Below are 62,509 nucleotides of genomic sequence, written 5' to 3' on the forward strand. Positions count from 1 at the left end.
GTGATACTCCCTAGAGCTCGTTATGAATGGTTGAATTTGAGATTGCAAGATTTTAAATCTGTTAGTGAATATAACTCAGCTATGTTTAAAATAACTTCTAAATTGAAATTATGTGGAGAAAATATTACTGATGCAGAAATGCTTGAAAAGACATACTCCACTTTCCATGCTAATAATATTGTCCTACAGACACAATATAGAGAAAAAGGTTTTAAAAAATATTTTGAATTAATATCTTGTCTTCTTGTGGCTGAGCAAAATAACGAGCTATTAATGAAAAATCATGAGTCACGTCCTACTGGCTCTACTCCATTCCCTGACAACCCATAACGGCAAAGAAACTAAAAACAGAGACCATTCCAACAGTAGTGGTAGAGGTAGAGGTCGTGGTCATGGCCAATGGCGCGGCCGGGGTCGTGGACGTGGATATGGTAGAGGTCGTGGAGGTCATTTCACAAACTCACATTCCCACCAGAAGTGGGAACGTAAGGATGAAAAAGAGAAAAGTGATAACAATATATGTTACCGTTGTGGAGGAAAAGGTCATTGGTCTCGGGTTTGTAGAACTCCAAAGCATCTTATTGAACTTTACCAAGAATCATTGAAGAAAGGAAAGAAAGTTGAGGCAAACCTTGTTCTTGAAGATGGTGAAGGTGATTTTGATTTTGGCAATGCCAATCAATTTGATGTTGGTGATTTCCTTACTTCCCCGGAAGGGAATAATTTTGATTTTGGCAGTACAACTCATTTGATTTCTTCACTGCCCCAGAAGGGAATAATTAAAATTATATTGTTTTATGTTAGTTTTAAGTATTAGACTTATGTTTGCTTATTCTAGTGATTTTTTTAAGTTTATTTCTTTCGTTGTAATAAGGATTTTTGCTTTATAAATTTATGAACTATTTGAGTGTTTTTATTGATTTATTTGTTTTATCATCTTTATTTTTATGCTTAATATTTTGACATGTATTTTATTTCATGAAGAACATGGATATTACTCAAGTTCAATTTGCTATGAATGGTGAAGAATTATGTCTTGCTGACAGTGCAACTACACATACAATACTTAAAAATAAAAAATATTTCTCTCATTTGATGATGAAAAGGATTAATGTAAGTACCATATCGGGTAGTACAAATATCATTGAGGGCTCCGGAAGAGCCACTATAAAGTTGCCTTGGGGAACTGAAATTAAAATAATTGATGTTTTATACTCCCCATTGTCTCAAAGAAATTTATTAAGTTTTAAGGATATTCGCAACAGTGGTTATCATATTGAGACAATCAATGAAGAAAATAACGAATTCCTTCAAATCACAAATATAACTCAAGGCTCAAAACATGTTTTGGAGAAACTACCTACATTCTCTAGTGGTTTGTACTACACAAAAATCAATGCTATTGAAGCTCATGCTATAGTAAACCAGAAGTTTACTGATGATTTTGTTGTTTGGCATGACCGGTTAGGCCATCCCGCTTCAATAATGATGTGAAAAATAATTACGAATTCATGTGGACATTCTTTGAAGAGCCAGCAGATTCTTCATAATAATTTTTCATGTGCTGCTTGCTCGGAAGGCAAGTTGATTATTTGCCCATCACCAACTAAAATTAATTTTGAATCAATTAGTTTTCTGGAACGTATACAAGGAGATATTTGTGGGCCCATACATCCCCCATGTGGACCATTTAGATATTTTATGGTTTTAATTGATGCATCAACTAGATGGCCACATGTGTCTTTGTTATCAACTCGTAACCAGGCGTTTGCGAGATTACTTCCCCAATTGATTAAGTTACGAGCACATTTTCTAGATACTCCCATTAAGACTATTCGGCTTGACAATGCTGGTGAATTTACATCTCAAGCTTTAATGATTATTGCATGTCCATTGGGATAAATGTTGAACATCCTGTAGCACATGTTCATACACAAAACGGTCTAGCAGAGTCATTAATAAAACGTATTCAGTTAATTGCTAGACCATTGCTTATGAAATCCAATCTCCCAATCTCTGCTTGGGGACATGCTATATTACATGCAACAGCACTAATTCGCATTAGGCCAACAAGTTATCACAAGTTCTCCCCATTACAATTGGTTTATGGTCAGGAACCAAATATATCCATCTAAGAATTTTTGGATGTGCGGTTTATGTTCCAATAGCTCCACCACAACGCACTAAGATGGGTCCTCAAAGGAGGTTGGGGATATATGTTGGGTTTGAATCCCCGTCAATAATTAAATATCTTGAGCCTACAACAGGGGATTTATTTACGGCTCGTTTTGCAGATTGTCATTTTAACGAGTCACTTTTCCCAACATTAGGGGGAGAAAAGAGAGAGAGCTGGAAAATGAAATTAAATGGAATGAATTATCATTATCCTATCTTGATCCTCAAACTAAACAATGTGAACTGGAAGTTCAAAAGATAATTCATTTACAAAGTTTAGCGAATCAATTGCCAGACTCGTTTGCTGACCCAAAAAGAGTGACCAAGTCACATATTCCAGTTGTTAATGCTCCATTTAAAATAGATGTCCCGGAAGGACAAAATAAAATTGCTAATGAGTCTAAACCACGCCGCCAGAAACGTGGAAGACCAATAGGTTCCAAAGATAAGAATCCTCGGAAAAGAAAAGGATCATTGATTGATGATGGTCAAATTGAAGAAACAATTTCCGAAGGATCTCCATAAGAGACTTTAGACATGATACAAGAAGAAATTCAGGTACCTGGTAATGAAGAAATTTCAATAAATTATATCATGTCTGGAATTACATGGAACCGAAATCAAATCGACGTCGATGATGTTTTTGCATGCAATGTAGCATTAGATGTTATGGATAATAATGAGGATCATGAACCAAAATCCATTGAAGAATGTAGACAAAGAAATGATTGGCCAAAATGGAAAGAAGCAATTGAAGCAGAATTAAAATCTCTTGGAAAAAGAGAAGTATTTGGACCAGTAGTCCGTACACCTGAAGGTGTAAAGCCAGTGGGATATAAATGGGTCTTTGTGCGAAAGAGAAATGAAAAAGGTGAAGTTGTAAGATATAAGGCACGCTTAGTTGCACAAGGATTCTCACAAAGACCTGGTATTGGTTATGAGGAGACATATTCTCCTGTGGTGGATGCAACTACTTTTAGATTTTTGATTAGTCTGGCAATAAGAGAAGGACTTGACTTATGTTTGATGGATGTTGTCACAACTTATTTATATCGCCCACTGGATAATGACATTTACATGAAGCTCCCAGAAGGATTCAAGCTGCCGGAAGCAGCAAAATCTAGTTCTCGAGAACATTCTGTATTAAATTAAACAAATCTCTTTATGGATTGAAACAATCTGGGCGTATGTGGTATAACCGTCTAAGTGAGTATTTGTTGAAAGAAGGTTATAAGAATGATCCTATCAGCCCATGTATTTTTATAAAGAAATTTGGATCAAGATTTGTTATAATTGCAGTGTATGTTGATGATTTAAATATCATTGGAACTCCTGAAGAGATTTCAGTGACTGTCAATTATTTAAAGAAAGAGTTTGAAATGAAAGATCTAGGAAAGACAAAATTCTGCTTGGGGTTACAAATAGAGCACCTAGAGAATGGAATCCTTGTGCATCAATCAACATACATAGAAAAGGTTCTTAAAAGATTTTCTTTGGATACAGCACATCCATTGAGCAGCCCTATGGTTGTAAGATCACTTGAAGTAGAGAAAGATCCATTCCGACCTCGGGAAAATGATGAAGAAATTCTTGGTCCTGAAGTACCATATCTTAGTGCAATTGGAGCACTAATGTACCTTGCAAGTCATACACGACCTGATATATCATTTTCAGTTAATTTATTAGCAAGGTTTAGTTCATGTCCAACCCGAAGGCATTGGAATGGGATTAAACATTTACTTCGTTACCTTCAAGGTACGAAGGATATGGGTTTATTTTTCCCAAAGTTGTCCAAAGAAAATTTGATTGGTTTTGCAGATGCAGGTTATTTATCTGATCCTCATAATGGTCGGTCACAAACTGGATATGTGTTCACATATGGTGGTACTGCCATTTCTTGGCGTTCCATGAAACAAACCATTGCAGCTACTTCTTCCAATCATTCTGAGATTTTAGCAATTCACGAGGCTAGTCATGAATGTGTATGGTTAAGGTCGGTAGTTCAACATATAAAAGAAGTTTGTGGTTTATCATCTGGGAAAGAGGCACCAACAACTTTATATGAGGATAACGCTGCTTGTATTGCTCAACTTAAGGAAGGATACATCAAAGGCGACAGAACAAAGCACATCTTACCCAAATTTTTCTTCACTCATGATCTTCAGAAGAATGGAGATATAAATGTATTGCATATTCGTTCAAGTGAGAATTTAGCAGACTTATTTACTAAGGCTCTTCCGACAGCAACATTCAAAAAGTTAGCTTACGGCATTGGATTGCGTCGTCTTAAAGATCTCAAGTGATGTAGTCATGAGGGGGAGTTAATGCGCGCTGCACTCTTTTTTCCTTAACCATGGTTTTTTCCCACTCGGTTTTCCTGGTAAGGTTTTTAACGAGGCAGCATATTATGCGCATTGTAGTGTATTATTTTGTACGTGTTTTGTAGTAAATGTTAGTTATTATTTTATTCAATATATAGTCATCCAAGGGGGAGTGTTATGATAATATCTAAATATGGATGACTATTATCCCATGTACAATCTAGAATATTCTAGAGTTGGGTATTTGGTCTTATCCATTGATGGGACCCTAGGAAATGTACATTATATATATCCAGTACTACATGGAATATGAAATACAACGTAAAAAATCTTCCCTCATCTCTCTTTATTTTCTCTTCCATATTTAACAAGATTAGGATTATAATGATTTGTAATTATGTGTAGTATTAATAATGTGTTAATGATTTTTAAGTGAGGGTATGTGGGTCATTTTGATATAAAAAACTTATTAACTAAGGATTTTTTTTTAATGAATTCTTAGCATCCAAATACAGTAGTTGTTGCAAATAACATTTTAACGGAGGAATACAATTGAATCACACAAGCCATCCTTGCCTCCCGGTGTATTTCAATTTTTGTTAACAACCAAATTTCGGTAACTATGTCTATCACCCAACTTTTAAATCATTCATAATATGAATTTGAGACATTTAAATAAGCAATTATATAAAATTTCTATGAACCAAATTAAAAGAAAAAAAAAAAGCGGATATTAAAGTTGTGGTAGATGTATAATGTTGCTTAAGTTAATTAGAATTTAGTAATATTACATTGAACTCGATTACTTTATTCCTTGTCTTGGTTGGTTGGGTTTCAATTTTTATATGGTGTAAGATATAATTATAATTTTTAATAAAATTCTAACATAATTTTCAATGTAAGGAACGATATTAATTAGCCAAAGTTAATTTATGATTTTTTTTCTTTTTGATTAATTGTCATTAATAATGTTTAAAAATCAATATTCACAACATAAGATCAAATTACCCTTATATCAATTAACCATGATATTTTTTTAGACCCAAAATCATATAATTGATAGATTAATGTGACCTATACTAATTAGCCTATCATACATTAAAATTCATACTACAACGATAAGAGTATTCAAATGTACAAATTGCACTACGGTTACACCACATACCAATAATCAACACTCGCGTTCAAGTCATATACTCCGTAACATCTAAAAATAGTAATATATACTCCTAATAAAGATTTATGAACCAAAACATTTGATCTTGAGTTGGCAAGAATCCACACATTTACTTCATATATGATTCCACCAATCTCACCTATTTATAGTCCCTCCAACAACTCCCAGATCCTTGCGCCTCCTCTTCCTCCACCTCCTCCACCTCGGCTTTCGCAATGGCGACGCCACTCGGGTGCTCCACCACCATCCTAACCCCACTCCTCAACTCCTCCGGCGCAGCAGACTACATCTGCCAGCAACTCACCACCAACACCGCCTTAACAACCGATGCAACCACCGCAATCAACGCCGTTTACCTACTTTTCTCAGCCTACCTAGTCTTCTCCATGCAACTCGGCTTCGCCATGCTTTGCGCTGGCTCAGTCCGCGCTAAAAACACCATGAACATCCTCCTCACCAACGTCCTCGACGCCGCTACCGGTGCTCTTTTCTTCTACCTCTTCGGTTTCGCCTTCGCTTTCGGCTCCCCATCAAACCCTTTCATAGGAAGCCGCTTCTTTGCGCTAACGTCAATGCCAGATTTTCACCAATCCTATGATTACAACTACTTTCTTTTTCAGTACTGCTTCGCTATCGCTGCAGCCGGGATCACTTCCGGCTCGATAGCGGAGCGTACTCAGTTCGTATCCTACTTGGCCTACTCGAGCCTACTAACGGGGTTCGTGTACCCCGTTGTGGCGCATTGGTTTTGGTCTAATGACGGGTGGGGGAGCGCCTTCATAACGTCGGAGAAGCTCTTGTTTGGGACGGGGGTTATCGACTTTGCCGGGTCAGGAGTAGTGCACTTGGTGGGAGCCGTGGCCGGGTTTTGGGGGGCGTTTATTGAAGGTCCGAGGATTGGGAGGTTTGATCATAAAGGTAAAGGGGTGCCCCTTAAAGGACATAATGCTTCATTGGTTGTGTTAGGGACTTTTTTGTTGTGGTTCGGGTGGTACGGGTTTAACCCGGGTTCGTTTTTGACCATTGCAAAGGCGTACGGCGAAAGCGGGGCGGTGTATGGGCAGTGGAGTGCCGTGGGGAGGACTGCTGTTACTACTACTCTTGCGGGTGCAACGGCTGCCCTCACTACTTTGTTTGGAAAAAGGTAATTTTCAATTTTCTGAATTTTGAGGTGTTTTTATTTTGGACTTGTGTTTCGTGCATAAATAAAATTTACAATAATAAGGGAATTTCATGCCAAATTATTATGATATGAGCATATTTTGAATTATCATACCGAATATTCAATAATGATTAGGCAATCAACCTATATAAGGTAAACATATCATGCGTATTGCGGTATTGCACTTATATATCATTATATCCTAATTTGAGGCATGATATTCATGCATTTTGGCTGGAATATTTCAATTATTAGGCTGGACAACTAACTTGTATAGGTTTAAATGTTATAACTAATATTCACAATTTGAGGGAATTGTCTAAATTGTTTATAATGTACAATTGTACAAAGTACATGAAAAAAATATGGTTTAGTCATCAAACATTTATAAGTTATAACATTGTACTTCTATTTTATAAAGTCCAAGTAAGAAAGAAAATTGATTAAAAAAAGTGGGTGAATATAAGAAAAAAATACTGATATACTGTAAAGTAAGAGAAGATAGTGAGATTAATATTGTGAGTTTAGCTGTTTAGAAGAGTACGATAGGAGTTTGTCAAAAATAGAATAAAAATTCTATGTTAAGAGAATTATAAAAGGGATAGACAAAAACGGAATATGTTTAAGACATTTCAACACAAGTGTAATACGGTATAAATTTCTAAACAAATACAAGTAGTGACTTTGTTTTGGGACCATATTTCTTCATATAAATTAGTGTTTTCTCCGCCAAATTCCTAATTATTATTTGGTTGCTTTATATACATTTTCAATACACTATTTTAATCATTAATACGGAGTATATGTTAGCATGTACTTGTATTAATTACAAATTAAGCTGCTATAGTTTTTTTTTAAAACAAGATGCTATAGTTTGTACAAGCCACCACATTGCCCTATTATTGACTTATTATTGCACAGGATACTAGTAGGACATTGGAACGTAACCGACGTATGCAACGGCCTACTCGGAGGATTCACCGCCATAACAGGTGGATGTGCAGTGGTAGACCCATGGGCAGCCTGCATATGTGGGGTGGTTGCAGCCATAGTCCTAATAACATGCAACATCCTAGCAGAAAAATTCAACTACGACGATCCCTTAGAAGCCCTACAACTCCACGGAGGGTGTGGTACATGGGGCATAATCTTCACAGCCTTGTTTGCCAAGAAAGAGTACCTCCAAGAAGTGTATCCGGCGCGCCCTGCCACCTCCTACGGCCTCCTAATGGGCGGTGGGGGGCGGCTCTTGGCGGCCCATGTTGTACAAATCTTGACCATATGTGCATGGGTTAGTGTAACAATGGGAAGTCTGTTTTTTGTGTTGCATAAGTTGAGATTGTTGAGGATTACGTCGGAAGATGAGATGAATGGAATGGATCTTACAAGTCATGGTGGATTTGCTTATAATGAAGATTTTGATGAGAAGACTAAAAAATGGTCTTCTTATATGGGTGGTGATGATCCTCCTGGTGTACAATTCCAAGCTTGATGAATTATATGATCTTGGAAGAAATACTTTGATTTGATTTATCATGTCCAATGTTTTTATAGTTTTAATTTAGTTGGGTGGTCTTCGTAAAAAAAAAAGAAAAAAAAAAAATTGTTGGGTGATCATGAAAATTTATTTAATTAGGGGTTGGATTGAAACATATTACAATGGATTTCTTAGTATTTGATTTTAGTTTGTGTACGTTAAATGACATGTATAGGATGAAGCTCATTTTTTATAGTACAACATACTACCTTCAATTCATTATAATTGCAGTCATTTACGGAGTATATATATTACAATATGATTTGTTGTAGGAAATTTTGACTTTAACCACCATGAAAAAACCACTTATTAACTTTTACCACCTTCATTTAAAAAAAAAAAAAAAAAAAAAAAAAAAAAAAAAAAAAAAGAGGCTGTATTTTAGCACCAACAAAATTTCCAAAATTGGGTTTTACCACCAACTAACGGATTCCGTCTATGAATTTGTTAGTAGGGCCCACCTTTTTGACATTTCCTCTTCATCTCCCCCGATCTTCCATGACAATCAATCGGGAACAAAATCAACTTCACCTCGTTTGGTCGGAATTTTGTGTGGGGCTATAGAGGGGTCGGAATTTCGTGTGGGGCTATAATTAAAGGGGTCGAAATCACGTGGTGGCTAGGGAGGAGGTCGAAATTTGGTGGTGGCTAAGCTAGGGTTTTAGGAATAATATTCGGAATTCGATAGGTAAAAAAAGGGTCGGAACTCGATGTAGGTGCTAAGGAGAGATGACATCGGAATTCGGTGTAGGTGCTTGGAGAGCTAGGGTCGGAATTCGATGAGAGGGGTCAAAAAGGGAAGGGGATCGAAGTTTGAGGTCGAAAAAAGGAGGAGAAGGGGCAGGTGAGGTCGGTGGTCATAAAAAGGAAGGGGAAGGGGAGGAGGAGAGGCCACCGGAAACAAAGGAGAAGAGGGGTTGCTTGAAAGGTAGGGGAAGGGGTTTGCCGGAAACAGACCGGCTATGTGGGCACTTGAGAGCTAGAGTCGGTCCGGCGATGGGGGCTTCAGAAGGGTTGCCGGCGGCTGGCTTGGATGGTTTTGATTTTATTAATATTCTATTTTTATTTATTTTTCTTTTTTTTTACACCCAATAATATGGTGACATGTGTACATGGCATGCCCCATTAACAGATTTATGAATGGAATCCGTTACTTGGGGTGATTGGTGGTAAAAGTCAACTTTAATATTTTTTTATTATGTGGTGGTAAAATAAAACTTTTTGTTTTTGTATGAATGTGGTAAAAACCAATAAGTGGTTATTTGGAGGTGGTAAAAGAGTCAAAATTTCGTTAATTTCCTTTGTTGTATGACTAAAATAATAAAAACAACAAAAAAAACAAAAAACCACAACAATGTCAAACGAACCCTTAATCAACTCTTTTTTAAAACCTTTCGCCTATGTTTCTAATTCAAATAATCGAGATTAAACTTTGTTGATAAAATTATGGAATAAATTCAATATATAATTTGCAATTGATTTCGTAATTAATTGAAATATCTTAATTTTGATGATGCGAAGGTGTACAACAATCTTATAAAAGCTGCTGAGATATTAGGAGTTGAGAAGACGAGGGAGATGTGATATAGGAGAAATTTGAGTATAGCTTGAATTTACCGATTTACTCGAGCTAGTTCCAGAAAAACACAGAGAAAAGAGAGGAAATTGTAACGGAATAGAGGGAGAAAGGAGAGAGAGAGAAAGAGAGAGAGAGAGAGAGAGAGAGATTAGGAGAGGAATCAATGTATGTATTTCTTAATAAGAAAAATTACATTGTTTCATTGTATTTAGCTCTACTAACAACCAAGCTAAAACAGAATTAGGGAATCTTACAGCTAAGCAACAAATAAGACAAAATAACAAAACAACTTGGCTAACTGAATTTCCCGCCAAAACTGATCCTTGCCACATACTATTATTTTCAGCTGTAACATACTCTCCCCCTTCAAAAAGACTTGCCCTCAAGTCTCAGGTAGATCAAAGCCAGGAAATTGAGCCACAAAATCTGACTTAGCCATCCAAGAGGCATCATGCCTAGGACTGTCCTGCCATTGAACCAAAACTTGCTCTTCCTGCTTCCCAGACACAGTCACGACTCTAGAATCCAACACAGCAGCAGGAACCAAAGAAGCAGCAGCCAAAGGAGTGTCTGCTGAATCTGGAATGACAGCCACCTGAGGTAAAGCCCCTCGAAATGATTTAAGTTGAATGAAATACATTGTGTATTTTGGCAGAACTCGGAAGATGAATTCTATAAGCAGCTTTACCAATGACTTCCACCACCTTAAAGGGACCATAATATTTTGCAGCAAGCTTGCAATTGCTCCTATGCTGAACTGTATTTTGTCTGTAAGGCTGCAACTTTAACTACACCCAATCATTCAGCTGAAATGTTCTTTCAGACCTGTGCTTATCAGCTGCATTTTCATCCTGTGTTGAGCTTTAGACAGATTAGCCTTAAGTAGCCCAAGGATTTCCTCCCTTTTCATCATGCACATGTGTGGGAGTTTATAGGTACTACGCAACGGAAATAAACATGAATCATATTCAATCTAGTACCAATCCCAAGAATCACATGCACAACACACAAGACACATAATCATACCTTTGACGCGTGAATTCCACGAAGCTATTCGACAGGAAAATCAGGGAGAGAATAGAGCCCCAAGCGTTGCTCCTCTACTTAGTCCATGAGATTCGAACGAGCCGTCCACCAATACTAGATTGGTCGAGTGATTGAGGAGAACCGCGATCACCACCTTTACGGACAACCGACCACCGCACGAACCACCACCACCACGACACACCACCGGCGCCTAGGAGGAGGAGAGAGCCGTGAGAGAGAGGACTATGAGAGGGGTTGGGTTTCGTGTTTGCTAATTAGGGTTTGATCACACTGATCAGTTAATTGCTTCCTTGCTGCAAACCTAGGCACCTAGTCTATTTATAATCTCATTATAATTAGACTAGGGCACGAAGCCCAAAACTCCCTTGTCCACTCCATATGGCCGGTCACCTAGAGTGATGAGGCCCGTGATGGGCCTCGTCCTCTAATTCTCGATCTAGCCCCTTTGTGTGACCTTATAGGATCCGTCCAATTGGGCTTTGGGCTATTTTACTAGTCCAAAGATCGTTAGTACCTCTAGCTATGGCAAAACGACGACCCAAATGTACGAACTTAATTATCTCCATAATTTGATCCAATTATATATCTAGTAATTGCACACGATGAAGACATAACTCCTTCAACTTGTCCACCAACTCATTGCTTGATTCACCAGGGAGATAAGGCAGATGCAAAGGAGGGGGCTGACAATAAACAGCCTCATAAGGTGACATGCCAGCAGCTGAGTGATAATGAGTGTTGTACCACAACTCTGCCATAGGCAAATATTTGCTCCATTCCCTAGGCTGATCACTTGTCATGCATCTGAGATAAGACTCCAAACACCTATTAACAACCTCAGTTTGTCCATCAGTCTCAGGGTGATAGGCAGAAGACAACAAGAACTCAGTGCCTTGCAGAGAAAACAAACCCTTCCAGAATTGACTTAAAAATATTAAATCTCTGTCACTTACTATACTCCTTGGCCAACCATGCAATTTGAACACATAATCTAAATAAATCTGAGCCACCCCAACAGCAGTATAAGGGTGCTTAAGAGCCATGAAATGGGCATATTTGGATAATCTGTCCACAACAACAAAAATAACATTCTTGCCCATGGATAAAGGAAGTCCAGAAATAAAATCCATTGAGATATCTGTTCAAATTTTCTCAGGGATAGGCAAAGGTTGCAGCATTCCAGGCTTTGCAGAAGTGTCATATTTAGAAGCTTGACAAATGACACATTTTCTAACAAAATGACTAACATCTTTAGTCATACCCTTCCAATGAAAAATACCCTGTAACCTTTTTAAAGTTTGATCCCTGCCTGAGTGTCCTGCTTCTAGAGAAGCATGTTGCCAAGTGATGAGTTTTGCCCTGAGAATAGGGTCAGGACCCACCAAAATTCTCCCCTGCTTCCTAAGTAGTCCATCCTGCAGGCTGAAATTAGGTATGGCCTCACCATTTTGCAATTTTGCCAAAATTGCCTTAAAATTGTCATCCAAGGTATAGCTAGCTATGCTGTAACATCTGAACTAAGTCAGAATCAATCAAAGATTTAGCCAATAACAAAATATCAGAACCTGGTTTCCTAGAAAGGGCATCAGCCACCAAATTATGTTTTCCAGATTTGAACTGGATTTCATAATCAAATCCCATGAGTTTGGAGAGCCAAAATTGTTGAAAAGGGGTAGAAATCTTCTGTTGTAGAAGCCATTTCAAACTTTTTTGATCAGTTTTCACCACAAAATGTGCCCCAGTCAGGTATTGCTCCCATTTCTGCACAACAAACACCATAGCCAGCAATTCTTTCTCAAAAACTAAGAGCTTCTGCCACTTAGGACCTAAAGAGTTGCTAATGAAAGCAATAGGATGTCCCACTTGCATTAAGACAGCACCTATACCATTTTTGGAAGCAACTGTTTCAACAACAAACTGTTGTGAAAAATCTGGAATAGCTAGAACTGGTGCTGTAACCAATGCTGACTTAAGTTCCTCAAAAGCCTGTTGAGCAGTATCACACCATTCAAAAGCCCCTTTCTTCAAGAGATCAATTAAAGGTTTACTTATGCAGGCATAATTCTTCACAAATCTCCTGTAATAACCAGCAAGTCCCAAAAAACTTCTCAACTCCTTGACTGTAGCAGAACAAGGCCAAGAACTGATTGCATTAACCTTATTTGGATCAGTTTCCACCCCATCTTTTGATATGAAATGCCCCAAGTATTCCACCTTGTGAGTGACAAAGGAACACTTACTCAACTTAGCATAAAGAGAATGTTGTTGCATTAAAGAAAACACAGCAGCCAAATGAGCCCAATGCTCATCAAGACTTTTGCTGTAGATAAGGATGTCATCAAAGAAAACTAGCACACATTTTCTAAGTAGAGTCTTGAAAACTGAATTCATCCAGCTTTGGAAAGAGGAAGGTGCATTTGTCAAGCCAAATGGCATGACCAAAAACTCATAGTGACCAGAGTGAGTCTTAAAAGCTGTCTTGAATACATCATTAGGATGAATTCTGAGTTGGTGATAGCCAGCTCTGAGGTCAAGCTTGCTTAAGACACAGGCACCAGACAATTCATCCACCAGTTCCTCCAAAATAGGGATAGGGAACTTATTTTTGATAGTTCTCTTATTTAACTCCCTGTAATCCACACAAAGCCTCCAGGTACCATCCTTCTTTCCCACCAAAACAACAGGTGAAGCAAAAGGACTGGCACTATCTTGAATGATACCTCTTTCCAGCATTTCTTACACTAATTGCTCAATAATATCTTTCTTCTTCAAAGGGTATCTGTATGATCTGATGTTCACAGCACCACTACCAGGTTCTAAATTGATTCTATATCAAATATTCCCCTCTCATGAGGTAAATCAGTTGGCTCCTCAAACACTTAAGCAAACTATTTTCTCAAAGCATCCAAATCATCATAAGAACATGTGTCACCAGATACTTGAAATAAACAAGCAGGTTGCACTGGATCAATGACTTGCAATAAGCAGACCTGGGCTGCACCATCCGGCAATTTTGCTGGGGAACCAGCCTATACCACCTTTAATTTCTGGGATGGGATACCTCTGACTCTCTGAGTTCCACACAAGAATTATTGAAATTAAACTTCATAGTAAGCTGCCTGAAATTCCAAGAAATGGATCCCAGAGTGCTCAACAACTGTATACCCAGCACCATATCACAACTACCCAATGGAATCAACATGACATCAGTTACAAACTGACTATCTCCAATGGACCAGGTAAAGTTTCTACAAATAGATTGACATAAAAGATGATTTCCATCTGCCACTAAGATTTCCTGCCCCACAATAGACTCACTCGAACATCCAAGTTTCTCAGCCAAATGAATGTCAAGAAAATTATGTGTACTCCTGGAGTCAATCAAAAATATGTAAAGGTACACCATAAGCTACAACCTTAATTCTCATAGTGTTGTAGTTCTGACTACCAGTCAGGGCATTATAAGAGATGAAAGGGTCCAAGTCTGACACATCCTCTTGCTCCTCCAAATTAACTACAGCACTTTCAACCTCATCCAAACCAGGCACTTCAACAGTAAATAGCTGAGGTTCCTTGAATTGGCACTTATGGTTTCAGTCAAAGGGTGCATCACAGTAATAGCATAAGCCCTTTGCTATTTTCTCAGCCCTGACATCTGCAGGGACATATCTGGATTTAGAAAAAGGTGTTTTGGGAGTTTGTTTGAATTGAGCTGTGGGAGAGGGAAGTGGTTTAATGGGAGGTGTAGGCAGTAAAGGTTGTTTTGAGGTGTTGTATTGGAGTGTGTTTAGGTAAGGCTTAGAAGAGGAAGATTTCCAAGGCTTAGGGGTGTTAGCAGTAATGGATTCAACCTGCAACCTAGCATACTCAACAGCAGCCATAACAGTTTGGGGTTTAAAATCTCTAACAAAGGGCCTAACCCCAGGGTTTAGACCACCAACAAAACTTTCAAGCAGATATTTCTCAGGCAAAACAAAGCTATTCTGCAGCATAATAGCTTTCAAATTCTCAAATTCATCAATATATGCTTCAATACTACCAGTCTGTTGAAGTTTATTAAACTCCTCCACCACATTAACACCAAAATCATTCTTAAAACGACTATTCACATCAATAACAAAGTCATTCCAATCTACAGCAGATCGAGTAGCTAAATAACTAGAAATCCAATTTTCAGCTTTATCAATCATGTTAAGAGATGCTAGATCAACTTTTTGATCATCAGGAATCTTACAAAGAGTGAAATATTTGCAACATTTCTTAATCCAAACACGAGGATTAGAACCATCAAACTTAGGAAACTCGAGTTTAGGTATATACCCCAATTTAGGCTGATTGAATTGTTCCTCTGAGCGAGGTGATCGGGAATCTGTCATCAGCTCCTTCATGGACTGCAACATATGCAACAGATTCTCAAACTTTCGGTTCGAAGCCGCAGACAGATCCTCCATCCTCTGATTAGAAGCTAGAGCTTGAGCATCCAATAGTTTCTCCAACGCCTGCAGCTGAGCTTCCATCTTAGATACCCGAGTTGAGACTGTAGGTGCCAGAATAAAAACAGAGAGCAGCGTTTGCTCTTATACCACTGATATAGGAGAAATTTGAGTATAGATTGAATTTACCAATTTACTCGAGCTAGTTCCAGGAAAACAGAGAAAAGAGAGGAAGAAGAAGAAATTGTAACATAATAGAAGGAGAAAGGATAGATAGATAGATAGATAGATAGATAGATAGATAGATAGATAGAAAAAAAAAAAAATAGATAGAAAAAAAAAAAAAAAAAAAAAAAAAAAAAAAGATAGATAGATAGATAGATAGATAGATAGATAGATAGATAGATAGATAGATAGATAGATAGATAGATAGATAGAAAAATAGAAATAGATAGATAGATAGATAGATAGATAGATAGATAGATAGATAGATAGATAGATAGATAGATAGATAGATAGATAGATAGATAGATAGATAGATAGATAGATAGATAGATAGATAGATAGATAGATAGATAGATAGATAGATAGATAGATAGATAGATAGATAGATAGATAGATAGATAGATAGATAGATAGATAGATAGATAGATAGATAGATAGATAGATAGATAGATAGATAGATAGATAGATAGATAGATAGATAGATAGATAGATAGATAGATAGATAGATAGATAGATAGATAGATAGATAGATAGATAGATAGATAGATAGATAGATAGATAGATAGATAGATAGATAGATAGATAGATAGATAGATAGATAGATAGATAGATAGATAGATAGATAGATAGATAGATAGATAGATAGATAGATAGATAGATAGATAGATAGATAGATAGATAGATAGATAGATAGACAGAGATTAGGAGAGGATTCAATGTATTTCTTAATGAGAAAAATTACATTGTTTCATTGTATTTAGCTCTACTAACAACCAAGCTAAAACAGAATTAGGGAATCTTACAGCTAAGCAACAAATAAGACAAAATAACAAAACAACTTGGCTAAGTGAATTTCCCGCCAAAACTGATCCTTGCCACATACTATTATTTTCAGCTGTAACAAGATGTTCGAGGATGCAATAGCTAAAAAGGGGATGTTTGATGATAGTTTTAAGGAGTTGTGCTTGAAATATGCAAACCTCGAAACGAGCTTAAAAGAGTTGGATCGTGCTCGGGTAATATACGTGTATGGATCCATATTTACGAATCCGGAAACAAGACAGGTGCATGGCAAGTGAAATCCTTTTGTAATAGAGGTTGGGCGAAAAAAAATAAATGGGGCCATGTAGGAGAGATAGAGTGAAATACTGAAACCTATATACTTCGTATATACTACCTCCGTTTCTTATTATGTGCAACAAAGGGTATTATTTGTGAGATATAAAATACTCCTTTGTTGACATTATTTGTGAAACAGAGGAAGTAATAAAACTCAATGGGAAGACATAAGCTCGCCACGTGTCATACTGAATGTCATGTCGTTATAACCCCCAATTTAAGAGGATGTTTAAGGTGATTAATCACCACCATTATTCTCTTGATAAGTAACTCTCACGACCCTCCCATTTAAGAGTATGTATAACTGTATAAGGTGATTATTCACCTCCCTTAATGCTTGTGATTCTTCTTTTATGTTCTTTCATGTTTTTTATAAATATAGAAGAAACCTTTTTTTTTCTTGTCTAAACACATTCTCTATTGGACATGAGTTACTTGACTCAAACCTTCCACCTAAAAGTGTCTTTGTGTGGGAGTGGTGTGTTAACCTTAGGGTTCGTGCCAGCGAATACAATTAAGTACCTTGGTTGCGCCGGAAACTCGTTTTCAAGTCAGTGATTTGCATTACGACGTACCGATATTGTTTCATTTTGTTTGTGAGATTTTTTTTTTATCTTACTTAAATATTTTTATATTTTTTGTACAAGACTACTATTTTTTTTTTTATTATTATTTTTTTTTTTTTTACAATACTACACCTGTATTTACAACAAATGTAACTAATTAGATGAATAGGGGTAGGGGGGAATTCTAAATTAGCAAAATTGGCCTATCATGTAGAAGTTGTTGATAATAGGGGTTTTTGTTTTACACGGTAAGGTCAATGGGCACCCTTCTAATATCCTATTTTAGGTTAGGGGTGAGGATTGAACCCCGTCACTCAGGTTAAGATGTAGAGATTGACCATTCCTCAGTACCTCCACTCGTTGATCCTCATTGATTATAATATCATACTTTCCTTAATTTCGCCTTACTTTTCATAAAGGAAAAGAGTTATCAACTTGTTCGAGTATGCTTCTTTCTATTTAAAAAATTAATTCTTTTCAAAATCTTAATTCAATCATTCAACTCAGATTTTCAGATCCTAAAATTGTCGGTAATAATCTAAATTACATATATATACACGATTATATGTAATCTATTATATAATATTACTAAAGTAACAACTGCTGACATCATTACTTTTTTTAAAATGTACATGTGTCAGCTTCTCATTCATTTTTTTCCCGTCTAAACTTTTTTTTTCATGTTTTGTTTTAAAAATAACAAAATCTAAATACTGATTGCAAAGTTAGTTAATACATTACATTAAACTTTTTAGTTTTCAATACCTTTTAGAAAATCTTAAGGAACACAAATATCAACCTTTTATATGTATGATTACTCCAACTAATTACTAAGTTCGCCAAATTTTATTGTGGACATGGATTTTCTTTTGTTTATATTATTTTAATTTTTGCAATTTGGTTTATGTTAATAATATCGTATGTTATACAAAGATTTTACATATTTTAACTAATATGTCTTTAAAGTTTACACAATTATAAATTCTTTTATTATATCCGTGCATTGCACGGGAGTTAATCTAGTAATAATAATAAGAGTTTCCCCCCACCCCACCCCCCAAGCACCTCTGTAAAGATGTCCATGGGCCGTGCCGTGAAAAAAAAATCTGGAAATTTGGCATGGCACGGTCACGGCGGGTGACACGGTCGGCCCTTGGGTTGGCACGACAGGCGGCCCACCAGATAAGTATTTATTATTATTATTATTATTATTATTATTATTGTTATTATTATTGTTATTATTATTACTTCTATCAATAATAATAGTAATAATAATCATATAACTAATATATAAAGCTAAACTTTTAGTCAGGTCACGAAATAGCGACACTTGGCATTCCAACTTTTCGCCAAGTGTCGTGCCACCTTGGATAGATTTAAATAGACGATTTAAAAGTTAATTTAAAATTCTATTTGAATATAATTTTAGGATAAATATGTTAGTTTATTTGGAGTCTTATTTTCAATAAAATACCAATATTTTAGAGGTACAAATTAAATTATAATTTTGTTAAAAAAATTTCGATAGAATATAGCAAATCGTCATAAAAGCACATCAATTTCTAACTAATTTTGTATCATGATATATTTAAAAATTTGACATATAGATTAAAAAATTTCTTCAATAAACAACGGGACACAAAACTAGTAATAATAATAATAACAATAACAAAAAAATAAATTATATATCGATTTTTTTTTAATATACATATATATTTTTTAAAAAAAAAATCGGGTTGGCCCGCAGCGTAGCACATGCCGGACGTGCCGTGTCGTGGTGTGGGCCGGGGTGTGCCAAAACTTGACACGGCACGCCACTCGCCGGGAATCCGGCATGCCACGGCCCGGCACGAGCCCCCACCCCCCAGGCATGGCCCGTGATGGCACGATGCCCATCTTTAGTTTAGGGGCTGGATTGAAGCATATTATTGGTTTTTTTAATATTTATGATTTTAGTTGGTGTTTTTTTTTTCTTTTTTTTTTTGATAGGGTTTTAAATAATTAATAACATGTGTATAGGATGAATCTCATTATTTATAGACAACATACAATCTCATCATTTATTCAATTACAACCGCTTATATGGATTACAATTAGACCTCCGATCCAGCAGCTAATGTGTTTGTCTTAACACTCATAACACTTGAATTTATATCGCTAATCACGAATAAATCACTCATCTAATTTAATCTTCTCGTATATACACACAAAAGCTGCACTGTTTCTCTAATCTCTTAAAACAAAGGCCTGCTTTAGTTTGTTTGAATGCTGAAGTATACTTGATAAAATAATGACAATTAGCTTAGCTTGTTTCTGAACTTGGGGCTTGAATAGGGAGCTTCTCCTTCTTTTTACTTGCTGGATAGAGTACATAATGTTGAATGATGAATATAATGTCGAAGAAGATCGAAACCTGTGCAGTCACAAATCAGTTAGGTACAAAGAGTAGAAGATAAAATGCACACATATTCTAACAGAATACTTATGTGGGATGTAAATCAGGGTGTAGTGAAATTGAGAAGTAAAATAAAAGAAGTGATCATACCAAAGATAGTAGAGTTTTTCCTATATTTCCATAGAAATTGACCCATGATTCTGCAAGAAAAGATCATAATAAACGTTAATACGAATCCACAGAGATTTTAACAATCAGGACTAATGAGTAATGACAGTACATGGCGCGAAACCAAAACACTCAATGACTTACTCTGATCAATAGATTGCATAGCCATTTGACCATAATTTGTCACACCTCCCAGCAAATCAAGTAAAATATTTCCGATGCTGAAACCATCAGTGCTTTTTAGTCGAAAGTTCATGACAGCCTGCACATAATTGATTAGAATTTACATTAAACTTCAAAAAAACTGAAATTTGAATAGAATTATATTGATATTGTACAAGACAGAGTTTAACAATATCACAAGTCATTAGTAAGTTGATAAACCAACAAAGGATTAACGCGACTTCATGATTAATAGCAAAAGAAGTACATAAATACTGACCTGTGGCACATATTTGATGACTGTCATAGTAACCTGAATAGTACTGCAAATAATAGAATGTGTACATGTTATAACACCATTAAAGGAAAATAAACAAATGTACATGTTGAAAAAATAAAGTTATAAACAAATGAGAGCATAGTAGCTTGTCATCTTACTTGAAAACATTGATTAACCAGAGCCATGAATGTCTGTGAATGCCTACAAATACACAAACCGCGGCAGAAAACCATATGATGCAGACAATCCCAATTGCAATTTTAGAAAATCTCTGATTTTTCCTCTGCATGTAAACCAAATGTTATACCATCAGTAATTTGATTTAAGGGGTAAAAATCAAATATTACAGTTAATTTTTCTGTCATTTACCTCATAGATGAAAATCTGAAAGAGGGTAAATGCAGTCAAGAGGACTGCATGTGAAGAGAATGCAACATCATTTGCAGCAACTGGTATCATCTGTATACAATATTAACAAAGGTTAACATTATTACATAAGATGGGTGTATACATTAAGACCGCGACAAAAGTCAACTCTTATCAATTCCATATTAGGTCCCCTCATGAGTGTCATGACCTAACTCGTCAAGGTCATCAATATAATCCATGTTGATATACTACCTCCGTTACATATTATTTACAACGATTAGACATTATTCCTCTCTACTTTATGTCAAATCGTTGCAAATAATATGTAACAGAAGTAGTAATTCGTTACAGCTTACAGAATGTCACTTAGCTTGTACACCCGTCTTACACAAGAATGCAACTACCTAGAACCTATAAAAATGGCATATCTGATCTAAAATTACAAGTCTATGACTAAATTTACTCTCCACTTGTAAGAAGAATTCTAAAACAGGGCTAAAAGTGAGTGGCCTAAAATGACTTGGAAGACAGTGAAAATTAAAGATAGTGACGACAAAAAAACGGACTGACTAATCTTTTGTAGAACTATGGCTATTTTGAATTTATATTTACCATATATGTAATAAAATAGGATATTATTTTAAGGTCAGATAAATTTATTTACAATAAGTTGTATTAATACGACATAACTACATAGATCTAGGAGTCTTTATGTTTATTGTGTAGCTAGAGTTACGAGTATTGGTTCAGGATCATACAATAAACCCCGCGAACAAAAAAAATTACAGGAGAAAGGAATAAAAAGGAACACGAATACAAACCTCGTTAGACCCATACTTGTGACGATATTGAGCCTGAACAGCCGTGCTAAAGAAGAGTACCGCATTGTATATCAAATACGATGAGTGTTTTGTCAAATTCAATAGCACAAAGTCGAAATTTAGTCCCACCACACTGTCAAATTAACATTCATATAAAAACTTTTAGAGACGAGAGAATATTGTTAGTTAAAGCTTGAATGTAACATACAAATAAAGATCTTGAAAATAAAAAACAAACCTTTTTCGTCGAAAATTCAAGATAACTTGAGGATAAAAACTAATAGACCAAGCAACAAATGCAACCCATCCTAGAACTTCATACAAAACTTTAAGTTGCAAAGAGTGCCACTCTCCCATCTTTTCTTCTTTTCAAAGAAGGTAAGGTTCTTTGGTTATTATTATGTTGAATAGAATAGAATTGAATTTATATTTATATGTAAAAAAAATTGAGGTGACAATAAATGCGAGGTCATAAAAAAACAAGAAATAGGGGGTGTTGGAAAAAAGGTTTCAATGAGGGCAATGTTTATTTATATAAAGATAGATGCTGTTTGTTACCATTATGATCCGTGATTATAACAGAAATATGTTATGCACTCAGACGGTAATATGGGCATATGCAAGTATGCAACCGTCATAAGTTAAGATATTTATTTCACAATTGGTTGATCTCACAAAGTTAGTTATTCACACGAGTCATTGAGCTAGTTTGTAAATTCTTTAAAATTTCTTTAAAATTTCATATTGAAGGAATATTATTTTTTATCATAAAAGTTTAATCTATGGAAGATTATGTCAATATATTCTGTATTAACTTATCGCAAATGTGCAATTACATACAACCCCAAAATAAATAAATAAATTAATTAAATTAAAATTAAAATTAATTTGTTAATTAAACATCATGAAGAGAAAAGTTTCGCTACCCGCTAAGGCCGCTATGTGGTATAATTTTTACATAATACAGAGTCTATCGTATGGATTTTTTGTGGAATAACATTTTTATAAACCTATCAAGATTCGTTTAATTATAAATTGAATTTTTACATAATTAAATTTAAGTAAAGTTTGATGTCAATTACCCATCAATTTCTTATACTACTAAAGCCAATTTGGATAGGATCAAACTTTGCCATCATTTGATGCCCGTATCGGTACTAAACTGGCCTACCCGGTATGTGATTGGCCATATTTTAGAAAAAGTTGGTCATAAACAGATAAACAAGTGGAAAAACTTGTTCAAACTTTTAACAAATTTTGGCAGATGCACTTTAACTTGTTTGATTAGTCAAGTCAACGAAGTCAATCACATAATGCGTATCACAGTACAAGTTACAGGACATCAGCATGTTCGATTGTTCAGCTAGCAAAACATTGGGTCCATAATCTTTTGTAATAATTCATAAAATCATATTACGGGGATAGAACGGTGTGACAACTAATTCTAGATCGAGGGTATCAACACATGAATCAAGGGCGAAATATGTTACAGATGCTGTCAAAAGCTCAAAACATTCAATTGCATAAACTGGTATATATTGCCCTGAAAATTGCAAACTTGCTTTATATTTAGGCTTTGATAATCAGGTGCTGAAGATTCAGTTTAAAAAGGATGCAAAGATACCTCAAAAGGGTTCAACATGTATCGTTTTTCCCCTGTTTTGTCTCTTACATCATCCAGAAAAACATACGACAGCTAGGGTAGAAATCATAGAAAATCATGGCCATGCCACATATATAGAGATTCAACGGTTGATTTATTCATGAGCTGCCAACACACATCGGAGACAACCACCTTCATGCATGAGATCAAAAGCCTTGTTGATGTCTGTGAGGGTCAAGCTATGAGTTATGTACTCATCAACCTTGATCTCCTGCAAATATGCAAATGTGAACAGATATTGAGATATTGGAATAATGAAGCTCTGTCTTTTGATAGGTTTGTGAAAATATAAAGTACTTGGTTAAATTTATTTACTCACCTTCTTTAGGTACTTCTCTACAAGCCAAGGAACTTGAGATCGGCTCTTAAAACCACCAAAAGCTGTTCCCTTCCAAACACGACCAGTGACCAGTTGGAAAGGACGAGTAGAAATCTCCTGACCAGAGGCTGCAACACCCACAATAACAGATGTACCCCAACCCTGCACAAATTTTTCCCAAGCAAATTAGAGAGATCTTCAATCTATATATTTACCTGTGAGTTGATGGCATGGAAAGATAAGACGCAATCAAGCTGCAAACTTACTTTATGACAACACTCCAAGGCAGCCCTCATCACTGAAACATTTCCGATGCATTCAAAGCTGTAGTCAACTCCTCCATCAGTTTGATCCACAATCACTTGTTGTATGGGTTTGTCATAATCCTTTGGATTCACAAACTCTGTAACTCCAAAATTCTTAGCTGCAACATTGAATTTGGGGGGAAAAAAGATGAAGATTTTGAATTAGCGTTATCTAAAAGATGAGCTCAATAATTCTTAACACTGTACAAAGGTTGCAATATAAATCTACACAAGGTAATTTTAAAATGCCAAGTAAAAAAATTTAAGTTAGGTACCACGGGTTGTATAAAAAGGTCAATATACAGAAAACGAATGTGCAAAATGCTATCCATCACAAGGAAAATTAGAAGTCTAAGAAGATCGCAGATACTGCTATAAATCTTTCTGGAAATATAAATTAGCACAGTTTCATTAACAGACAAAAATTAGAAAGAAAGCAAAATACTGGGAGAAATGCATACACTCCATACAAAAATCAATTCAACCTCGTGTACTCTCTTCCAAATTTTCCTTTAACTTAGAAGTAGAAAATAGGCTGGACAACAGCTAAGTATACCTTAAGACCTAAGTCTAAAGCCCACACTCTTGACCAAACAATAGAACGCCAAATCAGCATCAGAACAACAAATTCCAGGAGAGAAGCAAAATTATTTTGTACATTAGCTATTTACATCATCCAAAAATTTAATTGCCGTACCTAGCTTTGCTTCAAGTGTAGTAGAGAAGAGGTCTTACAAAGACAGAACCAACAAAATTTTCTGAAAGATTTAGGATATTTCTTCATGATTCAGACATAAAGTACCAGGCTACCAGCCGATAGACAGATAGATAGAACTCAAATGAGTTGTTTTCAGTGACATGCAATCGCATCAAAAAATTATTGAAAGATTGAAGCTATTGGAATGGAATTATATATCATTAGACCTTCTATGGAATACAATAAAGAAGGCCATAATGAGAGGAATGACACATCCATCGAATTTGTGTAGAAGAAAACATAGGAATGTCACGACACAATGGCAGCAATCAATTGATTTTAGATCATTTCATTTAAGAATGTAATCATTTACCCCTATGCCAGAAAGGAATCTCACTGAGTCAATGTACCACTAGATATGCAACAAGAGTTGATAATGCCAAGCAAATAAAATGGATGAGATATTGACAATCTTCTGGACTAGAGAATGAAGACAATACCTACATCAAACTTCTTGGGATCAATATCAATACCAATGATCCGTGAAGCACCTGCAGCCTTCGCACCCTCTGCAACCTGTCGATGCAGTATCCAGTTAGATCATCACTTCATCAGTAAGACAAGATCACAACTTATTTGAATTAACATAAAGAGGTTCACTGGAAACTTACAGCAAGGCCTACAGTTCCAAGACCAAAAATAGCAACATTGGACCCTGGCTCTACCTTTGCAGTGTTCCAGACAGCTCCAAGACCTGCAGAAATGTCAATAATATTAACAATGATGTTTTCCCTCTAAATGGAACCTAGTCTAGGGAAGAGGAGAAGGGGGGGGAGGGGGGGGGAGAGAGAGAGAGAGAGAGAGATTCGATGCATCAATTACAAAGATAGCAACAAGCATCACAAGAAGATAGAGGGGCAAAAAACAAGGTATAAGCCGTATAACCAATTATTTTCAGCATAAAGTCCTGAAAAATCCATAAAGATAAGGATCAAAAGCACTTTGCCTTGTTCCTAAATGCAACAACCCCTAGTGAATAGAAAAACTAATGGATTAAATAGTCAAATGGTAAAGCTAGCCTAAATCATAAATTCATAACAAATAACAGAACTCCTTAAGATTTAATTGTATCTAATGATGTTCAGTCAAATGAAGGCTAGGATTTGGCTAGACTTGCTAATTGCTATTGTTGGCAACTTTTATATCTAAACAATTTTGTTAAATTCCTACCAAGTGAAACTCGGACTTTCTTGTTATGTCTCTTCAAAATTCAGTCAGGAGATTATGGAATACGTATAGATCATAATCACCATTACAATAAACAAGAATTGTCTTCTAAATTCTGACCTAATATGAAACGGTAAGTTAACATGTTATTTGTATAGTGACAGAGATATATATAATAAGAAGTCAAGGGATACAAAAAAGACTAACTCTCATTAACCAACAGATCAAATTAGAGATGTAACAAGAAAGAGCATGTAATGCTAGTGAATAGTAACTAGCAGATAATAAAAGCATCTTACCAGTAGATACACCACAACCAAGAAGGCAGACTTTGTCCAAAGGAGCTTGTGGATCAATTTTTGCAACACTAACATCATGTACAACAGTGTATTGAGAAAATGTCGAGGTTCCCATGAAGTGGTAAATAGGTTTCCCCTTGACAGAAAAACGACTCTGGCGGTCATTCATCATAACTCCAGCTCCAGTAGCTGTCCGAATTTTTCCACAGAGGTTTGTCTTCCCTGACTTGCAGAATTTACACTCTCTGCACTCAGCTTGATAGCATGGAATAACATGGTCTCCAGGCTTCACTTCTGTTACACCTTCACCAACACTTTCCACAATCCTGCATTGATAAAAATTCAGCCAAAATTGGGTTACAGCCACTTTAGAAAGATTGAGAAAAATCCACAAATTTGTAAAAGCACGTACCCTGCAGCTTCATGACCAAGGATACATGGGAAGAGACCTTCAGGGTCCTGTGACACCATAAATTTATTTAGAATTACCAAACACCATGTTATCACAAATTAAGTTTTATGCACTCTACAAACAACACATGACTCTTCAATAGTGAAAACCATAACTATGCAGCCCAAATTACAATAGTCCAACCTTCAAAAATCCATAAATGTATTTTAACTATCAGACATTTCATATAAGACCCTCATAAGTTACTAAATGTCCTAAATCATGAAATATCAACAAATTGATGCCCATACATCTTATACTTTCAAAACATTTGGTTGCATTGAATTCCATGACTATAATCCAAGTCTTCTTACAAGTAAATACCAAAATACATTGACATCTAATTGCATGCAAAACATCAATTGATATCCCCTACTACTTGGGTTTCAAGTACATTCCAGTGAGAAGTATTAGGACAAAGGGGGTATAAAAGAGGGGAAAACTCCTTAAAGCAGCCATGGGTTATTCTATTAATCCACCTTACAATTAATTTTTGATCTCTAGTGTGAGTAACATAGTTCCTACTATAATTTGATCTACTTTTCCCCTTTAAAGCAAAATTGGCAACCACAACAACAAGGTTTACAGAGGTCAAAATATACATCGTGAATCGCGATACATTACAATTCAGGGAAGGCAGCATATTGGACAAAAGTTTCGAATATTCAAATCAAAAGCCAAGACTTTTCAAACCAACATCGCCAATTTTGAAATAATTAAAAATACCCTAAAAAATTAATCACCAACCATGCAATATTCAATTGGGGAATTCCAAATCCGTTAGCATAATCAATAAACTCATAATCATAATAAATTCAACAACAAAAACCCTAAATTGATGGATGATTAAAATCGATTAAGGAGAGAGAAAATAGACCTTGCCACTCCAAGTGTAAGCATCGGTGTGACAAAGAGCAGTGAAGAGAATTTTGATTCGAACTTCGCCGGCTTGCGGTGGCGCAACCTCGACATCTTCAATTGAGAGAGGTTTGTTGGGTTCCCAGGCCACCGCCGCTGAACAATTGATTTACAGAGATCAACACCATTTTCAGCCATTGAAATGCATGAATTGTGCAGGAATACAAAGAGGAGAGGAGAGAGAAAATACCTTTGCATGTGATGACTTTGCCTTGAGTATCCGCCATTTATGAAGAGTTGATTGAGCTTGGAGTTTTTTTGTGGTGAAAATAAATTTGAGAGTCGTGAGAAATGTGGAGTATATAAATAATGTGGGAGTAGTGTCTAGTGAGTAGTGAGCACTATAAAGCTGTATTTTTATGGTTTATGGTCATTTTTAAATGGATCTTCCTTAAATTATAACCAACGACTTCGTATTTTCGCTCAAAACAATACACATTAGTGGATTTTAAGTTGAAATAGTATGAACTCACAAATTTTATTCCTTGATGAAGTTTTTGATTAAGACGATTGTTTATCAAATTTACGATAATTTAGTTTTAAGGTTATGTACATAACTGCCCACTGACAATTTGGCGACTTTATTGGGAAGGATTCTTGGTTATTTATCGATTTGAGGATTCTTGGTTATTTATCGATTTGGTTACTTGACCCGCCCCACTGACATCCTTATACAAAATTTGAAAACTTTTCGAGATGTTAAATACGTTAACTAACATTAGGAATGTTAAATTAAAATGAACTATAATTGTAGAATTTTTTTTATAAATGGTTATATGAGGTCGTTCATTTTTGTTTTTATAACAAGAAAAGAGATTTCATTAATAAAATATAGTCAAACGACACTTATGTGTACTCTCTCCTTTTTTTTATTTGCATCCCTTGTGGATGCACGGAGTTTTAGGCGAAAGTATGTGAGAAAAAATAAATACTTTTTATTATTTAAGAGGGACCATATAAAAGAAAAAAATAATAAAATATAGCACTTCGTTTAAAGTTATCAAATATAGAAGTGATGCATTTTAAAATATCCATAAAAGAAAGTGATGCAAATAATAAAAAAAATGGAGGGAATAATTCCTAAGAAATCAAGAATTCTAACGCGGCGGATTATGATAGTACTTATTGAGACGAATTCAAAATGGTCCAACATGAATATGTTTTTCCTTACATATTATTCACAAAATACGGTCAAAGAAGGGGTGGTGAATAGTGTAAAAGTCAAAGCGGGTTAAGTAAAAAAGAACAGAGGAAGTAGTTTATAATGCTAACAAGCTAGGTTTAACCACACATGATGCTTGATTCTCCTTTCACAATTCTTGAACTTTTACCAACTTCTTACAAAATGTTTTGCATACATTTGAACATTTTCAATAAATAAGTTTTGATGATGTAATCTATTAATTAACTATGACTAAAACAAAAATCTGCTGACATCATCCTCTCTCTCAAATATATATATGTCACTTTCTCATGAAAAATTTTCCCGCCGAATGCACTTATGATGTCATATATGTTTTTTTTTTTTTGAGGAATTAATTTTTTTTAATCATTTTTATTTCAATCTTTTGACTGTGTCAATAAATAAATAAATAAATTTTATTTTTGGTTGGAATAAATAAATTGATATATTTAATAGTTTCAATCTAATATCATATAACTAATATATAAAGCTAAACTTTTAGCCAGACGATGAGACAGCGACACTTGGTATTCCAACTTTTCGCCAAGTGTCGCGCCACGTTGGAGCAATTTAAATAGACTTCATAAGATTAAAAAAAATAGAATTTTAGGATAAAATTTTAAGTTTAGAATTTTATTTTCGATAAAAAACCAATATTTATGATATACAAATTGAATTATAATTTTATTCAAAAAGATTATTAGATTATAATTCTTAAAAATTATCATGTAAATTTAATTTTTTATGTCATAATTTTTTTTTTGGAGCGAAGGAATCAGTTTAAAGTGTAAAACATCTATTTATAATATATATTAATCGGTTAAAATACTATACTTCACAACTTATAGAATTTTATTACCACATAGACCTGTCAATTAGGATTGAGTCATGAGTCATCTCGGATTGGGTCACTTTGTTACGAGTCAAGAAATGTTCAACCCTTACCCAAAGTTTTGGGTTCGGGTCAACTCAACGGGCTTTGAACATTTATCTTATTTAATTTATTATTTGTTTATTTTTTATGTACTAAATCGAACATTTCCACCAATATAAGTATTAATCATTACATGCCTACTAGATAGCAAATCGTAACAAAGCACATCAATAAACTAATTTTGTACCAATGGTATATTTTAAATTTGACGTATAGATAAAAAAATTTATCTTTAAATTCAATAAACAACCCAGGCATCGCACGAGCACAAAACTAGTATATATATATATATATATATATATATATATATATATATATATATATATATAAAGGGGAGTTTTCCCCGAGTTTTTAGAGAGCCACATAGGATTTATTTTTCTTAGCGCGGCATGTAGGATTATGAATTTAATTTGTAGCCAATTAAATAAGAGATTATTAATTTATTTTACAATTAAATAATTTGAATGCCACGTTAGCAAAATTGACGAATGAAATTTTAAAGTTTAAACTAATTAAATACAAAATATTATCTTTTGAGATTAGAAATTTTATTTAATATTTTAAAGCTAATATAATAACAAAAATCACATAAATATGAAAAATATTTTTTTTAAAAATACTAACAAACCATGCATCGCACGGGTTTCATCTAGTAAATAATATAAGGGTCTAATCTAGTATTACACACATTACGTATGGCCCTAATTACATGTAACACTTTTTAAATAGGCGTAATTTGATAAAACTACCCACCTAATAGGACATTCGAAGTCATAAATGCAAATTAGAGGTTGCATCCCATCTCAACAAATAACAACAGTTCATATATATCGGCAAGAATCCTGCACCATCAACCTCATCATGTATTTAGAAATTTCTTAATCATCTGTCATATTTCCTGCATAATGAACTTAATACCCCTCATTAAACTTAGCGTGCATTTTAAAATCTCTTTATTAGGCTTTCAAACAGTATCTATTACATTATTAGGATCTAAATTATCTTTTTCTTTACAAAATAAAATTAAATATAAGAGGAGTGATAATATTGTATTCAATAATTCAACGACAAACTGAACATCCAATAGTTGGCATTTCCTATTCATTTTTACAGATAATTATTTTATCAAATATTCTAATCTTAAAAATTGGCAATCAAATCTCTCAATTTGATACCAAGTTCTCTTTTTGCCAAGAAACAAATCAAACAACTTTTCAAAAAAAACAAAAAAAAAAGAAACAAATTAAACAATAATTGTATGTGGAATATGAGTATTTTTAATGTCTCACATAAAATACCTTTTTGTTGCAAATAAAAGAAAACAAAGGTAGCAAAAATCTCATTTCTTACTTAGTACAGCAACAGTTTGTGTCAAATTCTCCTAAACTACATTACTATGTATTTTACTAAGATTGAGTAATAAAAAGAGTTTAAGAATAATCCAACTTACAAGAAGACAGACCACATTTCCTTCATTCCTTGTATCTGAGTACCTATGCAATAATAACAAAGGGGTTGAACAAACTGCACTTCTAAACAGGCCCTACATCATGGGTTTCTATATAAACTTTAAATTATGAACATTCACTCTCTATGGTGAGCCCCATGATCATCCAATTGACCGAAAATTCTCAATCATCTGGCAATTTACAGATTTTATAGGTTTTACTGCCTATTTTGCACTCTATACCACTGAATTTAGCAGTGAAAACCCGTTTCTGTAATGAATTCCTGCCTTCAGGATGTTTCTTTGCTTCTTCTACTACTCTTCGCAGTAAATCACTTGTATCACCAGACGCCCATGTTAATGATATATGAGGTCGAGGATCCTGCAATACGTATCCAGCCTCAGTAGCTTATCAAAAGAAAATGAATTAAGAAATAGCCTCAGACTGCACATATCAGTCCTCGTAAACTTAAAATGAACATTGTCTGAGTCAAACCTTGTAAAATTCAGGAAGATTGTGGAGCCTGTAGGCTTCGTTAACAGCTTGAATCTGCTTTGTTATCTGTAACAATGAAGACAAGGTCAACGCTAACTCTATCATGTGAAAAGGCAACTAGCTAATGGAAAATAGTTTACAGATCAATTCCTCGATTGAATTACATCAATATATTTTAGTCTCAACAACCAATAATGTTGTGATAATTAATTCATTGTTTGCAAATCAAGAATGAAAGGACTTGAAGCCACCATATTTGTTTCTTACAGCTCAAACAATGCACAGAAGAACTTGACTTTCAATCACAAAGTACATAGACATATAGATAAGGGTCTAGTTATTGTCCGGGAGATATAATGACAGGAAAAACATGACAGTAAAAACAGGGGAAAAAATTAGAGAAAACCTGAACAAAGGAAAGTAAGTATAGTTTGCAAAACACAAGTTAGGTAAAAGAAAATGTACTCCATATATATCTATAATCATGACATGTCCTCCGCAAAGATTTCCTCCCTTCACGCTACTCTGTCCAACAACAATATTTTCTCAGTCTCCAAAAGGCTCATATCACTTCCGATCACCCTCCTCCAAGTTTTCTTAGGTCTTCCGCTACCCCTCATGATCCCATCAATTTGCCACTCTTCAAGCTTCCTTACCAAAGCCTCACTTGATCTCCATCTTATATAGCCAAACCACCTGGGCGATTCTCCTCATCTTGTTTTCAATAGATTTCACCCTTTTCTTTCTAATATCTCATTCCTCAGCCGATCCTTTCTTTTATGGCCACACATCCAAAGCATCATACGTAGCTCCACCAAACTTCTAACCACAACTCATAATTTTCCTGGCATCCTATTTCTCTGTCAAGAGAAGAAGATTGGCATATAGCATCTCAGACCAGGCTTTTATAGCAATTGATTATCAAAGCTAAAAGCTACAAACTCTGCATAGTTCATAATAGGCACTTTCCCAAATCCTAGAATCCATCACTTGAACTAGATGAAAAAATCCTCATTCATATCATCAGCTACAGGATTCTGGCTTTTCCAATATCCATTGAAATTGTCCTTGAACCATTATTAGTTTTAGGTAAGAAAATTAAGTGATAGATGAAAATGGATCTAACGAGGGGAGCCAGAAGGCCACTGAAATCATGCAAAAAGAACAAAACAGCCTTTAAATAACATGTTAGATTACGGACAGCTCCATGAACAAGAACCAAAATGAAGCTAAGAAAATAAATACCTATCCCACAAAGCAGCTAGACTGGACAAACAACACAAAGCAGCTAGACTGAACAAACAATTTTAGAACACCTTTCCATTCCTTTCCAACCAAACCACCCATAAAACAGCAAAGAAAGCATAATGCCTCAAAATTCTAGCCCTACACAGTAGACACCTCCCAAAACTCACATTAATGACCCTGCAAATCATCTAAACAATAGGCGGACCTGCCCACCTTATCCCAACAAATGCATAAGTCTCTTCCATAGATAAAGTCATCAGTCATTACATCACCACACAAAACCAATTGATTTCACCACAAACGAAAATAAAATTAATATAAATAAAAAAAAAAAAAAAGGTACACATGAGAAAACGCCTGGCAAAGCCTCCAGACCTGTATGTCTCACAAGCATTGAGCTTCCCCAAACTAGACACCAAAAGTCCAACACTCATTCAATAAAGCAGCAAATGATAAAGTGCAATAAATAACACTAAGAAGTCAGCCAAAAGTAACTCCTAATACTAAAACGCAAAAACAAAAGAAATTCCTCACCACTAAATACACAACTGACGAGACAAAACCTAGTAGGACCTCTGAAACTACAACTTGTCACAGGTATTGAACAAAACTAGATAGTCACAACTCACATAAATACTTTCATGCGTTACCTAGACCATCCAACCAAAAGAAGAAAATGAGAAATGCTGCAATTTAAGAGCTTCTACGCGTGGTAACAGATAGAATGACAGTAGAAGCAACCAAAGTATCAATTGACCAAGTCTTCCTGTCCTGAGCCTCAGTCAAGAAGATTCTTTCTAAAATGAATTTTCCATGAAGATATAGTCTACTGCTCCCCACAAGAAAAGGAAGATAGGACGGAAAGTAAACAATCCACAGACTAGGAAGAGTAATCTAAAAGAGCACTCCTTGTTTCCTTTCAGCCCTCTGTCCAAAAATAATATCAAATTACTGAATAGAATACAAAAGTTATGCCAGAGGTAACTTTTAACTGCTGTTTTCTTTTTTCTTTTTTTTTGGCTGTCTTTCTCTAATTTTGTGCATACATTATTCTTTAGGGAGGAATTGGGTATTTGGGTTACAGGATATAAGCATCCATTTAAAAAAAAATATAAAACAGAAGTTAAAAATTACCTCTGGCAAACCTCCTGTAGTGACTTCTAAAGAAAGAAAGGCCCGCGTATGATCGTCATTGACAAATACCTCCCATTTATTGAAATCAATCCAATACCTGACCCAAAAAAATCAGATGCAAATACGCAAGAAGTCAAGAGGACAATTACAATAATGTATGCTCATTGTGCATGAAAAAACACTAAACAAGAAATAAAAGGCTAACCGTTTCTGAATTTGCAACTTTTGTCGAAGCATGGTGACCATTGAATCTATTTGATGCACCCTGATAGGGACAGTTCTTCCTAAACTTATATGAAATTCTCTCCCTAAGGCAATGTGTTCAAGCTTCTGATCATCATTTAAAATATTTTCGAGTGGGATGTCAGCATCAATGACATGTAGACCAGGAACACTTGATGAAACTTTTTTTATGAACTGGGAAGCCTCTTTCCTTGCTGGTTGTGGTATAAAAACTACAAGGAAATTATTCTATATTGAGTGTCAGTAATTACTATCAAAAAAGAAAAGTAGATACAGACTTAAAAAAAAAAAAAAAAAAAAAAAAAAAAAAAAAACAATGAGATGACTCACATGTAGGAGTGTAGGACATCAGACAGCAATAACTCATTTTATGCCTAATTACTAATTTACGAAATCTACCACTGTCTAAGCAGGTAACATAAGCATACTTTCCATTTTATACACCCAGTTAAGAATCATCGACATATGTCTAAGGTGGAAACACAGGGAGCAATGCAAACACTAGGTCAACCTACATGAAGTAAAGTCTGAGAAAACATGAGTTAATGACCTAAAGAGAAAGGGAAGAAGAGAATGAAAGTTTAGCACACTACAAAGACAAACAGATAAGTACAAAACCAAGACATTACTTTGAAGGTTATTTTTAATACTCCCTCCGTTTCATTTTGTTAGTCCCCTTTGGAATCAATCACTTAAAATAAGAAAATGAGGAATCTTAGTAATTTGGAATTTGATTGCAACTTTGTAATTAATGTTTTGTTTTTTCTTGTTTTATTTATGGTTATTGGCTATAATTAATCGCCTATTATAAATTTTGATTGGAAAATTTGACATGTCAGCAATCCACTAGCACATACATTAACCAATCAAAATTATTTGATTCTTTAAACACCCAATTAGATTAATTGTTCATGGATTATGAAAATTATTCACTTTATAATTAATGTTGGGAAATATTCAATATGGGTACATCATTTTGAAACGCCCAAAATAGTATATGGGACTAACAAAATGAAACGGAGGGAGTACAAACAAAACAATAACAGCACAAACCTTTTTGTTCGTTTAGGCAACCATAAAGTTCGCATTACGTACTGAGTATTTTCTAATTGAGTTCAATTAATTTCAAGAACTTAGTTTCCAACTAATCAAGAGTTCAGAAGTGTTGGATACTTGGATTTGTTTACACTTCATGATTAGGTTGCTTTTCTTTTCATGGTCATATCAGTAACCAACTACATGTAACTATCTGATTGAAGATGTTGCATATATGTCCATTAAAAGTATGAAAAGACGATGAGAATTTTGCAGTAATTATGGTAACCACTTAGAGTTATACTAATTTCAAGATCTAAAATAAATCACCTCTTTGCAATTGTAGGCTGACAAGGTTAAGACTAAAAAGATCTTTCAAAAATAGCAAAGGTAAGGTAGCATACATATGATATTGATATAATGATATGTAACACCTCAAATTCCTCTCTTTTAGTATAATAATCATAAATCCTCTTTTGATATAGAGAAGGTCAACCTTAAGTTTAGGGATAGCTCCTTACCCCTTTCCTTCATTACAAAGTTTTATTATGCTCTAAATTCCATTATCATTTAAGATATCCTCATACTTGATAAGCAATACATCATGCCTAGGTAAGGTGGCAAATGAGCGGGCTAGGAGAACCTTCCATTGTTTCCTTTTCATGTCTTCGTGACCAATTTTATTACACAGATGTTCAGCATAGCTCTCAAGTCTCTTTTGCATTTCGTGGATATAAAAAGTTAGCCTTACATGGTCCAAGAAACTCATCATCTGTTTTATAATTCGAACATACATATCAAATCAACCAGCATACTTCATCACACAATTATTCAAATATTCCGCGAAGAATAAATCATATCTCCAAGACTCCAACCACTTCACAATTACGAATAAGTGAATAACTTGTAAATATTTACCCAATATAATCAAGAATGATCATATCCACTCCCTTACAACCCCTCAGAAATAATTATCATGATTAAAAATAAAAAATAAAAAATAAAAGTTTATCCCCCAAAATGGTCTGGATTACCTAACCAGGGTAACCATTCTATGGGATAAATTTGCATTCTTCTGTAGCAATTATGCAGCAAATTTCAACCCCACATAAAAAAAAAAAAAAAATAAATAAATAAATAAATAAAAACAACAACAACAACACAATTATAAAAACATGTAATCTCAAGCAGTAGTTTCAATGTAGTATCAAATATTTAACATACCACTTCACAACCAATCAATCAATACATATAACACACAAAATTAACAAATGTGAATCATATGCAAGGTACCGAGTGTACCTGGGATGTAAACATGTACAGCATAGTTGCCTTCTACATGGGGAAAGCTCCGAACCCTTGCGGGTTGACCCGTTTGCAAGTTATCAATTGTACCTTAAAAAGAACAGCAAACAAAACATCAAACAGTCGGTGGGCATACTTTAAATTCGACCCAAATTGAATTAGCAGCATACATGAAAGAATAGAATGGTTTAGAGAGTGGGAGAAAGGAGGGGTTTTGCTTACCAAGGAGAGAATTTGGTGGGGTGAGGAGAGATAGTGGAGGCGGAGGAAGCGGCGATGGCGACGGAGATTGCGACGGCGGCGGATTCTGAGGCGGAATTGAGACTGGTGTTGACGAGTTCGAGTTCGAGTCCGAGTCCGAGTCTGAGTCTGAATCGCCGTAAGATGCTAAAAGAGCATCCATGGTTGGTTGCCAGTTTTCAGTTCTTCTCACTGACGAGAACTAGAAATGGAGGAAAGTTATGCATTTACTAATGCATAACATTGAATAAAATATTATAAAAACACATGGTGAAGAAGAGAGAAAAAAGGAGAGAGAGGCATGTAGGCGGACCACACCTATTTCTTAGTCGGATTATATCACGTAATGGGGACCACATGCATTGTTCCACTGAAAGTTTATATAGTACCATTAAATCCTCAGTGGTACTATTTATGCATAAATTTAGTACAACTAAATGCATATATAATATCATTATGTGCACATATAGTATCACTGTATATTCAATGGTACCATTTGATCATCCAATGATATCAGAATATTTATTCATTTGTACATATGCATAATTACATGAATACCCTTTGTTATGCATTTCTAAATGCCTAACATTCCTCCCTTTAAAATTCCTCTTGAAATGACCTTTCTTTCTCCAAAAACCGTTGATGTTTAAGGAGAGGTTATATTTGTCTTTTTATTCTATAAATTGGGGTTAAATTGTAATTTGTAGGTTATCAAAATTGTGTTGATAGTTTGATATTCCATTGTGGCTTGTCATAATGTCATTTGACACACTTATTACATTGATCACATTATTCATATAGACATATCAGTAGATGATAAATTTAGGGTTGTCTTGCCCTAATTGGTATCCAATTAATCAAAACTCGAGTCTCAAAGCCTCAAAGGGCTGCCTTGTTTTTTTTTTTTTTTGGGGGGGGGGGGGGTTATGGAAAGCCTCGATTAATCTTTTTGATAAACAAGATTTATTTATCATATGACAGCTTTGTCAATATTTGTTTAGGGTTTGTTTGGCATCACTGTGATTTTCTGTTTTTTGGTTTTTTGATTTTTAAAATCATATGATATATGTCATATAATGAATTAAAAATTAGTCAAACTTATTAAAATCATGATAATTTTGAAAACTTACAACAGAAAAATGAAAACACCTTTTTCTTGTTTCCTGTTTTTAGTTTTTAGTTTTCAAAAAAAACATAAAACAAAAAACAAAAAACGATGTCAAACACGCCTTTAGTTATTTGTGTTCTATTGTTTTTGTTTTCAGGGGTTTTACACTTTTACTTTCCTCCTCTATTAATAAACATATTAAAAAAATGACAAAATAGGAGCATGGTGAAACCCAAGAGGAAGGGTTTGTTGGAAATAAATTGGAAAAATAATTTGGAAACTTAGGTGGGTGAGTCACATATAACCTTCCACTCATCTTAAAACGATTTACGCCCTCCAATACAAATGATAAGGAGTTAACGGCGTGTCATTCCCATATAAAACCCCAACTTATACACTCTCTAAACTGCATAATAAGGATTTAAGGAGTAGAATCGTTTCATTAATACAACCAAAATATCTGACTTTGTATATTATCCAAGCATGTAAAATATAATACGTGAATAGTGCAAAAATTAAAGAACACTTAAAAAACACACAGAAGGAATATAATAACTTTTCATCTCAAATTCGTAATCAATTTAGCTTAATAATCCTTTTTTTTTTTTCTTTGGTCGGAAACTTAAGAATATCTTAAAACCAAATTACCAATTAGGTGCCCTAAAAAAAAAATAAACATAAAAAATAAACAAATCTAGCAATTGGGTAATTCTACAAAAAAAAATTACCAAAATCAAAAAAAGTTTTTTTTTTTTTTTTGACGGGCAGTTCCATAAAGTTAAAAACTCCACTCTTTACAAAATAAATAAATAAAAATAAAAAAAGAAAAATAAAAATAAAAATAAAAAGCCTCCACTACCCTTATAAATTGCAAAACCCATCTAACATCTTCTTCCCTCTCTCAAACCCCAGAAAATCTCCCTCTTTTTCCACAAATCTACAATGTCAGGAGAAGAAGAAGAGAATGCATCAGAGCTTAAATTGGGCGAAGATTTCGTCAAAGAAAAGTGTTTGATGAATGGAGAAGTAGCCATGATTCTAGAACACAGATTAGAACAATTACAGCAAGTTTCAGATGATCCCTTGAATCAGATGCCTCAAGTTTTCGAGAAATCTCTGCAATATGTTAAGCGATTCAGTCGATACAAAAACCCAGATGCTGTTCGACAGGTTAGAGAGATTCTTAGTCGTCATCAATTAGCCGAATTCGAGCTCGCTGTTCTTGGTAATCTTTGCCCAGAAACTGTTGAAGAAGCCATTGCTATGGTACCTTCGCTTAAAGATAAAGGAAGGGATCTTGATGATGAAGCTATTGAGAAGATGCTTACTGATCTTGCTATGGTTAAGAAGTTTGAGTGATTTTGGTTTCTGGGTTGTTTGGATTTTAGGGTTAGGGTTTCTGGGTACCGCGAATTTATCATCAGTTTTTAGAATTTGGTGTTGTTAGGATTGTTAATTGAGAATTCTAATGCTATGTATTGTTCAATTTGATGAGAATTTGATGGTAGTAAATTGGTAATTGGAATGTTTGTTATGTGCATATCAAGTGTTATTGAACTGGAATTGGAAAGTATGGTTATATGATCGATCAAACTTGTGATTGACTGTCATTGATCATTCCTATGTTGTGATACCTTTGTGTTTGTTCGTTCATACTTGCTTGCCGGATGTTTAAAACACGATTTTCGGCATTGCCTTCTGTATGATACTTACATTCATGTATGCAAAATTTTATGGTCATTAATATAATGAGGAATTTTGAGATGGTTATTATGAAGATAATCAATAAAGGGCACAATACTTTTCGGTATTAAGACGATGTTATTGCCAAGAAATACAATCATTGATCATGTATTTACTAGAAGCTAGTTTAGTCATTCTGCTTGTTAGAAGTTAAGGTTTTTACTTTGCACTATGGAAGCCTTGTAGTCTGCATAAAGAGAAGCAACACCTTGTATGGTTTTACCTTGCAAGATTCAGTCCAAATTTCCGAATGCAATTTGTTTGGCTTGGATGTAGAATGAATGTTTGCTAGTTTCGTTATGTTGCCTAAATGTTTATAAATCTTATATGGCACTAGGGATCTCAATGCAGAATTAAAGGGCCTAATGGATGACTTATATTCTGAATAAAAATCAATTGCGGCATAGCTTCTAGTTATTCTTACTCCATCTGCAAATGGTGTTGAATCCATCATTAATCCATATACTTTTGCTACAATGCTTCCATTTTATTGCAAACTTAAATATCTGAATCATTGCTCAACATCTGTTAATCTGTTTTCATACTTCAATTATCATTACTTGGATGGGAAAATTCACTTCTGAATTGGTAAAAGTAATTGCACCACTTTCCTGTGGATGAGACTTGGCATCTTATGATCTATGGAGCAAATTTTTACTTGATGGTATAAATCCCTCAATTTATTACTACTCCGGTTAATTGAGTTACTAGTTTTCTGCCTTTGCTTGAATCCGTCTGGAAACTCTTGCTGAGATCTAGTGAGTAATGTACCGATGCCTTCTACAAGCACTGCATTATTTTGCATCCCTGTATCAAATTGGACTGTTGAACTACCCATAGATGATCATGTTTACAATTATCTTAACTACTACACGAGTTGGTCTGCCTGTAATAATAATAAGGGCTGCAAAATGTATGCTACTTCCCATTACTTATCTCACTGATGGGCAAATAACCCCCTCAAAGTGTATAGAGCATAGCATTTGAACCAGTTAAATGAAGTGAACAAAGTGTGAGCCCAAAATTTTTCTCAATTTTAAAAATACTCAACTTCATATGTAATTTTCATGCACTAAAAGTCTGAATTCCCCTCAATGGACTCAGCAGGAAGACAAATGCTCCCTTCTCATGTTAGTATAAATAAGTAAAACAACTCAATTATCCTACATCACTGAAAATGACTATCTAGTACAATCATACAGCTAACTGAAAGGAGAGAACAAAAGAAGAAATGTCTCTGCCAGTCTTGCTAAATCAGAGGAAAGCAAACACCTTAAACTCACTTAGTACCTAGGAACATAAGACCTTCATGCTTGAGTAGTTGATACCTTTTGAGCAACCAATTGGATCTCTTTTACCCTCTCATCAACTATTTGAAGCAGCTGCTGCTCTTGCTGTTTCTTTTGATCCTCATCAAGGACATCAACGTCAACATGACCATCTTCACAATCTTGAGGCTTGTACATAACAAATGCATCTTCTCCAAAGTCATTTGGGGTATCGATTACCTGCTTCCCTTTAGTCCCTGTATCCTTACCAATCACACTAGCTTTCACTTGATCTGTGATGAAGATCCTGTAGTTCTCCATGTATTTGTCAACTGGATTAAGGGCAATATACAGAAGAATCTCCCAGCATTTCAAAAATTGCTTCTTATTGATTTTTAAGCTCTTCCTCACTTCATTAACAGCTGTTAATGGTGGAAAGAGCTGAGAAGACTGTGTTCTCTTTGACAAATTGGCTTCTTTAAGATGTGTAGCAGCAGTATCAACTGCAGACTGCACAGCACTGCAAGTGAGCAGGCGTGGTACATCGATGTAGTACCGAATACGTTGTAAGGAATCCACTGGTTCTTCAACTGTCAAGTCATAGACACTCTCAGACATAGCAGCATTGTTGAGTATCTCCAAGAGGCGACGTCCATACCCTTTCTGTTGATAAGGAGGCAACACAAGTATCTGGGACAATAATATAACACGTTGAGTCAGTATTGGCAGAATTGAGTTAGTCTAGCCAGTTAATGATGTACAAAATTAAAGGGAAACCTGACTAAGTCGAAGCCGTAAAGTATCAGGGTAATGGTAAAAACGATAAGCAGCTGCAAAACCTAGCAATCTACTCTGGTCTCCCTCTGGGTCAGCTATCTTCTGAACAATGACATACATCTCCCAACATGAATCAGTAACATCAATAGGATTGCTACCTGTTGCCCATACAAACATAACAGATTATACTCCAACAAAAGAAAACGAATCAATAAAATTCACAAAGACAGCAAAACAAGACCAAAGATGAAATTACCATCGACAAGTAGAAGAACAAGAGGCACTAATCGGCTATAAAGAAGCCCAGCAGACATGTCACCCATGACAAAGCGAATAACCTAAGAGAAGGTAAATTATTATATTAATATAACATTGAGAAGGCTGTTAGGGCAGGATAAAGGAAATGCACGTCAACTACAACGAGACATAGGATCTGACTGGAGACAAGTGGGGGAATCCAATAGGTGTTAAACAAACATGGGGTTGACAGAGAGCTACACGAAAAAACCAAAAAACTTTAAGAAGATACTAAGATAAATTACCCTAGTTACATTGTAAAAATGAAGTCCTACCTACCAAGGCCTAGTTTGGAAACTCAGTATACATTACCAACTCCCCTGTGCTTTTACCATTTATTAGTCACATACATTGCCTTTCAAAACAAAAAAAAAAGAAAAAAAGTCACATACATTGTGAACAGCATTGAGACTACTCTAGCCCTTATTTATGGTTATATGTTCAAAACATTCTGCTGAGAATCGCTAAATGCAAAAAGTATACCAAACCAATCCTTTATGCAAACATAGGGAAATTTGATCAAGAACCTGTGTATCAGTAGTATCTGCATGGGAATGACCATTGCCATCAGCGGCATTTTGAACCAGTAATTCTCCCTTGGTGACAACTGAACTGAGATCATAACAACATGAGATGATAGACCATTATATAACTGTATTTGCCAATCAAATAATAGAAAACAGTCTTGGAGAAGATTTCCATATTTCAACGCAAATGAATAGTGCTGCTTAATAGATACCTGATGTAATGCTTTTCTGTTGTGAAAGTTTGAAAAAAGTCATCCTTTTTCTCAACAATATTTTCAGCAAACATATCCTGTGAAAAAAAATCAACTTATTAAACCAAATAGTTACAAAGTGCCATTGCTTATTATTTGCTTCTCAATAAATACAGTGAATAATACCTGAAGAGCAGCTTTTAGGTCTGTGATGCCTTTCCCTCTCTATGAGCAAAGAAACAGCAAACCAAGATACATAAGAGAGTATAAAATTTCACATGTGCTACAACAAAAGAGTTTCAAAGCCTAGTTTAACTAAAAAGATTTTACAGGACTTACATCAGATGAGCTCTCAAAAGTGATATCTGTATACACATGAAATGACACACTGCTAACCCAAATTGTAATCTGCAATAAAAGGTTGTACAAAAATTTATCAGAAAAAATGCAAAACATTGCCAATAATGCTAAACAAAGTGAAGGTTAAAAGTTCTCACCTTTAAACCTTGGTAGCCATAAATTTTCCCATCATCATCAAAAAAGTGATTCAGATCAAGCGGATCAATCTGATAGCCAGTCCCAGCTTCTGCCTCGTCTTTGCTGCCAACTAGATTTCACAAAATAAAGGAAACAGCCAGTTCAATCAAAGCATGTCATAGACTCACAAGTCCTGAATAAGAGAGTGTACGTATTCATAATAAAAAGTCCCAAATTCTAAAAATGTAACCAATCTCACCATTAATAACTAATTGGTGTTTTAAACTTTTTATAGTCCAACATAGTACATCAAAATATCCAGTTAAATATGATGAAAAGTTCCAAAGCTTTGTTAAATTACAGTAGCCCAGCTTCTCATTAGTTTTTCAAAATCTCATTCTTTCAGTGAGTGATAATGAAGATACAATAAATGTAAGTAATCACAGCTGTGATTTCATCAAAGTTTTCCAAAGAAACTGCAGGCAAAGACGGTTGTTGACAATATGTTTTTAGTTAGACAATTGAAATACTTGGCAATTTTTACGTCTGAGGATTCCTCATTTGCAGACTTATTTCTGGCCTAACATTCTAGAAGTTTGTTCTCTTATTGCTTCCATTTCCTAATCAAAACTAAGATACAGCTATAGTCGAAAATATAAAGGGTATATGATTTGCTTTTTGAATAATGACCTATCATGCTCCAAATCTCCAATCTTTAAAAGATAATAGTCAGTACATACATATCCAGTGAATCTGGTTTTAAATTTAGGGTTAAACAAGTAATGTAACTAAGGCATTCTTCCAAATAAAAAATAAGCTAAAGTGCTTCTGAAATTTATCAATAGATTCTTCTTTATTACAGAAAGAAAGAGATCCAGTTAAACTCTGTACAAAACTCCAGTGAATATCATTAACAAAAGTCTTCCAATCATTCTTTCTACACTCCTCTTTACACACTCTACGACTATATTACATGTGACCCTTTCTGCAAAACCAGAAAAGAGGCCTCAAGTTGACTACTTTACACCTAGTTGTGCTATATGCCTATATGTAAGACAAAAGTATCAAAAGAATCTAATTCACTTAGGAAGACATAGTATGTAAAGCTAACTAAAGGGCATAAGAGAGATTGGCACCTAAATGAAGAAGCATAAGAAAGGTCAACCAATTATACAACAGTTATTAAAGCATACTAGTAAACAGTCAGTGAAAATATCACTCATTTAAAAAGGACAAAAGAGGCACAGAGAGCCTAAGTAGAAGGGGGAAAGGAAGAAAATTGAACTCCTTTTCCAAACCCTTTTCATCAGGGTAAAAGCAGTCTACAGATTGATTCCAATGTATTCGATTTGCAGATAAAAACTTCAATAGATTAAGGGCATATACAAGAGAAGAGGAAAATCACTGTAAATTAAAAATAGCATCTTCTAAAAGTCATGCCTTCCAAATCTAATTTTTAAATAAGTTAATTTGCATAAATAAAGAGATATGGCAAGCTCTTCTTACTAAAGGAGTTTGGATCTAGTTAGATTTAAGATATGTGGATGTTCCCTACTCAAAAAAAGGAGGAAGACAATTACAATTTACCCATCTAGGTGAAAGGCATAGGAAACCAGCACCCATGTCTGACATTTTTAAAATTTTGTAATCTTGAGAGCAAAAATAGGGAATCTAGAGCAAAGGGCATAATGGAACAAGAAGACACAATCAATCTGTTCATATCATTAACACTTAGAGTGACAGAATAGTTTGTAAAAATTAGAAAGAAAGATTTGGTCAACCTTTTGACTTCTTTAATAAGTATGCATATGAGCCAAAATCCATTCAGGAAGTTTTAAAATACGCATTCTCCAGACAACATTTCAGCCCATACAAATACAAAGAAGAAGAAAAAAACAGAGATAACCATACAATACAAGCTAAGTCACATCTAAAAACACTCAACATTCTTCTAAATAGAGTTGGCACTCTCTTTTTTTAGCCTCGTGTCATTTTGGTAGCAGCCTACACAATCAAATGTGCTTTTGATTTCTCAAGTCTGAAATATCTTTTTGAGTTATTTAAATCAGTTCTTATTAGTAGCATGATCAAGCAATTGTCACTATAATTATTTTGGTACGATAGCCATAGGCCATAAAAGTGCTGATTTCACTCCCACAATTGATAAAAATTGTGTACTCAGACTCAATAAGTTTTTTAACTAAGACTTATCTCTAATATGAAACCAAGTACATATACGGAGACGGAGATTTAAAATCCCTAGCCTAAAAGCAAAGTAAATAGTTCAAGTTTCTGGAGGCTATAACCACGAGGCTTAGGTCCACCAACTAGTCCCAAATAATAGGCAACTAGATGAAGCCCGTGCGATGCACGGGTCGATCTATTTTTTTCTAAAAAATATTTTTTATATTTATGTGATTACATTTGTTATTTTTTTAGTTGTACGTAATATATCATTTTCTCCGTATTTGTTTTAAAATATTAGATAAAATTCCTAATCTCAAAAGATAATATTTCGTATTTAATTAATGTAACCATTAAAATCTCATTGGTTAATTATGCTTATGTGGCACTTGAATTATTTATTGGATATAACTATAATTTATAATCTTACGTGGCACGTTAACTAAATTTAGATGGCATAATCCTATTGTAGCGTTTTAAAAATATTAATCATATGTAGCGCTCTAATAATTTTTTAAAAATAAAAATCCTACATGGCGCTCTAAAAAAACTCCTCTTTATATATATACTAGTTTTGTGCCCGTGCGATGCCCGAGTTGTTTTTTGAATTTTAAGATATATTTTTAATTTATATGTCAAATTTTAAAACATATTATTAATACAAAATTAGTCAGGAATTGATGTGTTTTTGTGGCGATTTAAACTTGTAGACATGCAATGACTAATAATAATAATATTGGTGAAAAATATTTCTTGATCCGTAACCTGAAATAATGACCATGCCTAAAACGATTCGTAACCCGACCTGATTTAGAGGCAGTATTAAAATTATATTAGATTGTGAAGTATATTATTTTAATTGATTAGAATATATTATAAACAATGGATGTGGTACATTTTGAACTAATTCCTTCGCTCCAGAAAAATATTATGATACAAAAAATAAATTTATATGATAATTTATGAGTTATAATCTAATTATTTTTTCAATAAAATTATAATTCAATTTGTACTTTATTAAAAAATAAAATTCTATGATAAAAATATTGGTACTTTATCAAAAATAAAACTCTAAATTAACAATTTTATCCTAAAATTCTATCCAAATCTAATTGAAATAAAATTCTAAACTAACTTTTTTATCCTACAAATTGAATTTTATATAACTCTATCCTACGTGGCACGACACTTGACGAAAAGTTAGAACGCCAAGTGTCACTACATCGTCGCCTGGCTAAAAGTTTAGCTTTATATATTAGTTATATAATATTAGATTAGATTGTAGAATACACATCATAGAGTCTCTCTTATCATCAACTGTTGATACGAAAGCCCAACAATGAAGATCAGAGTGCATATCCAACCCTCTTTCTCAGTCAAAAGTTCCGACCTAAGGGGTACGCCCACAAATTAGACGATAACTTCTCATTTCACTCCAACACTCCTTAAAAGTGACTAACACATCACAATGGCGTAAAGATATCAGGAAGATTACCCGTAACTAACAGACACTGTTCTCTAAAACCCTAAAAAAACCTCCAAAGCCTAAAATTACTCATAAGCAAAAACACAATTCCAAGCCCTAACTAGGTAAATAACACAACTAATTCCTTAAAATTCGTCAAAATAACTCAATTTCAAGCCACTGTAGCAGCCGTATTACAGTTCCACTCAACTCCTCGCACAATTTATTTCCATAAAATTGACTGAAAAACCCAGTTCAAAAAAATTAAAAAGGAGCTAAATTTATCAAAAAGGAGACAAATTAAACATACCCATGTAGATTTGAATGCACTCATTTGCTTCAACGCCAGTATCTTGAATAAAAAAAAAAATAGAGAAAAAATTAGTAAAAATTACCAAAAAAAAATGGTATCGGAAAAAAGAGGGGAAATTAAGGAGACGGAAATGCGATTAAGCTTACCGATTGGAGCGATTGCAACTCGGCGTTTCTTCTTGGAATCGGAAGTTGAATCGGTGGATTGTTGGTGTTTTTGCCCCATTTTTTAGGGTTTCTGAGGTTTTTGGAGAATAGCGGGAAAAATGGAAGTGATAATCTTTAGGTAGGCGGGAAATTATAGAGCAGACACTGGGATCAGCTTACTTATATTGTGTGTGCGTTGCACGTGACTTCAAATACAGTTTTTTATTTTTCCTTCTAAATTCCAATTATTATTTTTTTAACAAAAATTCCGGTAGAAAATTTTAGTTGTTGAATTAAGTGTGTTTTATAAAAGCAACCTACTACGTATATTAACTTTGAGAAATAAAATTGATAAATATGTGTCAATCACTAGCTTTAGTTGATTAAAGCAACGAGGCATTTGCGTGTTTAAATAATAATAATAAAAATATTCAATGTAAATACCTCGTTATGAATGTTTAAATCAACATTGTTGAGTTTCAAAACTGACCTAAATGGACACGCAAAATGAGACATTTGCTTTATTTGTTTCAATTCCAATCTCAATTTAGACTCATAATAATTAAAATGACTCATAAAACCTTACCTGGGCAAATCTCATGGCAAAAAAATAGTTGTACGCAAATCGATACATTTTTTGATACACAAAACGAGACACTTACGTTATTTTTTTGTCAATTCTAAGCTCAATTTGAAAACTTAAGGCTAAAACGACCTCCTAAAACCTTAACAAATTAATTTTCGACACACAAATCGAGGTAAAAAAATTATTAGATGACCACTATGGGCATGTTCTCTTCAGCTTAATTTCAATTCAGTTCTTAATTTCCTTCTCTTATAAATAGTTCAGTTCAGTTAATCAGAACATGCCTAAGTCACTAACGAAACCCTAACTGAATCCGTTAAGTGATAGCAAATTTTTTTCTTTCTTTTTTTTTTCCTTTTTTTTTTTGTGCCTTGGTGGTAGTAAAATAAAATAAATTTTAGATAGGTAGCAAAATTAAAGTGATGTTTTTTAATGGTAGTAAATGCCAAATTTTTCATAAATAAATGGCATATATAATTGTTATTGAGGGCATATATGGATATCATCAAACCTATTTGATTAAGGTGTTGGTCTTCAAGACATAAGATTGAATCTCATTTACATTATTTGTCCTTCATGTCTTTAAAGCTAAAGTACAATTTTTTAAAAATGGATTCATGGCCTAGAATTTTTTTTTTTTTTTGAAACAAGCCTAGAAATTGTTTATCATGATTAAATTATGGAAAAATATATATACAACTCTTAGAGTTGTATATAAAAAACTAAAAATGGAAATAATTGTCAATAAATAAATATTTATTACACTGATTTACTCGCCTGATTTACTAGTGAATTGTCTATAAATTCTCAACTTAATACTAAAAAAAAGGAAGTAAATTAAATACTTATATGCAACTCTTAAGACTGCATAAAATATTACCTGTAATTTGGTAGAGTATCAATTCCACTATAAGAATGGTCAAAGGACATATTATAACGCTTTATCATTAATTACATAATTGTGAAATAATGTCACCCTTAATTATAGGGTCATAACTCAGAATCATGTGATATCTAATTTGATTTGATATTCAAAGAAATAATAAACCTTTTTTCTATATAATTTTTTAATTTTTATATAATAACACACTAAATAGTCAAGATTTGACCAAATATAAATGGCATAGATATTTATAAAATGGGCAATAATATATTCTAGAATTTGATTTACGTGTCGATATCATTCATCAATGTTCAAAAACTAGGTGCAAATTATTATTCATGGTCAAAGATTAATAATCCTCCATGTGAAAAAGGACAAAAGTAGGATGTAACAACTACCAAGTCAAGCATATATTAATGGTGTGACTATTACACCTCTTTTACACCCACTTACACCATCACTCCTCTTCTTTCTTCTTCAATCTTATCTCAACCAAATAAGCTTTCTTCTCAAACAAAAATCAAAACTTTAATCTAAGTTGGATTTATTATGGCTGCTAATCAGTCCAAATCAGATGATTCCCTAGAAAACTTTGGAATTATTGTTGAAAAAAATCCGTCAGAATCAAAATTATCTGAGTTAGGCATTAAATCTTGGCCCAAGTAAGTTTTTGTCTCTTTTATCCTTTGATCTCATCTCTTTTAAATAAGTTTTGTACTTGTATATATTCTCGGAAATTTATGACAAAATCACACGTTATTCTGCTTGTAGTTTCTAGTCACCACATTTAAACGCACTAAGATAGATATTGTTTATTTTATTTATTTACCTAAGTTAGGTTTCAGTCTCGAGAGAAAATTGTCTTAACTTCGGCACAACTAATTACTTTTTGTTCATCGTTTATACAAGATGGGCATCTTCGCCGGGAAAGTATCAGCTGAAATTTGATGCAGAAGAGACATGTTATATGGTGAAAGGCAAAGTTAGAGTATACAAAAAAGGGTCAACAACAGAAGATTATGTTGAATTTGGAGCAGGAGATCTTGTTACTATTCCTAAAGGACTTAGTTGCACTTGGGATGTACTTCTTTCTGTCGATAAATATTACAAATTTGATTCTTCTTAATTAGTCATTTAATTTGTTCTTAGAATTAGTTATAATGTGTCCTTTAAAGGTTAAAACAATTGTTATATATTTAAGCAACAAAAACGTGCTGATATTGAGAATCCATTGTCAATTCATACTTGATTTCCTTAAATTGTCTATTAATCTATTATTAATATTATGGTTAAAATGTTTGATTTTAACGCTTGCTCTCTCAAATTTCAATAATTATACCCCTTTTAGGCTATTAATATAATTCTTGATTTATTGTCCGCGTCATCAAGATAAATTAACATATCACGTCATCGAGATATATTATCACGTCTAGCGGTTCTAATTAAGGTAAATGCTAATTCAATTAGCGGGTTAGTAAAAAGTCCAATGCCAATTTTTGGTTGAATGGTTGGTTTTATCTTGGACAAAATTATTAACTAAGGGTTCGTTTAACCTGATCCGGTCGAGACAGTTTTCGTTTCCCAGCGCGTAAGTAGTCTAAGTTCCTATGACCGAGTCTTTCTAGCCCCATCACTAGTGGTTTCTTGTTTTTACTCGTAGTTTTTTTTTTTTTTTTTTTTTTTTTTTTTTTTTTTTTTTTTTTTTACAAACTCACATTGTATTAAATGATGATAATTTTAAAAACTGATATAAAAAAAGTGGAAAAACTACTTTTTTTTTTAATTTTTTTTTATTAATGTCAAACAAGCCCTCAATTGTTCGTTTTATCTTGGACAAACCACCAAGTGATGAGCTAGCAAACTAGCAATTTGGTCCAAAGTAAAAGTATTATTTCAATTAGTGGCTTTAAACTAAACCGGTAAATAGATTTCAATCTTTGTAATATTTTCTCTATTTTTTTAGTTGACACCTTTCTATTATTAACTTTAAAAATAACTGTGCACTTTTTTTTTTGGAAAATTTGATTCTAATAATTCAACCTTTCACCGGTAAGGGTCTGTTCATATTTACTAAACTAAGCTGAATTGAACTGAACTGAACTGATTGGAGCTGAGCTGAACTGCTTGAAGCTGAAATGAATATTTTATGAGAGAGGGAAATTAGGAGCTGAATTGAACTGAATTGAACTAAACTGATTGGAGCTGAATTGAACTGAAATTAAGTAAATGTGAACATGCCCTTATTCTATTAATCCCACCTTTTCATTATATATAATTACTCCCACTTTTACACCCCATACTATTTCATTAGGCCAAGGTGACCAGTAACCTTTTCTTCAGGTTTTTTTTTTTTCCTTTAACACTTTTTAACAAAAATAATGGATTAAAAATAAATAAAAAAATAAAAACATCCACTGCTACAGTGCCACCCCCTTCCCCGACCACCCTCGCCCTCTGCCGTCCCTCTCCGTCCCTATCCAGTTTCCGACCACTCCCTCTTCTTCCTGCGCCCTTCCCCCTTCTATGGTAGCATGTACTTTCACACCTACCTCTCCTATTTTCTTGGTTTTCTTCGAGAGGGGGTGAGGGATTCTTGGTTAGGGATCGGTTTGGGGGTTTCTCTGGCTTATGGGTTGGGATTTTCGGGTTAATTGGGGTTTTCAGATTGATTGGGATTTTCGAGTTGGGGTTTATGGGATTATGTGGTTTTTGGGTTGGGGATTCAAGAAAATGGAAGGTAGCTGGAGAGGGATAAGAAGGGGTAGGGATGGCCGGAAAATCGATCTAAGGGTGGTCGAAAAAAGTTGGGGACGGGGGTGGGGAAGAGGGAGGAAGGCGGGCAGCCATTGATGAAGGTGAAGGGAAAGGATGGAGGTGGAAGGAAGGGGAAAACTAAAAAATAAAATAAAAAAGTTATTAATTAAAAATAATTTGAAAAAAAATTTAAAATTTAATATTTTGGACGAATCATAGCATGACATGTGGCAAGATAACTTACTATTGGAGGTCGATTTGGCCTAATGAAATAGAATGGGGTGTAAAGGTGGGAGTAATCATGTATAATCAAAAGGTGAGATTAATAGAATAAGACCGATGAAAGGTTGGATTATTAGAATAAAATTTTCCTTTTTTTTTAGTTGACACCTTCCTCTAATAATAATCACAAAATGATAATACTAATTAAAATAGCTTTAAAAATAACCGTGCACATATGACACGGGGCCTAAACTAGTTAATATATATTGGACAAACCATTGTTAAAGATATATGAATATGAAAATATCTATGTAGTTTTTTTTTCATATATATTTTCTATTTCCTTTATGTATTAAATTTGATAAAAACTTTGGTCTTATATCAACCCTACCCAGGTCTTCTCCATTAAAGGCTATCTCCATTAAGGGTCCTTTAAGCTTGGCCCCGTTCCTATTATCATCGGGCTACCCTACTTAATATCCAGGTGTCCAGGTTTTGCGTCATGTGGTCGACTTGGCAAAGTCACATTTGTGGCTAGGGAGATGCCAGTGGAGTTCTTCCCCCCTATAAAACTTTATTCTGTATACAGTGAACACTCCATTGACAATAACATAATAATAAATGGGTTGTTTGGGCCGAAATGAAGTCCAAGCTTGAGGTCCACTGTTTTCGTTCTATGAACAATAGGTTGAATTCGAATTTTCAATAAGGGGCCCGAAAATGTCCAAATTGTACATCAAAGATCAGGAAATGTCCTAAAAGTTCTAGGCTTTCTAGGAAACTCTTGTACTGTTGTACATAGCCTAAGTGCTAGATTGTGTAGAACTTTTCGAAATATTGTATATATATGAGTCTTGTACATAAGAATTGTATAAAAGTTTCTAGGAGGGTGTAGGCCCCTCCATTTGAAAAGGTTAAGAACTCTCTAAAATGTGAAAGTATTTGGGAGGCTTATAAATAGCGAACCTCCCTCATTAGCAAACCATCCAAGCATTTTGTAAAATGTAAACACACCCTCTCAAGTAATATAATATTCACTTATTAACCTTAAACACTTGTGCATACATTTTTACCTTCATACTTAGCTTTCGTTGCATAATTTGCTTAAAATAATCATCAGTTAGCCTTGACTAGCATCTTATAGGAAGTTATCAAAAATATTCACCCACAACAAATGAGATATATTAGGCTCTAGACTAAATGCGTTAATAAGTTGTACATACTCATGTTGTATATATGTAACCTTACATATTGGTAAATTCTATAAATAATATGATTTTTTCATGAGATAGTAAAGATATCATTAAGTGAATTACCATTACATAGTGTATTACCCTTACATCGTTTTTTTGGTGAATTTATGGAGTAGGTAAATTTCAATGTACTAAAACGGTATCTAATAGTATCAATAAAACTCCAATGCTACTATATAATTTGTATGTTTCTAATAGTACACAAAATATGTCGGAATGACCTACATAGCTGGTGGAATATACCCATATCTACTCACCCATATAAGGCTCTTGATATTGATAAAAAACAAGCTTTACTCTATATAAAATTTGGTAGTATATATGAAATCATATATAGTAGCATTGTTAGATGGTAGATTTCTAAGATTGAATATCCGGTTAATTCTAATAACTGTGTAGATAAAATACATCTTACAATAGACATTTAAAGATGTTTTCATCATATTACTTCATGTTTCTCATTAACAAACTCTTCTTACCAAACTAGGAATGGTCAATTCTATTCCCACTCCTAGTTTGAGGGGGTGTTGGTTTATACTCTCAGCACTCAAACCAAAGTACGACAAACAACCAACAAAATCTTCAACAGAAGTTTGTTAGAAGAATTGCACAGCAAAAAAATTTGTTAAAAATCTTCCACCTAATCAAGAGATTATTTGATAAATTTCTAGAAAATGATTAACTTTTCTATAAATACATGTAATTTGTAAATTATCAATACAATTTCATTGCATTTGATTTATTTTTCACCAATGTATTATACAATTTTTAGAAGATTTATTTTTCACCAATGTATTTATAATTTTTTTAAAAATAGAGTATAAAATAATTTATATTGTATACAATTTTTAGAAGTAGTATATAGTACATTAGTAAAATTTATAAAAATACATATTATAGTACACTAGGTGTATAATAAATCCTTGAATTTTTTTTCCCTAAAAAAAAAAACCATTTATTTAATTTAGAAGTTTGTTTAAAGGAATTATTGTGATGATTTAAGGCTATTCACATTTACTGAACTGAACTGAATGAAGCTGAAATGAATATTTTATGGAGAAGGAAATTATGAGCTAAACTGAACTGAACTGGTTGGAGCTGAACTAAATTGAAATGGAGCTAAAGTGAACAGGTCCTTAGGCCGTAATTTAAGGCTATTCACATTTATTGAACTGAACTGAATGAAGCTGAAATGAATACTTTATGAGAGAAGCAAATTATGAGCTAAACTGAGCTGAACTGGTTGGAGCTGAACTAACTGAAATGGAGCTAAAGTGAACATGCCCTTAGGCCGTAATTTAAGGCTATTCACATTTACTGAACTGAATGAAGCTGAAATGAATATTTTATGAGAGAAGGAAATTATGAGCTAAACTGAACTGAACTGGTTGGAGTTGAACTAAACTGAAATGGAGCTAAAGTGAACAGGCCTTAGAGCACTCTCACCAATGGGGAGAAAAATGCCCATGGGGAGTTTTTGGGTTTTAATCTAAAAATAAAAGTCCCCATCAATGGGCTAAATAAAAAATGCCCATGGGCAAAACATTTTTTTATCAAAGTTTGGGCAAAATTAAAATCAGACCAAGAATGAGTGGGCCCTACGTGCGACGCTGGCAATAGCGTTTTTTTTCTCACCACGCCTCAAAACGCAGCGTTTTAAGGAAGCGTGTGCTGCGTTTTGAGGAAAGGAAAAGCAAAAAAAAAATATTAAATGCACCCCTGACAGGCGCGTCAGCACGCCCAATCAGGCGCTGACATGTGTCCTGTCAGGGAGCTTGGACCAATCAGGAAATTCCTGATTATTGCAACGGTTATATTTTTGTAACCGTTATTTTGTGCTTTTAAAATTAAAAAAAAAAAAAATTACCAACGGCTAGAAAAAAAAATCCCTACAAATAGAGACCCATTTTGCCTATATTTTCATATTTCCAAAATTCACATAAATTTGTTGTATTTACATTTTCTCTCAATTTCTCCCTCATAATTAGTCATCCTTTTAATATTATTATTATTATTATTAATATTATTATTATTATAATTATTATAATTATTATTATTAAAATAAATATTATTATTATTATTGGAAGTATAATTATTATTGTTATTATTTTAGTAGTATTGTTATTAATATTATTATTGTTGTTATTATTATTTTTGTTATTATTATTATTATTATTATTATTTGTGTTATTATTATTATTATTATTATTATTGTGTTAGTTTTTGAAATTAATCAAAAAAAAAATAGATATGGATCCCAATAACCCCTTTTACTCACTACTTTCTCAAAATTGTAATGATTTAGATGAGAATTTCATGAATCAACCTCAATTTCAACTTTTCCTACAAAGAATGAGCAACACCTCTCTGCAAAATCCTCCACAACAACAAATACCTCCACAAATTCCAACTGAAAACACTGATTACGAGCAATCACCTCCTGTCTACCAAGGAAGTAACTCTCAGTACGATGATAGCCAAGAAGAAAATGTGCCTAAGACACCTCAATACCCTCCGTCGACTCAAAGAATGCCGATGGGTTCCAACCAACGAGTCGCTAAAGCTAGTCGTATTTGGTCAGTCGCAGAAGATGAAGCTCTTATTGGGCTATATTTAAAATACAGTGAAAATGCGATAGTGGGTACGAGCATGAAAGCAACTGAACTTCTGCGACAAATATCTATGGCGTACGACATGGTTCAAGCTAGGCAGCCAGAAATACTACCACCCAGAAATGCGAAGAGTTTGGAGAACCGTTGGAGAAAGATGGCGGGTGATGAACTGTTATGGATAAGTTGTTACGATGAAGCGGGTCCGTTAACTGGAAGTGGATTCAACGAAGTTGATCGAATTCAAAAGGCCTCGAAGTTGTTCCATATAATTAATATTGTACTCATAAATAATTTAATCAATAAAAAAATTTAGTTAAGAATAAATATTATTATTTTATTAAAAAATAAATTTCACATAAATTAATAATAAAAATAATTAATATAGTACTCATAAATAATTTAATCAATACAAAATTTTGTTAACAATAAAATTAAGAAATACTAAGTTACAAATTTAATGATGTGTAGGAGAGATAAATATTGGTGGGGTATAGGGTTAAAAATAGGAGAGAGAATGGTGGGGATTATAATTTTTGACTATTGGTGTAGAAAAAAAATGACCAAGAAAATGCCCATGGGGAGGAGGAGTGAGAAAGTGGTTAGAGAGAGATTGGGCAACCAAAAAAATGCCCATTAATGGCAATGCTCTTAGGCCGTAGATTTAAAATTTTACTTTCCCTCTTTTGTTTTCATTTCGAGTTCACTATTTTGTAATACCCTAATTCACATCAAAATAGTCTGTAAAACTTTGATTATTTACACTCACATTCAGAACATGGACACTGAACAACATAAGCGTCAGGGAGACAAAAACAGCCTGAGAAAGTAACTACTGAACAAAAAGAGTACAGAAGCAAGAGTAGGGTATACAGCTTGAATTAGCTTGTGCACACACATTGAAGACAAACTCAAAAATTCATAAACGTCTAAACAATATCTTCATATTATCAATAGAAAACCAAATAGGACTCGAGCAAATCTGAATCGTCTCTAACTGTCATTCCCTTCAAAAACTGCTAGGGTGTAACAGGAACCCTGATGGAAGACTTGTAATAATATATATACAAAACAGTAACAGCAAAATTGAGGGTAATTCCTACGTACACAAATGAATAGAAATAATATCCGATTGAAAGAAAGTAAAAACTACCATGTGGTTATATACATTGGGCAGGGATGCCGCTGCAGGATCTCTTATTCAAAAACTTTCATTTACCAAAGCTTTGTCTGCTTTAGATTTGGCAGGTCCCCATACACGAACGGTGTGATCATCACTTGCCGAAGCCAACATATGAGGATTTTTAGGGTTCCAGCTTACACTGTTTACAGTCATTAAATGCCCAGATAAAATTGCAATTGGTTCAGGCTCCCGGCGATTCCATATGTAGACCTGCAAATCAGAAAATAAACCTAAGATTTCATGTCTGGTTCTTTCACAGAAAGGAAAATTAGGATTAGACCATTCTACATGGCAAGTAGAACCCAAACTCTGTTGAGCGCACAAAGTAAAAGGAGGAAAAATCTGGATGTGCTGTTCTACTGATATATGATGTATGGAAGTTCTCACGAAGGACACGTTTCCGGTTTCAGTAACCTTGAAAACTCAGAAGGAAACCCTCTTTAAAAAGCTCAGTAAGTTCAACCCTTCAGTATAGTTATATTTTATAAACACAAAAACCTTTTCTTTCTAAATTATCTTTAGAACACAACTATACTTTTATTTCCCCAAGTATTTGCATTTTCACAATACTTGTCGGTGTCTTCAAATTTATTACCTGACAGCCAATTACCGAGGTTACTATGACAATTTTGGTCCAAATCACGAACTATTGACATATAGAGTAACACTAGGTCAAATCTTATATAATGTCCTTTATCCACTAATATAACTCGAACAATTACTAATCTTGGGTTCAATTTTCCTAATAAATTGCTAAATTCTAGAAAATCCATTCAAGAAAAACAAAACATAAAGGGGTAATATCACCTACTTCAAAGATAGGGTAAGGAAGACGGAAAAGGAACTTAAGGGCCAGGAAAAGAATGCAATACCTCGGAATTCTCACTACCACTGGCAATAAATGAACTGTTGAAACCACCAAAACAGGACCTTATCACATACTGGTTTTGCTTGTGACCTGTGTATTTCAATGGTTTCCTCCATTTTCCTTCTACATCCCATAAATGGATCTCTTGACTATTAAGGTTAACAATGAAAAACTTGCCATCTGCTGAAACTGAAAGTGATGTAATTGGATGCTCTTCTGATATCACATGCTCAGCATTTGTTACCACATTCAGTACCCGAATATCCTTGTCCGAGAAAACAGTGATGAGATGGTTTCCATCTGAGGTTACTGCAAGATCTAGCACCTTGGGCATCCTCGCTCCTCGCCATGCCCTTAACTCATTCCCCTCACAGTCCCACATGCAGATTCCCTTTTCAGGATCAGAACTTCCGCACACAAGCTTTTTCGAGTCAGGAAACCATGCACATGAGCTTACTATGAAACCATGATCGCCAAATGTGCGCTTACACACACCAGTTTCTACATCCCATAGCTTAACAACTTCTACATTGCCACATGTAAGTAACATAGTGTCATCTGGGCTCCATGCTACAAAAGATATTGCCTTTTGGTGGCTCTGCAATGCATGTTTTACTGTGAATTTACCATCATCAACCACCTACAAAAGTTGGATAATCATCTATAAACTACTTAGAAAATAAAGATCCCTTACAAGCAGAAAAGAAAAGTTTTTCATTTCAGGTGAGGCAGCATTGCATCTTCCTCCCACTTATAGTTAGAAGAGGCATGCCCTAGCATCAACTGATAATTGGTCATCGGATTCACTTGGAAAGTCTCAGATCTATGCACGAAAAGAAATCAAAATAAATGGAACTTCAAGTTACCATCTAACCATATATTAGATGTAATGAAGTTACAAATGAAAGCAAGATACCTTCCATATAATAGCAGTACAGTCCCTAGATGATGAAGCCAAGTACTCCCCACTATAAGAAAATTGCACAAACCATACTTCATTCTCGTGGGCGGTAAGAATCTGCAAAATCATTTTAAAAGATTCACTGCTTGTTAGTAATTATGTGATAATAAACTAACAATAGATGATTATACTTCCATATTTTTCATATATGAAAAGGCTTGTAGGGTCACACAAGGCACTTAATGCGCACGTGTCATAGATTTAGAAAGCTAGTAGCTGACTGGCAGCACTTGTCAGAAAGAAGCCAAGCATGGGTTTAATGATCACCAATGTCTTTGTCTCTATGTTAATGATCCACTAAGAGCATTAACTCCATCATGCACTTCTAATGGTTAGATTCAACATGAAAAAGGAAGTCAACAGCTCTTACGCTTAACAGTAAGGGAATGCCAATATTGCCAATTCACTTATTTAAGGATGAAAAACAGATTCATTAAGATATCTATTTAAGAAAATTCAGAAGCTTGGAGAGATACAAATTCTTTCTTTTACCCGGCTCAAAAAATTAATAAGATTTTACATAAAGTTAACTCAGAAAATGAATTACCATACCTTTGGGCCTCTTCCAAGCAGAAAGGTCAAATTCCTAAAGACCTTCAAGGAAAAAATTTAAGAGAATAGCCTAATTGAAAGTTTTAACTTCTATTATCCTATTGAATTATTTTAATGTCATATAGAATAGCACATGGACTCCCATTAATTATAGTATAGCATCAAATGCTTTCCTACAGAGCAAACACATCAATTAATCAAGGACAACCTCTCGGAGTTTACAATCTTTTTTTTACAGCTATTCGTACTTTCGTAGTAGTCACTCTGGTCAGCGGAAACAATTCGGAATAAATCAGGTAAAAAGACTGAGAAATACATCCTTATAAGGTGGGTGGAAAAGTAATAATATTAGAAGAAAGCAGTACTTAAATCTGCACCAAATGTATCTAGACAAGTTCAGACTTACAGAAATATAATTTCCAGATAAGACGTAAATCTATCCTATATAGTAATTTCACAATAGATTTAATGACCCAGAAAGATCCAATTCAAGCAGTTTCCAAGATTTCAATCCAGAGCTACAATCTGTAAATAATAATTCAGCTGTGTCTTTTATACAAACCAAGTTGTCATCGGCATTTGGCAACAATTTCACAGCAATGCAACAGGAAGTTCAGCTGGTTATCATCAATCATATACAAAGAAACTAGATACCATGCGCAAGTGCATTAAACAAAAATTATAACTTGAAATTGAATATGGATTCATCCCTCGATTAATATGATCAAGTCCAAAGTCAACAATACAAAAAAATAGCATCACATATTGACATGCATAAAAAATAATATACTCCTATAACCCACCTACACAGAGGAAGTAGAGCTTCAGAAAATAAACAAGCAAAAGTAACACAATGGGAATCAAACAGTAAAGAAAGAAGACCCCTGAAGGATTGCATAAAGAGACAATGAACGAGAGAAAATAGAGCAAGACTTGGTCAATGGTCATAAAAGATACTAGAAAAAGGGTATAGGCAAATTTTGATCTCATTAGGGGGCAGAAATTGGCAATTTATATGCATCAGCTTAAGTTATTCCCACTAGCATTCAAAACAACATACCATCTAGAATAATAAGCCATTGGACCTCTCTGTCAAAATAACTGTCACTAGTTCAATATAAAGATCATTTGCTCAAATATTTACCAGTTACACAATCAGTTTCTAAAAAACGTATTTTAATTGATCTCTTCCACAGCAGAACAAATGAAAATTCAAAAAGCACCAGTGACTGATGATTTATGACAAAGATAAGGCAGCAAGAGCACTTTGTATATTGACAATGGTCAATTGGTCGGAATTTTGGTCCATATGTAATGGTCAAACTTTATCTTTGCCTTTCCCAGAGAATAACCAAACTAAGAACAATCAACAGCATCACTTTAAATAATTATAACCAAGTAATCAGCAATAGTTTTTCAAGTAAGAACACCAATACCAGGTCTCATAAAATATAGATAAAAAGTAAACAATCTGAAGCTGTATGATTATGCATACAATCAAAAGAATTGTTTAAAACATATTTCAAATGTACGACTATAAAAGCATTCTTATGTTCTCTTTTACAACTTAAAAAAGGAAAGGTAGGGTTTCATCCACCTTCAAACTGAAAATAATTAACTTATAGTTATAAATGAAAAGCATTTGAGGATCCATGGGTAGAATTTAAAGTTTTTTCATAAGAGAGAGCCAAACCATCAAAGGTATACTTCAGCTATGACGGACAGTCATAACTTAAAACCCTTCTTCCTCCCAATTTACTAACAAGAAAATGGGGCCTGCATGGAATTATCAAAGAGGTCACGTCTATCCTTATGATGTCACGTCTAATAGCAAGATCATGATATTACCACATGCTCACTGTATCTACAGTACGAATATTATATCTGACATGTTAATCGGTAAAAGAAAAAAAAAAAAGATTATCTAATACAAAAGTCATCTAAAATTTGTTCAATCAAAATATCAACGACCAATATGAGGAATCAGACATTCATAAATGACTCCAGTCTCCATATTACTTCACTAAGTACACTCCAACAAAGGTTCACTGAATCACTGTTAGTCCAAAAGAATTAAAGAAATACCAAAATCTTTATTAAAAGAAAAAAAAAAGCATAAACTAAAACTAGTAAGTAGTAACTGATCATATATTGTAATATTGCACAAAAAAACAATTTAGAACATCACACAGAAAGAAAATCAATAGTCAATTTACAAAATGCTTTAACTAATTGCCTATTATATAGCTCACAAACAAGATATGCAGCTCAACATTAAATGCACCACTTGACCATTGGGAAGTAGGCACTATCAAAATTCCCCGACTTGGAAACTATCAATACGTAGAGAGAGAGAGAGAGAGAGAGAGAGAGAGAGAGAGAGAGAGAGAGTATAACTCCATATAACGATAGATGAATATAAATACCCCCTTTCATACCTCATGGACAATATGTCAATGCCTCACGGATTGTGGTGCTCATACAGGATCTGGAATAAAATAGGCCAAAAACCGCAGAAAACTACCTTTTATACACTCAATAGTGCTGATAACTAAATTTAAGACACGACTACCTTTATAGTCTAAAATAAGAGAGACTGCTTCCACTTAACCAATTAATTAATCATCCCATAACGCCCATTTCTTTTTACTCCCAATTTAACCTAACTACTCCCAAATCACAACATCATTTGTGTTATCCCTTTCTCTAGTGACCTCATCCGCCTCTTTCCAAGTTCTTCTCGGTTCTTTAATTTGGTTTTTACTTCTTTAGCCATTAAAATTGAATCAACAAACCCACTTGATGGAAGGGAGAAAAGGAAAAAAAAAAGGATAAAATCTTGCAATGATTTCAGTTTTTTTTCCCTAATAATTAGGATGATCTAGTTACATTTATTTGAATTGGATTAATGATAACTTGAGATTGAAGATACAGTTGCATGAAAAGCTACAAAAAAGACAACTTTTGGTATGATTGTATGAAAAAGGCAAATAAATATATAAATATAAAAAGAACTTATGGGGTAGACAGTGAGTCAAAGTCTTGCATATCTAGATTAGAAATGCTATGAACTTGGGTCTTATTCAATTGGATTGCAAAAATGTTTATGGCATGTAAGATTGGGGACGACTACTGGAGCAAAGGCACTAGGGGGGAGGTCAAAAGATGGGAAAGGAAAAATCTAGAAAGTCAGCCAGTGAAAATAGGATATGTGGCCACATCACGAAGCTTTTGACAAATCTTGTACGTAGCAGCAATTTCTTGTTGTTTTGGACTAAAGAGGAAGCTAATTAAGTAAAAAAATATATATATATAAAAGTTAGTTGATTAAAAATTAAATGTATAAATAAATATAAGGAAGTTTATGGCATTCATTTATAGGATTAACTGTACTTTCTCACACCCCATATAAATGGATTCTAGTAGTGAACCTTCTATAGCTCCCATGATTCTTCCTCCATC

The 62,509-nt window shown here is 34.2% G+C and overlaps 8 protein-coding genes across 8 annotated transcripts in view; 3 read left to right on the forward strand and 5 right to left on the reverse strand.

The window, feature by feature from the left end:
- The first annotated feature begins 5,715 nt into the window (after positions 1 to 5,715).
- LOC110727782 (ammonium transporter 1 member 1-like) lies at positions 5,716 to 8,734 on the forward strand. The gene is made up of 2 exons (XM_021907357.1): positions 5,716 to 6,817; positions 7,757 to 8,734. Exons 1-2 carry the CDS (start codon positions 5,889 to 5,891, stop codon positions 8,325 to 8,327), a joined length of 1,500 nt encoding a protein of 499 aa, XP_021763049.1. The 5' UTR covers positions 5,716 to 5,888; the 3' UTR covers positions 8,328 to 8,734.
- A 10,605-nt stretch (positions 8,735 to 19,339) lies between these two features.
- Positions 19,340 to 22,163, reverse strand: LOC110728040 (cystinosin homolog). The gene is made up of 8 exons (XM_021907653.1): positions 21,775 to 22,163; positions 21,537 to 21,669; positions 20,716 to 20,805; positions 20,505 to 20,629; positions 20,347 to 20,389; positions 20,049 to 20,166; positions 19,887 to 19,936; positions 19,340 to 19,754 (listed from the first exon to the last, which is right to left on the reverse strand). The coding sequence occupies exons 1-8, from the start codon at positions 21,891 to 21,893 to the stop codon at positions 19,644 to 19,646; spliced, it is 789 nt and encodes a 262-aa protein (XP_021763345.1). The 5' UTR covers positions 21,894 to 22,163; the 3' UTR covers positions 19,340 to 19,643.
- Positions 22,164 to 23,030: 867 nt separating this feature from the next.
- Positions 23,031 to 27,763, reverse strand: LOC110728039 (alcohol dehydrogenase class-3-like). Its single transcript, XM_021907652.1, has 9 exons — positions 27,606 to 27,763; positions 27,375 to 27,511; positions 26,459 to 26,505; positions 26,047 to 26,372; positions 25,192 to 25,274; positions 25,021 to 25,096; positions 23,785 to 23,942; positions 23,519 to 23,680; positions 23,031 to 23,410 (listed from the first exon to the last, which is right to left on the reverse strand). The coding sequence occupies exons 1-9, from the start codon at positions 27,640 to 27,642 to the stop codon at positions 23,294 to 23,296; spliced, it is 1,143 nt and encodes a 380-aa protein (XP_021763344.1). The 5' UTR covers positions 27,643 to 27,763; the 3' UTR covers positions 23,031 to 23,293.
- A 3,041-nt stretch (positions 27,764 to 30,804) lies between these two features.
- On the reverse strand, positions 30,805 to 36,985 carry LOC110728041 (U6 snRNA phosphodiesterase-like). The gene is made up of 6 exons (XM_021907654.1): positions 36,663 to 36,985; positions 36,438 to 36,530; positions 34,063 to 34,312; positions 33,858 to 33,954; positions 31,476 to 31,541; positions 30,805 to 31,361 (listed from the first exon to the last, which is right to left on the reverse strand). Exons 1-6 carry the CDS (start codon positions 36,841 to 36,843, stop codon positions 31,164 to 31,166), a joined length of 885 nt encoding a protein of 294 aa, XP_021763346.1. The 5' UTR covers positions 36,844 to 36,985; the 3' UTR covers positions 30,805 to 31,163.
- A 1,584-nt stretch (positions 36,986 to 38,569) lies between these two features.
- LOC110728042 (DNA-directed RNA polymerase II subunit 4-like) lies at positions 38,570 to 39,405 on the forward strand. Its single transcript, XM_021907655.1, has one exon. It carries the CDS (start codon positions 38,731 to 38,733, stop codon positions 39,145 to 39,147), a length of 417 nt encoding a protein of 138 aa, XP_021763347.1. The 5' UTR covers positions 38,570 to 38,730; the 3' UTR covers positions 39,148 to 39,405.
- A 1,141-nt stretch (positions 39,406 to 40,546) lies between these two features.
- Positions 40,547 to 47,467, reverse strand: LOC110728043 (histone acetyltransferase type B catalytic subunit-like). Its single transcript, XM_021907656.1, has 10 exons — positions 47,177 to 47,467; positions 47,028 to 47,069; positions 43,089 to 43,198; positions 42,931 to 42,999; positions 42,778 to 42,816; positions 42,613 to 42,689; positions 42,401 to 42,485; positions 41,833 to 41,914; positions 41,577 to 41,734; positions 40,547 to 41,489 (listed from the first exon to the last, which is right to left on the reverse strand). Exons 1-10 carry the CDS (start codon positions 47,253 to 47,255, stop codon positions 40,839 to 40,841), a joined length of 1,392 nt encoding a protein of 463 aa, XP_021763348.1. The 5' UTR covers positions 47,256 to 47,467; the 3' UTR covers positions 40,547 to 40,838.
- Positions 47,468 to 49,050: 1,583 nt separating this feature from the next.
- On the forward strand, positions 49,051 to 49,887 carry LOC110727783. The gene is made up of 2 exons (XM_021907358.1): positions 49,051 to 49,307; positions 49,555 to 49,887. Exons 1-2 carry the CDS (start codon positions 49,195 to 49,197, stop codon positions 49,769 to 49,771), a joined length of 330 nt encoding a protein of 109 aa, XP_021763050.1. The 5' UTR covers positions 49,051 to 49,194; the 3' UTR covers positions 49,772 to 49,887.
- A 6,445-nt stretch (positions 49,888 to 56,332) lies between these two features.
- LOC110728045 (WD repeat-containing protein 26-like) overlaps positions 56,333 to 62,509 on the reverse strand; it is an 8,669-nt gene continuing 2,492 nt past the window's right edge. The window contains exons 3-5 of the mRNA XM_021907657.1: positions 58,451 to 58,552; positions 57,539 to 58,174; positions 56,333 to 56,876 (exon numbers count right to left, since the gene is read on the reverse strand). Coding sequence (XP_021763349.1) covers positions 56,685 to 56,876; positions 57,539 to 58,174; positions 58,451 to 58,552 — 930 coding nt within the window. The 3' untranslated portion in view covers positions 56,333 to 56,684. The remainder of the gene's footprint in view (positions 56,877 to 57,538; positions 58,175 to 58,450; positions 58,553 to 62,509) is intronic.

The sequence above is a fragment of the Chenopodium quinoa genome, unplaced genomic scaffold (genome assembly GCF_001683475.1).
Source record: "Chenopodium quinoa cultivar QQ74 unplaced genomic scaffold, ASM168347v1, whole genome shotgun sequence".
NCBI classification, from domain to species: Eukaryota; Viridiplantae; Streptophyta; class Magnoliopsida; order Caryophyllales; family Amaranthaceae; genus Chenopodium; species Chenopodium quinoa.

Excerpts from the sequence above, each read along its gene's own strand:
- LOC110728040 (XM_021907653.1), bottom strand. The coding sequence starts at position 21,893 with ATGGGAGAGTGGCACTCTTTGCAACTTAAAGTTTTGTATGAAGTTCTA. Across the intron at positions 21,670-21,774 it reads TTGAATTTTCGACGAAAAAG|TGTGGTGGGACTAAATTTCG; the intron begins GTTTGTTTTTTA and ends TTAATTTGACAG. Across the intron at positions 19,937-20,048 it reads TATGCAATCTATTGATCAGA|AATCATGGGTCAATTTCTAT; the intron begins GTAAGTCATTGA and ends CTTTTCTTGCAG.
- LOC110728039 (XM_021907652.1), bottom strand. The coding sequence starts at position 27,642 with ATGGCGGATACTCAAGGCAAAGTCATCACATGCAAAG. Across the intron at positions 25,275-26,046 it reads TGGTTGTGGTGTATCTACTG|GTCTTGGAGCTGTCTGGAAC; the intron begins GTAAGATGCTTT and ends ACATTTCTGCAG. Across the intron at positions 23,411-23,518 it reads TAGAGAAGTACCTAAAGAAG|GAGATCAAGGTTGATGAGTA; the intron begins GTGAGTAAATAA and ends GCATATTTGCAG.
- LOC110728041 (XM_021907654.1), bottom strand. The coding sequence starts at position 36,843 with ATGGATGCTCTTTTAGCATCTTACGGCGATTCAGACTCAGACTCGGAC. Across the intron at positions 36,531-36,662 it reads CCCACCAAATTCTCTCCTTG|GTACAATTGATAACTTGCAA; the intron begins GTAAGCAAAACC and ends GTTCTTTTTAAG. Across the intron at positions 31,362-31,475 it reads ATCTTCCTGAATTTTACAAG|GATCCTCGACCTCATATATC; the intron begins GTTTGACTCAGA and ends TACGTATTGCAG.
- LOC110728042 (XM_021907655.1), top strand. The coding sequence starts at position 38,731 with ATGTCAGGAGAAGAAGAAGAGAATGCATCAGAGCTTAAATTGGGCGAA.
- LOC110728043 (XM_021907656.1), bottom strand. The coding sequence starts at position 47,255 with ATGGGGCAAAAACACCAACAATCCACCGATTCAACTTCCGATTCCAAG. Across the intron at positions 43,199-47,027 it reads GTGCATTCAAATCTACATGG|TTGGCAGCAAAGACGAGGCA; the intron begins GTATGTTTAATT and ends TGTGAAATCTAG. Across the intron at positions 41,915-42,400 it reads CAGATACTACTGATACACAG|GTTATTCGCTTTGTCATGGG; the intron begins GTTCTTGATCAA and ends ACCTTCTCTTAG.
- LOC110727782 (XM_021907357.1), top strand. The coding sequence starts at position 5,889 with ATGGCGACGCCACTCGGGTGCTCCACCACCATCCTAACCCCACTCCTC. Across the intron at positions 6,818-7,756 it reads ACTACTTTGTTTGGAAAAAG|GATACTAGTAGGACATTGGA; the intron begins GTAATTTTCAAT and ends ATTATTGCACAG.
- LOC110727783 (XM_021907358.1), top strand. The coding sequence starts at position 49,195 with ATGGCTGCTAATCAGTCCAAATCAGATGATTCCCTAGAAAACTTTGGA. Across the intron at positions 49,308-49,554 it reads GGCATTAAATCTTGGCCCAA|ATGGGCATCTTCGCCGGGAA; the intron begins GTAAGTTTTTGT and ends CGTTTATACAAG.